The sequence below is a fragment of the Miscanthus floridulus genome, chromosome 6 (assembly GCF_019320115.1).
Source record: "Miscanthus floridulus cultivar M001 chromosome 6, ASM1932011v1, whole genome shotgun sequence".
NCBI lineage: Eukaryota > Viridiplantae > Streptophyta > Magnoliopsida > Poales > Poaceae > Miscanthus > Miscanthus floridulus.
Genome location: NC_089585.1, coordinates 20,059,898 through 20,112,327, shown reverse-complemented (window position 1 = coordinate 20,112,327; position 52,430 = coordinate 20,059,898). Strand labels below are relative to the sequence as shown.

Sequence of the window (52,430 nt, the reverse complement as noted above, 5' to 3'; positions counted from 1 at the left end):
TTGTCAAAATACTAAGAAAATACACTAAGATCATTAGAAAGAGTAGAGCTACAAATGAAAAACTTGATGCTAAAAATGATTCACTCTTAGCTAAGTGTGATACATTGGAAAGGCTAATGATGAGCTCAAAGAAACAAATGATTCTATATCATCCAAACTCAAGGAGCTCAAATATTCTAAGAAAGAGCTTAAAGATAAACATGATAAACTTGAGTGGGTGCACAATGAGCTTATCACTAGTCACAACAAGCTAAAAGATGAATACACTAATCTTAAGATTAATCATGATACTCTTGTTATTGCTCAAGAATTTCTACCAAATGAGCCATATGATGCTACTAACCATGTTGTCAAGATTGATATAGCTACATCATGTGATGATTTAATTGATGAGAGCATTGAGCATGGATCTAGTAGCAAAGGCAAGCAAGTGGTTGAGTGCAATGACTATGATGAGTATGTCAAGCTCAAGAGTGACAATGAGAAGCTTATGAAAGATATTGAAGAGATGAAAAGTCACAACACCATTTTGCTAGAAACTTTTGATCATGGCAAAGAGTTGATCCTTGAGAATGAGAAGCTCAAAGAAGAAAATAAGAAACTCAAGGAAGAGAAGAACGATGATATTCTCAAGGAAGAGAACAAGAAACTCAAGATGGAGAAAGAGCATCTCAAGGTGGGATTGAGCAAGTTTGCTAGAGGCAAACATCTCCAAAGTGAGCTACTCATGAATACCGTCATGAAGATGGATAGAAGTGGCATTGGATATATGGCAAGTGTAGAGAAGAAGAAGGCTCAAGCTCAATACCAACAATCAAAGCCAAAGCTAAAGCCAAAGAGATGTTTTGAGTGTGGACAAGAAGGCCACTTTGCTCATGAGTGTCAAACTCCACCACCACAACCCTTGCCCAAGCATGCTAGACCCTTTGCTTTCAATGCTCACTACATGCTTAGAAAAGATTCTAGTGGAAAGATGAAAGTCATGTTCTTAGGACCCCCCAACAAGAGTAGGCCTAAGAAGATTTGGGTGGCTAAGTCACTTGTTGAGAAGGTGAAGGGCCCTCAACAAGTTTGGATCCCTAAAGCTTGAATCTCTTGTGTGTAGGTGAACTACAAGATCGGTGAAAGTCATTAGGTTATTGATAGTGGTTGCACTCAACATATGACCGGTGATCCTCGTATGTTCACCTCACTAGATGAAGAGGTAGATGGACAAGAGAAAATAACATTTGGAGATAATTCAAAGGGTAATGTTAAAGGATTGGGCAAAGTGGTAATATCAAATGATCATTCCATCTCCAATGTACTCTATGTTGCATCATTGAGCTTCAACTTGCTATCCGTTGGGTAATTGTGTGATCTTGGCTTTCAATGCTTATTCATCGAGAAGGAGGTTGTTGTATCCAAGGTAGATGACAATCAAGTGATATTCAATGGATTTAGATACAACAACTTATATCTAGTTGACTTCACCTCCGAAGATGCAAACTTGAAGACTTGCCTATTCACTAAAACAACACTTGGGTGGCTATAGCATAGAAGATTTGCTCATGTTGGGATGAGCTCACTCAAGAAGCTTATGAAGAATGATTTGGTGAGAGGGTTGAAGGATGTGAAGTTTAAGAAAGACAAGCTTTGTAGTGCATGTCAAGCTGGCAAGCAAGTTGCAAACACTCATCCAACCAAAGCTTTCATGTCAACCACAAGAGTGCTAGAACTTCTACACATGGATTTATTTGGACCAACAACATACAAGAGTTTGAGAGGAAATCTCTATTGTCTTGTGATTGTGGATGACTATTCAAGGTATACATGGGTGTTCTTCCTTTATGACAAATCCAAAGTTGCATCTTATTTCAAGAAGTTTGCCAAGAGAGCTCAAAATGAATTTGAAGTAAAGCTCAAGAAGATAAGAAGTGACAATGGCAAAGAGTTTGACAACACAAACATAGAAGCTTATTGTGATGAAGTTGGAATCAAACATGAAGTCTCCGCAACCTATACTCCTCAATAAAATGGTGTAGTTGAGAGGAAGAATCGGACTTTGATCACTCTTGCAAGGACAATGCTAGATGAGTACAACACCCCCGAAGCTCTATGGGTGAAAGCAATCAATACCGCATGTTATGCATCCAACCGCCTATTTCTTCAAAAGTTCCTTATCAAGACACCATATGAGTTGCTCAATGGGAAGAAGCCGGACGTCTCCTTCTTTAGGGTGTTTAGTTGCAAGTGCTACATCTACAAGAAGCGGCAACACCTAGGGAAGTTTCAAAAACGTTGTGATATAGGTTTTCTTGTTGGTTACTCATTGAAGTCCAAAGCATAGAGAGTATTTAATCATGCCACCGGCTTGATTGAAGAAACATATAATGTGGAATTTGATAAATCTAATGGCTCCCAAGGAGCACATGAGAATCTTGATGATGTAGGTGATGAACCATTGAGGGAGGCTATGAAGAATATTCCGGTGGGAGACATCAAGCCAAAAGATGATGAAGATAATGTACAAGTCATTAACCAACCTTCTTCATCAAGTGTACCACAAGATGGTAAAAAAGATGGGAGAGTAGAAAATGAAGATACTCATATCTCCCATGAGCAAATGGTGGTACAAGCACAAGATGTTGATGCTCCACAACCTCCTCCTCAAGAGGTCAATAGAAGAAATACACCTCTCCTACAAGATCATCCACAAGATCTCATCATAGGGAGTCCATCAAAGGGTGTAATGACTCGATCTCAAAAACTTACTTCATTTATTGCTCATCACTCTTTTGTCTCTTGCTATGAGCCTACCAAGGTAGAAGAAGCTCTTAAAGATCCGGATTGGATCAATGCCATGCATGAAGAGTTGAACAATTTCACTCGCAATGAAGTTTGGACTCTTGAAGAGTGACCAAAAGATGCAAGAGTCATTGGAACGAAGTGGGTGTTCCATAACAAGCAAGATGATCAAGGAGTTGTTGTGAGGAACAAAGCAAGACTAGTTGCAAAGGGGTTCTCTCAAGTTGAAGGTTTAGATTTTGGAGAGACCTTTGCACCGGTTGCAAGATTAGAAGCCATCCGTATCCTTCTTGCATATGCATCACATCATGAAATGAAACTATATCAAATGGATATGAAAAGTGCATTCTTAAATGGCTTTATTAATGAACTAGTCTATGTTGATCAACCTCCCAGGTTTGAAGACCCTAGATATCCTAATCATGTTTATAGGTTGTAGAAGGCACTATATAGGCTTAAGCAAGCCCCAAGAGCTTAGTATGAGTGCCTTCGAGACTTCTTTATTGAGAAGGGCTTCACCATTAGGAAGGTCGACACTACACTATTCACCAAGAAGTTTGAAGGGCATATCTTCATTTGTCAAGTATATGTTGATGATATCATCTTTGGATCATCAAATGAAGACTCATGCAAAGAATTTGGTGAATTGATATCTAAGGAGTTCAAGATGTCAATGATTGGTGAGCTTACATTCTTTCTTGGTTTTCAAGTCAAGCAAATGAAAGAAGGCATCTTTATCTCTCAAGAGAAATATACAAAAGATCTTCTCAAGAGATTCAAGATGGATGAATATAAGCCAATCAAGACACCAATGCCTACTAATGGACATCTCGACCTAGATGAGGAAGGTAACCCTGTTGATCAAACTCTCTACCATTCTATGATTGGTAGCTTGTTACATTTAACCGCATCTAGGCCCGACATCATGTTTAGTGTATGTATGTGTGCTAGATTTTAAGCTAGTCCTAAGGAAACTCATTTAATTGCCGTAAAAAGAATCCTTAGATATCTTAAGCACACACCAAGCATTGGCCTTTGGTATCCCAAAAGAGCTTTATTTGAATTAATTGGCTACTCCGATTTGGATTACGCCGGATGCAAAGTTGATAGAAAGAGCACATCTGGAGGGTGCCATTTGCTTGGTAGATCACTTGTGTCTTGGTCCTCCAAGAAACAAAATAGTGTGGCTTTATCCACCGTCGAAGCGGAATATTATACATGAAACAAACTTTGCTAGACTATGGAGTAGTTCTAGAGAAAGTACCTCTTTTGTGCGATAATGAAAGTGCGGTAAAACTTGCAAATAATCTAGTTCAACACTCTCGCACCAAGCATATAGATATCCGCCATCACTTTCTAAGAGATCATGTGGCTAAAAATGATATATCACTAGAAGGTGTAAGATCCGAAGATCAATTAGCGGATATCTTCACTAAACCGCTAGATGAGGCTACATTTTGTAGATTGCGGAATGAGTTCAATGTACTTGATTTTAGTAACTTCACTAAAAATTGAGCTTGTGTTGTCTCTTGCATTCATTGTAATATACAACATGTTTAATTTGTGGCAATGCATATAGGACTTGTCTAACATGGTTAAGATAACCGCCGAAAAGCGTGTGAAGAAGCTTAACCTTGGGTCAAACTTGACAAGCAACTAGATTTACTTACAAGTATTGCATATGCATGAATGTTGTTTTGTCATTTTGTTCCATTTGCCCTCTTGTTGCCTATTTTCTTAAAAAGAATTATAGCCTAAGGCAAAATATTTTGAAAAAATATGAGGGTTTGAGAGAGGTCACTCACATCAGTCCCAATTGGTGTTTATTTGGATCTTATTCAAGTTGGGACTTAATTGGGAACAGGCAGCGTGAAGGAAGTTTGAAGATTTGCTGAAAAAGGTGCACCGGACGCTGCTGTCCAGCGTTCGGTCAGTTCACAGGAGGTGAACTGCTGGTGAAGGAGTGACCGGACGCTGCGTCTGTGCGTCCGGTCAGGAAGGATTCAGCGTCCAGTCGATCGAAGGAAGACCAAGTTGTACTGACCAGACCCTGCCTGCGTCCGGTCATGGACCACCGGACACGTCCGGTCCCGATTCCAGAGGATTTGGACCTCTCTGGAATCGACCGGACGCTAGGTGGTAGCGTCCGGTCGCTACCACCGGAGCGTCCGGTCAGTGGATCTCACACGGCTTTAGGACTCCTTTCTCCGTTTCCTTTTCTGTCGCATGTGGGGAACTATTTAACCGTAGCCGTACCCTTGTTCGCCCCTCACCTCGCCTTTGCCCTAGCCTGAGCCACCGCCTCCAAAGCTCACCAGCCGCATGCCGCCGTGCTCCTGCCTCACCGCACCACCGCTGCTCACCCGCACCAGCGCCACCGTGCCAGCATAGCCCGCGCCTCCCTTGCCTACGCTCGCCCAGCCCCCTCACCAGCCGTGCGCCACCGTGCTTCCCCGCGCGCCACCGTGCCACTGCGTTCGACCGGCCCTCTCGTCACCATGAAGCGCCGTGTGCCCTAGCCCCATCTCCTCTCGGTAAGGCTAGCTCCTTGTTTCATTTTCAATTTGCTTAGATCAAATTGCAATACAATGCGCTGATTTCAAAATTCTAGGGTCACCAGTTCATCACTGCTCCCTGCAACCCTAGCCCCTGCCGGTTCCGTGGATTCCCCCGCGTGTCGCATCTTATCTTTTCTCAGATCACTGATCGTCAGGTAGAAAGTCATTCGATTCAAGTTCGCATCTACATTGCTTTCTCTATTAGGGTTTTGCATCTATTAGACATATCGTATTTATTTGTATATCCATCTATTCTATCGTGCAGCGAGTCGGTTCCGTTGTGGTTCTTGTGGCAGTTTGCAGTCAACTCGGAGCCAAGCTCGCAAGTAAGGATCGAGGCCAAGCCTCGAGAGGTTTAGTTTGTCTGTTGATCTTCATCAACGTTAGTTCATCATCTTGTTAGTTCAGATGGCTCACACCAAGAACGTTGGTGGTGGCCCAGGTGATGATGATCGGAGGCCCCCGCCTTGTCAGCCAGTAGGATCGAAGGGGAAGTCAACCAAGTAGGTGACATCCAAGAAGCGGAAGTACCCCGACGCAGAGACAGCGAGAGCAGCAGCTGTTGCAGAGGCCACAGAGCGTGCCGAGAGAGGTGGTGCCCACAGCGGAGTTGTCATTGCAGATCAGCCGGTTTCACCAGAAGTCAGAGCTGTGATTGAGGAGGTTGAGCGTCGTCACGGTAGTCCAGCTAGGACTGCCACATTTGCAGGACAATAGGTTGCCATTGAGGAAGGCCCGTCAGCAGAGCAGGAGCCAGTTCAGTAGACTCAGGAGGGCGAGCAGGCCCAGCAGACTCAGGAGGTCAAGGAGACAGAGCCGGCACCCTAGCTTTGCCGCTCTGGATGGACCCGTGTACCAGTCTCGCTGAGGCCACCGACACAACAGAGGGGATCACATCCTCCACCTAGACCCCAGGGTCCACCTCTAGTGGTACACCTCGACTTGAGGGCCGCTACAGCCAGGCAGGTTCAGCAGCTGTATTTTGTTGAGTTTGAGGTTTGGTTTCCTTTGAGGAGGGATGAGAGAGCAGCTGAGGGTTTCTACATGCCACTGCAGGAGGATTTCTACAATGCTTATCTCAACAGTGGGGCAGTGTTTCAATCTTAGAGAGTCTGTCGGATAGAGTCTATTGTGGCAGCAGTCGGAGAGCTCATTCGGCCTTACTTATCATATTTGCCAGGACTGACAGATTTGATTGGACGGATAGGGATATATGTACCATCTTGGGTCCGGTAGTTTTATGCTTCACTCTTCATCGATCCACATCACAGATTTATTCACTTTGCTTTCAGAGGCAAAGACTATAGAGTGACGAGTGGCAGAGCTAGAGAGATACTGAGGCTATAGGAGCAGCCTGTCAAGATGCATGAGGTTTGTTATGGACAGCAGGAGCCTCCCAGGTGTCCTCATGGAGGATTGGTGCCTCCTACAGATTTAGTGCGACATTGCTTCAAGGAGCCTTTTGGAGAGGGGTCAAGCAGGAACCCCAGTGACTTGACTCCTATAGCGAGAGTGCTAGAGGCCATTATCAGGAGGACACTGCTTCCCAGGTTGGGATACAGGGAGGGCCTGACTCGCTTACAGCTCTGGCTTCTCAATGCCATCATGCAGCAGACAGTATTTGATATCTGGGACCTCCTTCTTTCAGAGATGGAGGATACTATAGCTGAGGGATTCAAGGGTCGCAGGCAGCTTCCCTATGCTCACTAGATCACGTTCCTCATCCGCAGAGTAGTGCTTGATAAGCCCCCTGGTATGATGGATGAGTATACAGGTGCCACCATAGAGTTACTAGTTTACAACCTATCACAGAGGATCAGACACACCACTCCTTAGGCACCTAGATAGCCTAGCCATCGTTCCGACGTGCCAGAGTCCGCAGCTTAGCAGGATGAGATCATCAGAGGGATTACAGCCACTGAGGAGGAGGAGCTAGAGGCACAGTAGGAGGTGAGCGAGTACAGTGACAGCTCTGACGATGACTATCTGCCTATTCCTTAGATGCCTCCACGTAGACACGATGTAGAGGTCGGTAGCTCTAGTTCTGCTCCACCTGCTCCGCAGACCGACCCCACTCTCATTGCTATTCTTAAGTGGATGCAGCAGACATAGGATAGACAGGCACAGGAGACAACTGCTACTTTTGCCCAGTTTCAGACTCGATAGGACGAGTTCTAGAGGCAGCAGCAAGCCATGCAGCAGCAGCAGCAGCAGCAGATGCATCAGCAGCAGATACTCTTATAGCAGCAGCTTATGGGTTTCATGTAGCATGTAGTGATAGCTCTTGGGGCCCCATAGCCACAGCTTTCGCCCTAGCTTGCTCCGCCTGCCACCACTTCGACGACTCCAGCGGTATAGCCCAGTGGGCTCCAGAGTCAGGGATAGCCTCTAGCTCAGTTTGCTTCACCTCTTATACAGGTGTCCCAGTGGTTAGCCTCACCCGTGGTAGCCCCACAGTTCACTCCATTTCAGATGGGTTTCACACCAGAGCAGTCTTCCTCGCTATTCGTGCCTGACACGTCAGTCTCCAGGAGTCTTGGAGCATCTTTCAGTGAGTTGACCGGCATGCCTACTCTGCCTCATATGCATACCGCCAGTCCATCTACAGTAGCTCCAGTCGCAATGACTACTCAGAGGCTCCCCTTGTCTATCGCCTCGTTAGATCCTATGACGGACATACTTGCAGCTTCACAGGCAGCACCAGCCCCAGCTCAGACCTAGACCGCTTCAGCGACACTTCCTACCACAGAGGGTCAGTCAGTTCAGAGCTTAGGGTCAGATGATGATGGTGCCCAGTTCCAGCTTACCCCACGTTCTTCAGCGCCTGGCTTGTCCGCTGTAGCCCCGCCGACCGACCCCTAGGTTTTGGTGTTTGACGCCAAAGGGGGAGAGGGTTCGAGTATGTAGTCTTAGGGGGAGCTACATTTAGGGGGAGTTAGTTATCTAGTATTAGCTTATTATATACATTTGGAGTTTTATTTATGTGATACACTATTACTTATGCATTCGTGTGTTTACTTTCATGCATACTATTATATATATGTGATAGTGCTATCTATGTGATTGTGATATATGACATGTGTGATTTCTACTTTGCATTATCTATATGTCATATCACTTGTGTTATGCTCATTTGCCCTTGCTTCCGCGTTTATTCTTCGAAGCAAATGAGCTTTGTTACTCGTACTCATGCTTAATTCATATTCTTTAAGTACATTGTGTTGGCTTAGGTCATATAAGCTTAACTAACACTTTTGTTCTTATCGACAAAAGCTTATATGAATCAAGCCCGACAAAAACCTCACTCATTAACATACTCGAGGTAGTATTGTCATCAATCACCAAAAAGGGGGAGATTGAAAGCATCTAGGCCCCTAGTTGGATTTTAGTGATTAATGACAATACAAGATTACTATGACTAACGTATGTTTTGCAGAGGCAAATAAAGTTAGGTCATGGTAATGGAGATCGATTAGGCAATCGAGGTTGTCATGCCCCTATGATGAAAATCGTTTTGGTTTTCAAAGGATTGACGACAAGGTTAAGGATGACTAGTTCTAAGTGTCAATTGGAGTTGGAGAGACACTAAGAATAGTTTAGGACTTTGTTTTTCCTTTGGCCGTACTATTAAGGGGGGTATGAACGGGTAGCTTGACCTAGTTGAGTCTAGTGAGTTAGGTGTGGTGCACACTTGTTAAAACTAGCTCTAGGTAGCTCCTATAAATGCCTAAGATCCTTTAGAGCAAACTTCATTCATATATGATCAAGAGTTGGAAGTGAATGGAGGGTCAAATATTGACTGGACGCTGGCTCCGATGCGACCGGACGCTGGCCGTAGGGTCCGGTCAGTTCATTTGACTGAGGAGAACAAGTCTGGTGTGACCGGACGCTGGAAGGTCAATGTAACCGAATGCTGAGGGCCAGCGTCCGGTCGACTCCAGTAAGGGTCCAGACTTGAGAAAGTGTGACCGGACCCTGAGTATCCAGCGTCCGGTCGATTACAGTAAGCATCCAAGAGCGACCGGACGCGTCCGGTCAGCACTGACCGGACCCTGATAGTGTTCGGTCATCACTTGAAAACTGTTGCGCGGGTTGAACTGACCGGAGCGTCCGGTCAATACGATCGGAGCGTCTGGTCATCCCGCAGAAACTCATAACGGTTTGTTTTTCAGGCTGCCTTATAAATAGAAGCTCCACTCGTGTGTGGAGTTACTTTTGCTCATTCCAACAGCTGAGAAACACATTTGTGAGTGCCAAGAAGAGCAAGGTCCTAGTGAGGTGTTTGTGATTTGAGAATCCAAGAGTGAAACCTCATTAGTGATTCAAGAGTAGACAAGTGTGCATCCATCTTCTCATTAGGCTTCGCGTGGTCAAGTGAGAGTTCGTGCTTGTTACTCTTGGTGATCGCCATCACCTAGACGGCTTGGTGGTGATTGGGAGCTTGGTGATCACCCGGCGGAGCTTGTGGGTGACCCAACTCAAGTTGTGAGCGGCTTTGGGTGATTCACCGCGATGGAGTGTCGAAGAATCAACCCATAGAGAGCACTTGATCCTTGCGCGGATCAAGGGGGAGCTACACCCTTGCGTGGGTGCTCCAACGAGGACTAGTGGAGAGTGGTGACTCTCCGATACCTCGGCAAAACATCGCCGCGTTCCTCTCTCCATTTACTTTGAGCATTTACTTTAAGTATTTACTTTGAGCAATTCAATACTTGTCTTTACTTTCATAGAATTGCTATGCTAGAGTAAGTTTGGAACATAGGTTGCATGTCTTTTGTGCGTTAATTTGATAGAAACACTTTTCTAGACACAAGGGGTTAATTGGGCTATCCATAGGATTTGATTATTGCAAGAAAATTTAGAATTAGCCCAATTCACCCCCCCTCTTGGGCATCTTGATCCTTTCAGACTTTCACCGCCCAAGTCACCAGTTAAACTATTCGGCTTTGACCTTCACCGCCCAGGTCACCAGTTAAACTGGTCGACTTCGACCTTCACTGCCAGGTCACCTGTTAAACTGGTCGGTTTGGACTTTCACTGCTCGGATCACTAGTTAAATTGATCGGCTTCACATCAAAGTGCTCGGACTTGTTCAAGACAGCGTTGCTCAAATGATACAAGGCGCTCGAGGACTAGCTGTGCGGATATGACCTCCGGTATCCACAAGACAGGACATAGGCCGCACCATCAGAGGTGGCCCAACCCATAAGATCAAGGCGTGAACGGCACTGGTCGACGTGCACCGCAAGATATTATATGGTGCCAAATATGATACTTTTCTTGTAACCCTACCCCTCCAGAGTATATAAGGAAAGGCAGGGTCCCCTAGTCGACAACTACTACATCTCAATACAATACACCAAACACACATGACGTAGGGTATTACGTCGATCAGACGGCCCGAACCTGTCTAAATCGCTGTCTCTGCGCCTTGTGTCACCATCCGGTTCCTATCACGCGCACCTCCACCGATCAATCTACCTTCGTGGGATACCCCTCGGAGGACTGTCGAGCATCTTTTGTCGACAATGCCGTCCGCCACCAAACTATTCTATTTAGTAACTTCCGCAAGCCAATCTTAAGAATCGTATCATTCTGCGAAAAAAACGACGGATGAGCACATGCAGAATGAACCCATGCCGAACGAAGTCAATCCACATACCAAACACGTTATTAATCTCTCTTGGTCTCTCGAAAGTAATTTTGTATAACACATTCTATTTCAAGGGTGGTCGAGGTGCGTGTCTATATTGAGATGCATATAGTAACTTTGGTCGAGGTGCGTGTCTATATTGAGATGCATATAGTAACTTTTTTATGGCTCCTTTGGAACGTAGGATTGGAAAAACCTAGGAATAGGAAAAATGAAGGAAAATGATATGATTGGAGTCGGAAAACAGAGGGTTGAAACCATAGGAAACTTTACCGTGGTTGTAGTTTGGGTAGGCATAGGAAATTCGTGGGAACTGAGTTACCGTATCTTACAAAGAAAATTAAAGATACCGCTTTCAAGGGCCACTAGAGAGTTATACCCTTTCCCCATCGTTTTCATCCACTCATTTTACTGGAGCTCCTTCTCCCAGCTCATCCACTCATTTCACTGAAGCTCCTTCTCTCAGCATCAATGGCAAGTAGCAGCAGGACGCGGAGCGAGGGCGATGCTGCAAGCTCGAGCGACAAACGCAGTCGTGGTGCCGCAAGCTGACGGACGCGGCATGAGGCTGCGAGCTCGAGCGCGCACGGGGCGGCAGCCTGGGCGATGAGGTGCTCGAGCTCCCGCACAGCTGGCGAGCGGGCGACGACGAGCTCGAGCTCCCGCACGGCTTGCGAGCAGGCGAAGACAGGCTCGAGCTCCCGCATGCCTGGCGAACGGGCAGGCGGGCAGGTCACAACGAGCTGCAGCGGCGGCGGGCGGCCGGGCCGACGCGTCAAGTTCTCTCTCTCTGTTTTTTTTTTTTTTTTGCAGTTTTCTTGGTCTTCCTATGTGTCGTGCTTACTGCGATGAACTTGCTCGAGCGACGTGATTATCCTGGATCCGGCGCAAAGGAATAGAAAAAAGAGGTCGGCGTGGATGTTAGATTTCCTCCGTTTTTCCTCTGGAACAGCTAGCATAGGAAGATTTCCTCCTTTTTTCCTGTGGTCGTTTCCTGCGATCCAAAGGGGTGAACAGCATCTGAATCCTTAGGATCCCCAATCCTACGTTTTTCCTGCATTTCTCCTCCGATCCAAAGGAGCCGTTAAGGGCCTGTTCTAGGATTTTTGGAGGATTTTTGGAGGGTGCCGTTCCTAAGGAAAGGGAGTACATGGGTGCGTTTGGAACAAGGGAAAGGAGATTTTCGTTCTGGAGAAAAGGAAACGAGCTAAGTGCATTTCACAGGAAAAAAAAAGAGCATCCGGTCAGAACCAATGAAAATCTCTCTGGCGCTTATCACGGCTGCATGCGCTCTTCTCGCCTTGATAGAGAGAGCAGATAAGGCCAGTCTCAGGGGGTTTCATCTTACAGTTTTCAATATATCCATATTTTAGAAATAGTGCCAAAGAGTTTCATCCCCATAAAACTCTCTCTACTCCCATGAAACTTTTATTTTCTCTCTTCATTAAGACAGTGCAATGTCAGCATATTTAATGCCCATAAAACTCTATGAAATCCTCATTGAGACTGGCCTAAGAAGATAACAACGTCCAGAAGAGAGAATGGATGTAGTTAATGAATACAGTACACCTGCTAAAGTAAAAGATCGACGAGCACGAGAGCAGATAAGAAGATAACATGTTACAATTCCTACGTTTATAAATTCCTGTGTTCCAAACAGGCTAAATTTTCTGTTCCTGTGTTTTGAAATTTCGTAGTTTTTCACTTTTCATTATATCTTATTCCTGTGTTTTTTTCTATTCCTGCGTTTTGGATTCCTTCGTTCCAAACAGGTCCTAATCTTGAAATTTGCCGTTCAATATTTTGATTTGAAGATGCTTATATAGGGTAAATATACGTGCACTTGCATTCATTGGCCGAAAGATCACATATCATACTACATCATTTATAGTCAATCAAATATATGGATCAAGTACTTGATTGATCTGACACAAACATGGAACTATTAGGGCAATCTCAACTCAGAAAGATGGTTTCCATATTCATAAGTCATATACACTACACAAATAAATCATATGTTTAATGGATGTATTTTTTTTAAAAAAAATAGATTTTTGCTCAATTACTGGTTCTCTCTCCTATCGTCCACGTATCATATCTCTTCCTATCTTGATCTCGTGTAAACATAGTTTCTTGTATAGAAACTATCCATTAAGGGCCTGTTTGGAACGTAGGAATAAAAATATAGGAATGGAAAAAAAAATACAGGAATAGAAAGTGAGTAGAGGTTGAAAACAGATGATTGAAAAACGTAGGAATTTTGTGGGAAGGAGTGTTTGGAACGGAGGAACCAAAAGTTTCAGGTAGACCATTAGTACCACTTTAACAATATTTTTTGTATTATAATAATCAGCACCGTAGGCGTTCGGACAAATGATCCCATGCATTTGGACAACAGCAGTATCGAGAAATGAGCTAGTGCTCTTTTGTTTATCTCCTCTGCGCTCTTTTTGCCTTGGTCTTATGCGAAACCAGAGCTCAGACTGGATGTATTTTTTCCTATGTTTTGTGAAGGGAACCGAACCTTTCCTTTGGAACTGAAACGAGCGTTCCTCCGTTCCAAACGTTCTCTGACGTCATCCAAACAGAGGAACCAGTTTTCTTCAAAGTTTCCGTGAAAATACTCCAATCCAAACGGGCCCTAAGAATATAAATTTTTATGTAGTGCCTATATGACTTGATGAGTATGAAAACCATCTCATAGTTTCCTACGTTTTGTCCACACAAGTTTAGCAGTTGTAACAAACCATAGTTAATTGCATAATTTTTTTTAATTGTCTAATAAACGATGCATATTCTAACGCAATGGTAGATAGAACACACGATGCACACGACACATCACATGTGAAAAATACTGAGTCAAAGTATAAAAGGACCAACTTCATTCTCCATGCAAATAATTGAAGAGTTTTACGAAACTCAGCAACTTCTATGCTCATTGTATTTTCCCTGATCTAGCATTTATCAATGCGACGCTCTCTCGTGGAAGGAGTAAAAACAAATTAGCTTAGGGCAGTTTAGTGTTCCTATGTGTTGGGTGTTAGCAATAAGAGAGGGAATTCAAATAGGTAATGGAGAGGGTGAAGCTAAGGACAAAATGTTCGCATCTCGGTTGCCATAGATTCCTCCTCTCGTTTTGCTTCTCTTCCTATTCGCCCTAGCAGCATGCTAGTTGTGTTGGTTGAAGCGGGCGTGTTTGGTTTTCAGGCAAGACCTCACCTTATTTTGCTTGGCTAAAAATCAAGATAAGTGTTTGGTTCTCTAGTAGCTTTGCCTTAGGATTTGTGTTGACAAGGATTTCTCCTCTCTATTGTATAGGAGAACGAGATTGGCCCACCAATACTGGTGATAGGCGAAGCGAGCGAAGCCATCGAGAGAACCAAACATGCCCTACCTCTCCGCTCATCACGAGTATCACTTGCAACTCGCCTTAATTACCCTGTTCGCTTGATCGTTTCTGTGGCTTATAAGCCGGCTAATGCTGTTTTGTTGTGAGAGAAAAATACTATATCATGGCCGATAAGCATGGCTGATACGATCTAAGCGAACAGGTTGAATGTTCGTCAACCCATTCATGTGTCTACTCATTCGCTCATGTGTCACTACTCTTGTTATCAGCTTGGTTCACATGCTCTAACTCACATAGATGTAGGATGCGATTGATTGGATGAATCATGCACAACTTGGCTTACGTGATATAAGTTTGGAATGTTTTATTAGTTGGGGATGCATGAGGTGTTCGTTGACCTGGCTCCTGGAAAATGAAATTGAAATCCATTTCCTACGGGACTCGCTTGCGCGAGCAGCTTGTGTGCATAGGAAAGGCAATTGGTAGTTAAATCCAGCCCATAACCAAGCAACTGATCAAGTGCCAAATCTAGCCTAGTCCGAGTGAAGCAATTAAACCAAACGAGCTTGCTTGCATGCGCATGGGCTGACCATGCTTAGCCTGATTCTAATCCACATCTAGACCATGCTAGGCTATGTAACCAATCACGCTCGTATGGGATGGGTTGAGCATAATACAAGGGTGACCTAGTGGCTAGTGCTGGTGTGATACTAGGGCACATTTGGTTTATGTCCATGCCAAATGAGTTTTGGGTGGCCAAACTCATGCCAAGAAATTGGCCGCGCATGGAATAGAAGATAAACTAATTTTGGTTGCTTATTGCCAAATTTTGGTAACTATCCAAATAATGCTCATGTTCACAATCAATTATCAAATATTTGGCTAGGATGATGCTGACCTCCATCTAAACGTGCCCCTAGTCTCTCTGTCATTGGGCTCCGGAGGTATAGATCTATCGACACCGCATCTTGGCTTTGATTTAAGCAGCAAGAACCAAGAACGTAATATCTTGCTACATGGGGTGCTAATCAATAATCATGTTATTTTACTGGAGTTTTTTTTACCATCGCTCATTAGTGATGAATCCCATCTTATTAACATAAAAAGTTATGCTAAAGCACTAAAACAACACTTACAGCCTCCCAAAATCTGATTTATTATAGATAAATCTTTTATACACAACAACAATGAGTTTGTCAATGTTGTGGCAAAGGCAAAGGGAAGTCAAAGATGCAATGTCGTCACTACTTCAACAAGTTGACAACAATGATGTGTGTCAAGCTCTGTCATTTGCGGGTCGTTGATGAATTGCAACATGCCGTTTTTAGTTATTCATTTGTCTATTGCCTTTGGGTTTTTAACCCTATTTCCATCGATTGATTTGTGGCCGTGAGTTTTTCATGTTCATTCTGGTGGATAAGAGAACGCCATCTCAAAGGGACACCTCAGAGGTTCTTACTTCTTAGGGGAAAGAAATACTAGTTAAGGACATTTTGAAAAAAAAACTATTTTTAGAGTACCAAATGGATACTATGATTTTGCAAAGTACTTTGATTTACAAAAGCACGAGTATTTAGATACAACGAGCCTTGTAGCAGTTTTCTAAAACCATGTTTTTTTTGTCAAAATTAATATATTTTCGGAGTTTTCGAATCTCCACTCATAACTTTCTTTTGTAGACCATAGTTTTGTATGTCTGGATCGAGATTATAAAAACACAGCTTCGTAATGCCATAGTTTTCTTTATAAAACCACGTCATCCAAATAAGGCCTTGTTTAGTTGCAAGTTTTTTCACTCTCTCTTAATCACATTAAATCTTTGGACACATGTATGGAGTATTAAATGTAGATAAAAAAATAACTAATTACACAGTTTGATTATAAATTACGAGACGAATCTTTTGAGCCTAGTTAGGCCATGATTGGACAATAATTATCAAATACAAACGAAGTGCTACAAGTGCCAAATACTGATTCCTAACCCCAATCTAAACCAGAAAAGCTCAGTCCGTGTTCACTACCGCTGTGGCAGTAGCATTTAAGCATATATGCCAAACCATTTAGGTCCCGTTTAGATGCGGGAATTTTTGGCTTTTGGTTACTGTAGCACTTTCGTTTATATTTAACAAAAATTGTCCAATTATGGACTATTTAGGCTTAAAAGATTCGTCTCGTCAATTACGGATAAACTGTGCAATTAGTTATTCTTTTTATCTACATTTAATGCTCCATGCATGTGCCGTAAAATTTGATGCGACGAAAAATCTTGAAAAATTTTAAATTTTGGGTGGCATCTAAACGGGCCTTATTAACTCTGCCTCAGCTCACATAATAAAAAAAGCTAGCACGGACACAGAGACAGACAGCAGTCGTCCTCCCCCAAAATCCCCCATCCGCAGCTTCAAAACTCCACCCAATTCAATTTCAAACCCCAATCTCCCTTCCCTTCCCTTCCTTCCCCTTCACAGCTCCATCCATCCACCCTCCTCCAATCTCCATCGCCATCGCCAATCCTGAGCTGAAAGCAAGGCCAACAAGAGCATCATAGCAGTCTCGCACCACACGCGCGCGCGCGAGAGAGAGACACCAACACCAGGTCACCACTCGCCACCACGAGACAGGGACACCGACGGGCGCCATTCCCATCCACCACCACCCTCCCCAGCTTCCGTTGGCTTCACTTCCACTGCAGCCCCCCCTCACTCGCTCACTCCCCTCGCCTGCGCCACAGATCTCGCCCGCCGGAACCCTAATGCCGCTGGAGGCCGCGCCGGGGGAGTGACGCCGATGCAGCGCCGGGTGGTGGGCATGGCGGACGGCGAGGCCAGGGGGCGCACGCTCGGCGCCGTCATCAAGGAGAAGGATGAGGAGCTCGCGCTCTTCCTCGAGATGCGCCGACGCGAGAAGGAGCGCGGCGCTGCGGCCGCGGCGGCGGACCAGCTCCTGCTCTCCGGGGACGTCACGGCGGGGGACGGTATGCTGCTTCTCTACCCGCCGCCACCACCCGCCGGTGAGAGCTTCATTTCGGGCTATTCTCCGGGCCTCCTCCGGCCGTTCCTTTGCATTTTACTCCTGTGCTCAGGGAAACCCTAGCTTATCCTGTCTTGGTTTGGATTTTTGGTTTTGTGGTCGTAGAGCCCAAACCGGCGGCGTACAAGGTGGCTGGCGGCGGATTTAGGAGGGCGCCTGGCGGAGCAGACGACTTCCTCAATGCAGACGCCGGCGACAAGAGCGATTACGACTGGTGGGTGCTTCAGTTTTGAGCTTTTACTGGCATTAGCTACCAAATTCCCGCTAATTAGCTACCAAGTTTCTGCTATTTCGGTTGTGGGCAACATAGCCATTGGTGCGACAATGATTCTAGCCAATTCACATTGTAGCATTGTGAACTTCAATTCTGTTCTGTTCTATTGTCGTTTAGGGCTTCAGGGAGTTTGGTGAGGTTTTAACCGTGTAATATTTAGTGCGGGCTCCCTAAATCTTGATTTCTGGTTTCCGATGCTGAATGCAAAGCTGCAGGACTGTCAAAACTGACAACTCTAGGGCTTCATAAGTTTCAAGCTAAATCTTCATTCTTCAGTTGCCTTGCTAGAAGCGAAGCGCTGAGTTCCATTTTTCTGTATTTTGCCTTCTGCGCATTCAGTCTAATCTGCTGTCCATGCATTTGTCTGTTAAGTTGTCGACCGCGTACCATAAAGTTTGTCTTTCGTGAAACTTTAGTGATGTTAGTTAGAATTCAGTTGGTGTTGCTGGGAAGGATGGGTCATGGTGGTTGTTGGAGGTAGCAGCTAGATCTCTTGTCATCCCTGGTTTCTGCCCCCTTTTTTTGATTGCTTGTCTAGTTAATGCACGATCATAAAGTTGTGCTATCTGTTTCTGGAGTTATCAATCAGTTGAGTTCCTTCTCTTTACTTTCTGGTTGGTTATCTAGCCAATGTCTTTCTAGCTTGCCATGTTTTTTGTGAATCTGGTGCTTTTTCGGTAGACGCAATAGTTCTGTATTGGACACATTTTGACATCGGATGCCTTAATTCCTATGACCTACAGGCTACCAATCTTAGTCCTGGTTGATTTGAACTGTATTTGTTTGGTAGCAGGTCTGAGAAATTTATATGATTAGTGATAATGACACATATGACCTTTTTTTATTAGTTTGGGATTTTTTCCCTAGTTGATGAGGATTCGTAAGTAATCAGATTATAGGTGGCCATGTTAACACATGAAGACAATTTCATTTTGTCAAGATCTTGGCTATTCGATTGCTTGTTGATGTGTGGTTGGTAGAGAGCAGGTGGACTATGTAACTAAGCTCACATGACATTTTTTCTTTTTTGGGTCTTCCGTGCTCTGTAGAAGTGCTGGGTTAGCTACTTGATTTAGTTAAGTTAATCTAAGTGGGTAGGGAAGTGATTCAAAGCAACTGATTTAGTGGGTTTGTGTGTTATCCATCCAGAGTGCACAATATCAGAAACTCTGTATGGGATAGATATCTGATGTCATTTCAGACTTACGTGGTATCCTACATATTTTGTCACTTCTGTTGCTTGTATTATCTAAATTTAGCATTTAACTCCATTCTGCTGCATCATAGATTTCATTGGAGGTCACTTCTGGACTGCAGTTTTGAAGTTATTATGTAACTGTTCTCACAATGAAGTTGTTTACTTTCAGGCTTCTGACACCACCAGGAACTCCACTATTCCTATCTCTAGAAGTTGAGTCGAAAAGGTCTCCGGTGAGGCAAGCTGGAACGCCAAAGGCTCGTCCAACTGCCTTAAAATCTAGGGTGAGTCATTTGAACATGACAGCTATAAGTCTTGTCCTTATCTACGTAGGATAATTATTTAGAGTAGTTGGTGGCTTTGTCAGCCCTTATCTTTATCCCTAGCATCTACTTTAGCATCTCTAGAATATGCTGTAGTTTTCTTAAGGCTCAAGCAAGCTTTCTTAAGGCTCAAGCAAGCTATCCTATATGTATCCCTAACCTACCATAGTTGTGGCATGGCTAATGAAATCTGAAATTCAGCCCCAAACCTGTGTTTTGGTTCTAACAAATGGTATCTAGAGCCTAAGTTCATCTGGGTTCTACCCTCACCCCATCCCAATCCATCGCCATGTCTCTCCACCCCTCATCCTCTTCCTCCAACCGTTCCACCACCTCCTACATACGTGCTGTAGCGGCTGCAGCAGCCAGGCGCGAGGAGGCGGCGTCCGAGCGTGCAGCTGCAGCGGAGCGGGCGCCGGGCGGCTCACATCGCCCAGGCGGAGCTTGGTGTGGCGCATGCGGCTGAATCCGCCCACCAGGCAGCAGCGGAGGCGCGGGAGGCTGCAGCAGCAGCGGCTGCGCTCCGTGCGGACGCGGACGCGTGCGAGCAGGAGGACTACGGCGCTCGGGCGAGCGCGTTGGATGCAGGAGCGGCGGCGGCTGAGGCTTTGCGCCGCGGAGCGGACGCCGAGCGGGCCTGGCCCGATACGGGTGGCCTAGGCGGACGCGGTGGATGTGAGGCTGGCGACCACGACGGCTTCGACAACCGACGTGGACGCGATGCGGGCCGCTTCGACGGACGACGACTCGACTTCGACTGGGACGAGCGGGCGGCACGCGACGCCAACGCCTGGCTGGAGCGGGAGGAGCAGTGCGAGGCGTGGGACCTAGGTGGACGGGACGCTGGCACGCGGAGCCCTCACAGGCGGCGTGCCTCCTCTTCCTCCGACCGGCGCCGTGGTCGCCGTGGCCGGCCCGGCTCCCCTCCCATCGTGCAGATCGTCGTCAAGGACGCCGGCGGCGGATGGCCCATGCTCACCAAGACTAACTACGCCGAGTGGTCCATGGTGATGAAGGTGAAGATGCAGGCGCGACGCATGTGGGATGCGGTACGGCACGGCGACGCCGACTTTGACGAGGATCGGCGGGCACTAGAGGCGCTTCTTGCTGCTGTTCGGACGGAGATGCACTCCTCCCTCGCGGACAAGCGGACTGCCAAGGACGCCTGGGACGCCATCGCCGCGACACGCATCGGCAGCGACTGCGCCCATAGGTCCACACTTCAGAAGCTACGTTAGGAGTGGGAGAACCTGGCTTTCAAGCCGGGTGAGGACGTCGACGACTTCGCTCTCCGCCTCAACACCCTGATGCAGCAGTTGGCGCGGTACGGCGACAACGACATCGACGAGGAGAGAGCCGTCGAGAAGTTTCTCCGCGTCGTCCCCAAGAAGTACTCGCAGGTCGCCATCGCGATCGAGATGTTGTTGGACTTCTCCGAGCTGTCGATCGAGGAGGTGACGGGTCGCCTCAAGGCCGTCGACAACCGTGAGCAGCTACCTCCCACAGAGCCGGTCACCATCAGTGGCAAGCTTCTCTTCATCGAGGAGCAGTGGCTCGCCCGCCAGCGGGAGCGGAAGAAGGGGGAGGCCTCGGGTTCTTTGGCTTCGGGTTCGTCGAGCAGCCGCAAGCGTTGGCCGCGCAAGCGGGACAAGGCGCGTGGTGGCGCCGACGGCGAGCGCAAGGCTACCCGCGACGACACCTGCAACAACTGCGGGAGGTCCGGCCATTGGGCCAAGGACTGCCGGCAGACGAAGCGCGGCGGTCAGGCACACGTCGCGCAAGCACAGGAGGGTGACGAGCCGGCTCTGTTCTTCGTACACGGGAGCATTGAGCCGCACTCCTCTCCCGCGCCGGTCGCCGCCGCGCTCCACCTCGACGAGCCACGGGCTCACGTCTTCCTCAGCAACGGGTCCGGCGGCAACAAGATCGACGGGTGGTACCTCGACACCGGCGCCACCCACCACATGACCGGGCGGCGGTGTTCTCCGAGCTCGACTCCAGCGTTCGAGGCTCCGTCAAGTTTGGGGACGCCTCCGCCGTGGAGATGAAGGGCGTCGGCTTCGTCGTCTTCACCGCCAAGACCGGCGAGCACCGACTGCTCATCGGTGTCTACTACATCCCCGCGCTGAGGAACTCCATCGGCCTGGGACAGCTGGATGAGAACGGCTCACGCGTGGAGATTGAGCACGTGGTCTTGCGTATCTGGGATCGCCATCGTCGCCTTCTCGTCAAGGTGAATAGAGGCCCCAACTGCCTTTACGTCCTCCACGTGCAGGTGGCGCAACCCGTGTGTCTTGCAGCCCGCCGCGATGACGACTCCTGGCGGTGGCACGAGCGCTTTGGGCACCTCAACTTCGAGACCCTGAAGCAGCTCGGTAACAAGGAGGTGGTGCAGGGCATGCCGCGAGTCGAGCACGTGGAGCAGTTCTGCGACACCTGCGTCCTCACCAAGCAGCGGCGGCTCCCCTTTCCCCGCCAGGCGAGCTTCCGCGCCAAGGAGAAGCTGGAGCTCATGCACGGTGACCTCTGCGGCCCCGTGACACCGGCCACACCTGGAGGCCGGCGCTTCTTCCTGCTCCTCGTCGACGACGTGTCCCGCTACATGTGGGCGGTCTTGCTCGACACCAATGCGGCGGCTGCGGACGCCATCAAGCGCCATCAAGCTGCTGCGGAGAAGGAGTCCGGCCGCAAGCTTCGGGTGCTACGCACCGACAACGGCGGCGAATTCACGGCGGCTGAGTTCGCGGCGTACTGCGCCGACGAGGGGATCCAGCGCCACTTCTCCGCGCCGTACACCCCGCAGTAGAACGACGTCGTTGAGCGCTGCAACCAGACGGTGGTGGCCACCGCCCGCGCCCTCCTCAAGCAGAGAGGGATGACGACAATCTACTGGGGGGAGGCGGTGATGAGTGCCGTCCATCTCCTCAACCGCTCGCCCACCAAGGCCCTTGATGGCAAAATGCCGTACGAGGCCTGGCACGGGCGTAAGCCGGTGGTGAGCCACCTCCGCGTCTTCGGCTGTCTCGCCTTCACCAAGGAGCTCAACCACGTCGGCAAGCTCGACGACCGGAGCACGCCAGGGGTCTTCATCGGCTACGCAGGAGGGCGTCAAGGCCTACCGCATCCTCGACCCTGCGACAGCGCGTCCGCATCTCCTAGGACGTCGTGTTCGACGAAGGGCGAGGCTGGGCCTGGGACAAGGCGGTGGACGACGGCTCGACTTCGACTCTCAGAGACTTCGTCGTCGACTACGTCCACTTCGAGGGAGCCGGGGGAGCTAGCAGCTCATCTTCATCGAGCTCGTCTACCTCAGCACCTGGCTCACCATCAGCTCCGACGAGTACTCCACCACCTACACCACCAGCAAGTCCACCACCTGTACCACCGGCTACGCCCCGCTCTCCTACACCGGCTCCCCAATCTCTTGCATCGACGCCCACACCTCTGAGATCGACACCAGCAGCCTTGGTCCGTGACGAGCAGCGCACGGTGGAGTTCACCACTCCGCTGTCCGGCGACGAGGATCGCGTCGATGCCTACCACGTCGACGAGCCTCTGCGCTACAGCACCTTGGGACAACATCTTCGGTGATCAGCCCGTTCCTGGATTGGCGGTGCACGACTTCGAGGCGGAGCTGCACCTGGCGCACGAGGACGGCGAGCCCCGCTCCTTCGCTGAGGCGGAGGGAGACGTGGCATGACGCGCCGCGATGCAGCAGGAGATGGACGCGGTCGAGCGGAACCGGACGTGGGAGCTGGTGGATGTTCCTGCAGGTCACCGTGCCATCACTTTTAAGTGGGTCTACATGCTCAAGAAGGATGAGGCTGAGGCGGTGATCAAGCACAAGGCGCGTCTGGTGGCGCGCGGGTTCGTCCAGCAGGAGGGAGTCGACTTCGACGACTGCCTTCGCGCTCGTTGCGTGGATGGAGTCCATCCGTCTCTTCGCACTGGTGGCCCAGGAGGGTTGGCGTGTGCACCACATGGACGTCAAGTCCGCCTTCCTCAACGGTGACCTGAAGGAGGAGGTCTACGTCCACCAGCCGTCGGGATTCGTCATGCCTGGCAAGGAGAACAAGGTTCTTCGCCTACGCAAGGCCCTCTACGGCTTGCGGCAGGCACCCCGAGCTTGGAACGCCAAGCTGGACTCCACTCTCAAGCAAATGGGGTTCCAACAAAGTCCTCACGAGGCTGCAGTCTACCGGCGGGGCAAGGGAGGCAATGCCCTGTTGGTAGGCGTCTACGTTGACGATTTGGTGATCACCGGCACCATGGAAGCCGAGGTGGAGTCATTCAAGGAGGAGATGAAGGCGACCTTCCAGATGAGCGACTTGGGCCTTCTGTCCTTCTACCTGGGGATCAAGGTCCACCAGGACAGCTCAGGCATCTCCTTTCGCCAGACCGTCTATGCCAAGCGCATCGTCGAGTTGGGCGGCTCACCGGCTGCAACCCAGCACACACACCCATGGAGGAGAGGCTGAAGCTGAGCCGCGACAGCACGACGAAGGAGGTCGACGCCACGTGGTACCGGCGCATTGTGGGCAGCCTTCGCTACCTCGTCCACGCGGCCGGACCTGACGTTCGCCGTTGGCTACGTCAGTCGGTTCATGCAGCGACTGACGACGGAGCACGAGCAGGCCGTCAAGAGGATCCTCCGCTACGTCGCGGGCACTTCCGACTATGGCTTGCACTACCCGAGGTGTCCCGGTGCGGAGCACTTCATCGGGTACAGCGACAGCGACCTCGCCGGCGACATCGACACAAGCAAGAGCACCAACGGGACGCTATTCTTCCTCGGCAAGTGTCTAATCAGCTGGCAGTCGGTCAGGCAGCAAGTGGTGGCTCTGTCCAGTTGCGAGGCGGAGTACATCGCTGCCACAACCGCTTCGACTCAAGCTCTCTGGTTGGCTCGGCTGCTAGGCGATCTCCTGGGCAGGGACGCAGAAGCAGTGGAGCTCAGGGTGGACAGCAAGTCCGCCTTGGCCTTGGCGAAGAACCCCGTCTTCCATGAGCGCAACAAGCATATCCGAATCAAGTACCACTTCATTAGGAGCTGCTTGGATGAGGGGAGCATCAAGGCCGGCTACATCAACACCTAGGATCAGCTCGCCGACCTTCTCACCAAGTCCCTTGGGCGGGTCAAGTTCCAGGAGCTTCGCGCCAGGATTGGGATGGTTCAAATTCCCCAGAAGGCACCACACAAGACTTAGGGAGAGAATGATAGCTATAAGTCTTGTCCTTATCTACTTAGGATAATTATCTAGAGTAGTTGGTGGCTGTGTCTGCCCTTACCTTTATCCCTAGCATCTACTGTAGCATCTCTAGAATATGCTGTAGTTTTCTTAAGGCTCAAGCAAGCTATCCTATATGTATCCCCAACCTGCCATAGTTGTGGCATGGCTAATGAAATATGAAATTCAGCCCCAAACCTGTGTTTTGGTTCTACCAGAACATAAGCTGTACTTTGGTTCTTGGGAGTACAACTGTACAAAACTGTCATAAGAAATATTTCTAACTTTCGAATCAGCAGACATAAAGTCAGTGAAATTCCACCTCATGGTGGATATGAAACTGTACTTTGTAGAGAGGGATGGATGTCAGTCATATCAGGTTTCCTATGACAGGCAAGGTCCCCAAAGATGATCCATTGTCTGCTGAACCTACTATAAGATTAACTGCAAAGATAACATTTATTATTTTTTGTTGTGCATTTGGCGTGAAGTGTGCTTTTATGTTGGCCTCTGTTGTCTAAAAGGCCTTTTACTAGTCCTTATCATGGAAGGTCGGGTGATGAATCCTTATTGCATTGGTAATTTATGATTTCTTACTAGAAATCCTTTCAGTAAGCTACTTGTGGTGTTACATTATACTTTCCATAAGTATAAGTAAATCTTCTCATTACTTTCTGTTATATCTTCTCATAATATGTTATTTCAGTTGTCCAATCATCCAGATCCTCCATCAAGAACCAACCTCCCATTAAGAACAGCATCATCAAACAGCTTGAACTCAGTTGCTACAACCCGCCGACCATCATCGTCTGGAGGGCTTACTTCTAATTCATCAAGGCCTTCAACACCAACTGGACGCGCTGCATTGACAGCTAGTTCTAAAGGTTCAAGACCTTCGACCCCCACTTCCCGGACAACTGTTCCTGCCAAAACTGGAGCTTCTGCGCCAAGATCATCAACACCGACTTCTAGATCAACACTTCCTTCAGCCAGGTCAACAACCCCTTCAAGCAGGGCAGTTGGCCCTGCTAGCAGGACTTCAGCTCCTTCAGGCAGAGCATCTGCGCCTGCTAGTAGGTCATCAACACCTACTTCAAGGTCATCAATACCTGCTACCAGGTCAACAACACCATCATCCAGACCCTCCATACCAGCGCAAAGCAAGCCTACATCAAGGGCATCAACCCCAACAAGGCGACCTTCTGCCCCTTCGGCCCAGCATGGTAACTTGGCTGCACCAGTTAGATCGTCCTCAATCTCCAAACCAGGTTCTACAATGCCCAAAGGTTCTTCACCAGCGAAAACGGCAGCACCAACACCTTCAAGAGGCAGCTCTCCTACTGTCAAATCAAGGCCATGGAAACCATCTGAAATGCCTGGTTTCTCTCTTGATGCGCCTCCAAACCTAAGGACATCGCTACCAGAAAGACCAACCTCTGCCACTAGGGGCAGACCTGGGGCACCTAGTTCTAGATCTTGCTCTGTTGAGAGTGGGCCAGCGGGTCGACCAAGACGGCAGTCTTGCTCTCCCTCCAGAGGAAGGACTTTAAGTGGCAGCGTGCCTTCAGGGAGCTCCATGCCAGCAGTGAGAAGATCACATCTCAATGGAGGTGACAGTGTGAATCCAGTTCAAATGGGTAATAAGATGGTTGAAAGGGTTGTGAACATGAGAAGGCTAGTTCCTCCAAAGCATGATGATCAAAGATCCAGCCTCAACAGTCTATCTGGTAAATCTTCAAATTCTCCAGATAGCTCGGGCTTTGGTAGAACTTTGTCGAAAAAATCACTGGATATGGCACTTCGGCATATGGTATGTTTTGCTTCTCCTCAGTTTAGTTAACATTATCTATGTTCAGTTGATTACCTTGAGGTGTAATTTTCTGTTTACAGGACATAAGGCGCAGCATTCCAAACAATTTACGGCCTCTTATGACAAGCATCCCTGCATCATCTGTTCATAGTGCACGTTCAGGATCCACACGGAGCAGACCAATAAGTGTTTCAGACTCACCGCTCGCAACAAGCAGCAATGCTAGCTCCGAGCCGAGTGTCAACAACAACCTGATGTGCCTGGACAGTATTGATATTGATGATGAGTTGTGCAGCGATAGAGCAGGACCATATGGACGGTGATTCACTTATTTGCAAAAAGTATAAAAGGCATGATTCTGATGGAACTATTTGGCTACAGAATGATCAGAGCAGCAGAGGAGAAGATCTCCAAGATGATCCCGAGTATCTGACGAGCATTATTATTTTGTTATATTTAGGTTCTTCGAATGTTCAATATTTATCCAGTTCATTCATGTCATGTCATGCTCTGCAGCTCCATGTGCAATTTCAACCCTGGACCTTTATATGCTATTGAAAAGTGTCCTTTATGTGATAAATCTCTAGAGCATTTTGTAGCTTCTTCGACATGCGATTTGGTAGTGAAACATGTTCCATTGGCTGAACAGTTGTGTTCCACAACATTCTGTATCGCTAATGTGACGTCCGCTAGAATGTGTAGTTAACACAAATTGAGCAGCAGTATCATTGTTTTGATAAGGGAGCAGCAGTATCAGTTTGAAGGGCTCGAACACAACCACACAACGCCTCAGGTCTGCTTATATATAGCCAAAATGCTCAAAGTATTGCGTATGAATCTGATAGAATCATACTCTGACCAGGAACCGATTGTTGATAAGCCACAACTGACAGATAACAGTTACAGCCAAAATAACATACTCATATACTATATAATCTCTGATCGACCAACCTACTAACACAACAGGCAAGCTGCCACAAGAAACGCTCCTGCTTTTATTGGCTACTACAAGGAGCAATGGAGCAAAGATCAGAATACAGAGCCGACAGGTTAAATACATCTCATTGGTACAATTGGAGAGAAGCCGGTGAGTTGTTACTGTTTTTTTTTCCTTTCCTTCTCTCAAAAGTTGAAATCGATATCAGTTAATTGCGACGGGTCAAATGGGAATGGGTAAGGCAGGCAGACCAGAAGCCCAAATAGCAAAATGGCAACACCGATGCCAATGTAGTTGTTCTCAGGGTCTGTGATTTCCTCAGAGAGAGGAGCAATCGGACCCCTCTGCAGGAAGAAGATCAGCACCACCCAGTAGAAGGCAACATCGTTGAAGAGAGCTGCGATCCCAAGCAACCCAATGGTAAGGCTGCTGACCCGAGACGATATCTGGCAAGATTTCAAGTTTGGATTAATCAGAAGTGCCAATTCTGAGCTCAGATGTAAGCCCTTCTCAGCTACAACTCTAATGTCTACAAGCAAGGAGGAAAACTTATCATAGCAACAAATTACCTTTCTTCCCCACATGGCCAATGCTATGCGGCCACCATCAAGCTCTCCAGCTGGTATGCTATTGATAGCATTGATCAGGAGACCAGCCCAGGCCCATAAAACAAGTGGGTTTATGGATAACTGTGTTCCTTCTTTTAGAACATCTCCAAGAAGAAGCTTTGCTGTATCAAGGAAATATTGATGCCTTAATTTTGTATTCACAGTCCACCAAAAAGCTGTTTCTTGCATAACTGAATACTACATTCTTGCAAAACTACTCAACTGCAGGCAGAGTACCAATGAACATCAAAGAAAAAAATTCCCTGTGCAGCTACGAGTTTTTGAATTATGAACTGAATGCCTACCGAGACCACCGACAAGGAATGATTCATGGAAGACAGTTGGATCTATCACAAGGCCAAGGCCATCACTTGGAGGTAAGATGAAGCCCAGCAGTAAAAGAACAAATCCGAAGGAAAATCCGGCCAATGGTCCAGCAGCTGCTAGCTTCAGTAGGTCCTCACGGTTGCAGACAATATTGACAATTCTGGTAATTGCACCGAAAGATCCTATCTACAATAAATTGAACATTGCAAGACTCATTATGTAAAGTGAATGTACTGAGCTAGATAAACCTATAAGAAATAAAAAAAATGATGTCATTTCATGCCAATACTCTGGTCTACAACCATAACCCATATTTTAGAAGGCCTTTCATGTTAATTGAGTATCTACACAAAAAGTACACATCCAAATTAAACATTACTTTTTTTTATTAATGTCTCTACAGCACATCTAAACAAAATCTTTAACAAAGCTCTTGTTATTTATTTAAAATAATTTCCATAAACATGCACTGCAAAGATACAAATAATTTCAGAATTTTAATTTACTAATTTTTTATACAAAGTCTTTACCTGCCAGCTAGGAACAAAATATGGCACGCCAAGCTTGATTCCACTTTCCCTGGCAGCAAGGATATGCCCGATTTCATGGACCCCTATTATAAGGCCAGTTACTAGGGCACCAGATAGTCCATCTTTCAACAACTCAAGGTTGTCAAATGTTGACCTGTGATGAGTAAGGCTTAGAAGTAGATGGAGTAGACAACTGTGGCTTCTTATATACAAGATACTTGAGAAAGTATATATTTTTCTTCAAAAAGAGCAAACTTGTAATGATTGATGAATACGGAAGTAAATACATGGCAGTAAAAGAATGCAATTATTCACATGAATCAGAATAAAAAAAAATAGCGAAACAGAAACATGAACATCGTCTTCAGTAAATACACAAGCTTTAGCATATATTTACTACTGTATCAAGATTCTCAAGCACTTGAGGGCATACATCATCTGGTACCAAGATTTCAAAGTTCAACCTTGAGCAAGGTTCTAACAGAAAAGCATAAGCATATATATCAATTCAAACATGACATCAAGATAGAGAAACATGAAAAAGGAAACAATCTAAAACAAAACGGACTGGTGAATAAATGAAAGAGAAACCTCGTACAGCAAGTTGTCCTGTAGAACAGGTACATTTCGAAGTAGCAGAGTGAAGATGGTAACTAATCCAAATGAAGCAGCAGCAAACCATTCTGGGAGCACTGAAATTTAATTTATGAACACACTCAGCAACCTTTGCACTGAATAAATATACTAATAAAATCATATATGCCTAACAATTAAGCAAAATATTGGACCACTCTGAGCATTACCAACCTAACTTGTAAATTCCATTCCGGAAGCCATTTCGATTTGGCTATTGGAATGGAACATTCCGGTACCGGCCCATACCGGCGTACCTTTCCGTACTTTATAATAATAATAATATGTGAATATACTTATACATAAATGTGCATATAAATATATATACCGACTTAACTATGGCGAAATTACCATTTTACCAAAGTAACATATCATTCAGCAAGTTCATAAGACCTTATTTCAAAGTTCATACATGGAAAAATAAAATACATGCAGCCACCCCCGGTATTGACCGGTATTGGCCGGTATTTGACCGTTATTGACCGGTATTTGACCCGGTATGGGATTGCGGCTCTTCTATACCGGTCTAGGTGCCGGTACGAGGCATTCCGGCCGGTACCGGAATGGAATTTACAACTATGCTACCAACGCCACTGAAGGTACCAAGAAAATTTTGTCACCTGTAGTTTCAGGCTGTAATGTCTGCTTGGGTATAACCACAGCAACTGGCTTCTCATCCTCTGGGTTGATGAGAAGAAAAAGCTTATATTCATCACCAAATTTGTTCTGTTGGTAACCAGGAGTTGAGCACAGATGAGACACTAACAAATTTCTACGATCATAGACATCTGAGCGCCAGTTTTGCAAATAATCTTATATTAGTTATTACCTGTAGTCGATTTGTGATCTTCTCATAACTTTTGGCTGGTTTACCACGAAGATTTCCCTTGAATAATACTCCACCCTTATTCAGACAAAGTAAGTTGGTAAATAGAACTTAGTCATTCCAGGCCATTATACTTGAGACTTTATTTTACGTGATAAAATGTCAAATTAGAGTATAAATCATACTGTGATTAGTTTTAAAGTTAAGCAATATTCTGTGATAGCACTTGCCACTTGGCTTAGTCAGACCAAGAGCATACTTGCTGGTTTTTTTGAACGCAACATACTTGCTGGTAGTAGCATGCATCAATTGAGTATTTGAGTATGAATGTATCTTGTATAAACACAGTTAGTAAGGTAAAAATCTGATTTATGCAGAAGAAGTTAAACCATGACATCTGAGATATTTACCTCGTAAGGCTCCTGACTTGTCACGAAAAATGTGTCAAATCCAAAAACTTGATCCTTTAGAATGTCTATTGTAGCCTTGGGGATCCTGACAGAATCATCAAGCTGTTGCTGCAGATCATTTATATTATAAAAATAACTATATCATCATCTCTTCACATTGCAGAGTTCAGATATGTGAAGCAGAAAAAAAATTCTATTTACAATGAACTCTAACATTGAGCTAATGACGAAAAAGCAGGATCCTTCTTTCAGTGTCAACTACCACTCAACTAAGGAACATATACGATGACTAAACAATTACCTTCATTCCTGGCAATGGAGATCCGCTAGCAACTTCATCAACTTCCACATTTTCCTATGTTTTAAAAAATATTAGAAATGACACAATTGTATTCTCAATGTCTTGTAAGATATCAGTTGCTGGGCATAAATTAAAAGCATACCTGTACATCATTGGTAGAAGTAGCATTTCCATCCATGTTCTGAACTGTGTTGCTGGAGCTCGGCAGTTCTGCATTCGTGGTTTCATCTTTCTTCTGGCGAGTCATGGGAAAGCTAAATATATAATTCAGTTACACATTCATACAGCTAAGGACTAGCAGGTAGAATGGAAGTGCTGCTTTAAGTACAGGGCAAGTCAAGCCCAACACAAAGGGAAGCATACTTTTGCATAATATTTAATGTAATGCAGGCTTGATTTGACAAACTGTAAGTAAGAAGTGTACATTGTCTATACTGGAGTCACTTTCTGCAGGTCCATTTGCTTCTGCAACACTATCAACCGAAGGTGATGAAGCATCATCTCCAAACTCTTCTTTCTCCTGGAAAGAAAGTTCAGTTATTTAATCCCTGAATTCCTGCAAGATTCTGGCTTCGTCTTCAATTCTAGATTTTATTAAGAGGTGCGTTTCTATATAGAAAAACTAAATGGGTCATTGGTGGATGAAAATGAGCAAATCTGGGCCTTAATGTGCTTCAACCATAGAAAATAATTTGGTTGCCGGAAAATGTGATAATTGGCACTTCAAAATGCGATACATTGCGCTATGTACCTCCTTGTCGCCGTCGCCCTCGGACTCGGTTTCAGTCATCGCTTGGCACGCAACCTTTCGACTGCTCAGCCTTCATACAAGGATTGGAAACAAACCAATTAGATTAGCTTGCTCAGTTGAATGTTCCCTTGGCAGTTGGCACACACAAAACCAAGAAAAGCAGCGGACCTGTGCCCGGCAATCGGGATGCAGCGGAGCGCGAGCGTGAGTCTGCGTGCGCGCCCCACGCACCCACTCCTCGCCGGCACGGTGGTAGAAGCGAGCAGGAGGCTGTGGAAGCGCCCGTACGCCGCGGCGGCCGCCTGCGACCGCGGCAAGGAACTCATGGCGGGCAGAGGCGGTGGTGAAAGTGGCGGAGAGGAGAGCGCGCGCGGCGTGTGGCCTTATCCCATTCTCGGATTCTCCTCCGCCTCATCGGAGGGAAAACAGAAATTATTTTCTGCGGTGCAGATTTCACGCTGCACTAATCGTAAAGCCTTTGGTAGGTAGGGGTATTTTTGGCAATTAGCCATTAGCCGCTGCCGCACACGACGAGAGGAATAGGGTTGCTTCTGCCGTTCGACTTGCCGTCGCCACTACCGCCGCCATCGCTGCAAGCGGCATGAAGGACCTTCCCGCTGTCCAGGGGGCAGCAGCATCTCCCTCGCCCTCTTCTCTGACGTCTCCAACAGCCGGTACGGACCTGCTTATGCATCCTCTCCTCTTCTAACATCGCCGCTTGGGCCGCTGTGGCCACTAGCCCAGGTCTGGTTTCCATCGATGAAATGCGCACGGACGAACTCGCTGAGATTCTGGTTTTGATGTTCTCAGGGAGCTCCTGGACTTGATGCAGTCAGGGAAGCTGGAGCCGGAGGTCGCCTTTCCTCAATGCATCATTGGTGCGTAGCCATTTGCATTTTTGGATATGCTGCACTGGTAGTTTCCTAATTGTGGTAGTTTCCTAATTGTGGATTTCATGGTTTTTGAGGCTCGTTATTCATGCTCGTGGATTTCAGGTGCCGGATGTGTTCCCTGTCCTTGCGGCAGCCCTTAAGGCGCTGTTGTCGAAGACGAGGGAAGTCACTGACCACAAGGACTCTGCACTCTGAGCTCGTCTACAACTACTCGGGGTCCAAACATGTGATTGATCTAACTGCTCTTGATACTTTTGCATTATTATGAGGTTGGTCCAATGCAGCGTTTGATGGTTTGTCTGTGATCATTGGTTTCAGATAACGCAGTCTCTGAAGCGATGTGGGATTTCTGATGACACAACTTACATCCTTGCTGCTTGTTTTGATGCTTCTGACGAGGAGGTATGATTTATGATGATAGTTTCACTGAGTTACTGTCTGAATCCATGAATTGCATGCTATTCTAATAATCTGCAATTTAGAACCCATTGGCGATACTGATTTTCTGTTAGTAAATACTAACCCTGTACCAATTGGCACTGACTGTGTGTTTGGTTCATAAATTTGTGATCTTGATCTGACTGATATTGGACGATAGTTGAAGTGTTAATGGATCCAGAGATCAGGCTATACACCAAATCAAATTTACATGGATTTGCAATATGTTAATCACCTTGCTTAAACGAGTTACAAATTACACCTCATGTGCTGCTGCTTACTTCCTTACTATGAAAAGTAAAACAGGAAGTGTTTCTACCATTCTTAATTTCTTGCTCCAGAAACCTGGTGCTACTACTTCACACCCTATTTATTGTGCCTTAAATTGAGCGTTTATGATATTCATTTGAAAATTTTCAACCAACTTTGAGCTTCTATATCTGAGCTTTGTTTTATTAATTGCCAACTGTTACCATAGTTGCAAACAATGACACTTTTTACATCCATAATAGTTCAAATGAGTCCCCCCCCCCCATCTGTTTCAAAGGTGTCGGCTAGGTGTCCAGGTGGACAACTTTCCTTGGGGCCTAGTTACTCCTTGTCGCCTTTAAAACCATGGTTCTCCCTATATTCTTCAAAATGTAAATAACTAAACAAAAAGGGAACAGTTTAAAATCTGTGTGCTTACGGTTCATAACAGAGGTCTTCATAACACACACGCACATTTTTTTTTCTTGAACCAGGTCCCCCCATTTTTCATTTCATGAACAGAACCAGTTCAGGTATTGCAGAAGCACGCTAAAAAATAGAACTAGGTTAGAGCGGTAGGTAGCCATTAAGATCTAGCTAAACCTGCGCCAGGAAACTAGAGCTAGCCCTATTAGACACAGTTTCCAACAAGCATCAAAACCACCTAACAAGTTCATTAGACACCCACCGGCTGACTTGAAACCCAGAAGAACTAAACAAGCTTAAACTACTCACTGGTGCCATTGGTTTCTCCAGTCGTCTCTTGTTCAACTCCTGCCTCATCACCGGTTATTTGTAGCAGCTGGGGTTGCGCCTGTTGAATCATTGGCCTGGAAGGCCACTCGTAGCAGAATCCCGGCTCCCTCTAGCACGTTTTCTCCTTGAAGCCATTCTTGTGTAAACCCTGCCAGTATACCAGATAAGAGCAAACAAGACAAAGAATCTCACATGGGTGTTTGATCAACCTTTATCTGAACAGGCTCTATTTGTTGCTTTCCACAGCCCAGCAGATAGTTAAGACACCCAATGTGTGAATTTCCTTACCATCAGGCAACACACATCTTATCCAGGACTAGTATTGATCGAAACTTGGAGGCCTGTTATTGGCACTGGCACCCAAACAGGAAACTACTACACTCCATAAAACTCTGCTAACAGGATAGTCAAATAAGAAATGATTTATCGTTTCATCTTGATCACTGATTTTACAAGCAGGGCAACCTTACCACTCCCCCTTGATCATATTATCTTTTGTAAGGACAGCTGATTTCTCTATCAACCACAAGAAAATCTTGACTTTTAAAAAAAAAGGGCAGACCCAGTGCCGGAGGCTCCCACATGAGTGGGGTCTGGGGAAGGGAAAAACCAAGGCAAGCCTTCCCCCCGCAAATCTAGTAATTTTTGCTTTCCAGATGTTTAAAAATGATTTCCCTGTGTCAGAACTATTCAGATGTTCATAAGTAGATTTGATAGGAAAAGATCTGATTTAGTTCATCGCCACAACAGCTTGGTCATCCCACTAAGCCATAGGCACCTTACATGTTTGACTTAAAGATGACAGGATACTGAGCACAGTGAGGGGACTCACTCACCAAACGTCATACCAAAACATAGCCTCCGCTGTTAATTTCGTTTTCCTCCCCTTTTGGGTAAATATGTTTGATTTTTAATAAACCAGACCAAATGGGGGAATCATTTCTCCTTGGCTTAACAGATCCCACAGTTTTATTTCCACCTTTCTTTTTGCTTTTGTAAATCTTGACCCACCTTTCTTTTTTTTGTTGGAAGTAAGTCCTTGCCAAAAGCAGGTTCTCCTTTGCTTATCCAAATCATTAGTTAATGTTTTGGGAAGCGAATACACAGAAATATGCTATATGGGGGAGTTATTAAGTGTAGAATTTAATGAGGATGGATGTACCAGCAATCGACAAGGAACTTCCTTGCCAAACATCCAGCCTTTTGCCTGATTTCTCCCTCGAAGGGACCAAGTCCATGTGCCAATTCTTTTTTCTTATGCATTCATGAAAGAAATACTGATGTGAAAATCGCAACTTGGCAGATGAAGGCAGTGGAGAAGCTCATCAGTGGCACTGAGATTTATCTAACAGAACTGGAAAGAAGAGCAAACCAACCACAGATCTTGAAGGTTTGCCATCGAACTTGATGCTAGTTATGTACTGTATGGTTCTTATAACTATTTATCCATTCTGGCTGAAGATCGTTTATTGGTCTTTTATCTATTGGCAGCATTACAAAATACCTCCCCAAGAACTATCAATATCTACGTTGCCGGACGCAATTGTATGCAGGATTGCCGCTCGAGATGCTCTGTAAAGTCTCAATAATCAACGTACTGTGCCACACCTCAAGAAGTCAAGATTGAGCTCGATCTCACGATCTGCACACCTGGGCCCTCGTAAGCTATGTACTTGCAGGATGTAGCTCTCTCTCTACCACATCTATGACAGCACAACTAGAATTAGGTATCCGTAATAACGTTGCTGTTCGCATTCCCTACAAGCAACCCGGAAGCACATTGCGTTGTGTAATCTCTCTTGAATTCGATGAAGCTTATTGGATAGAAAACTAGCAAAGGAATGTATGTATCTGATGTGGCGTGTTAACCAAATCTGTCAACACGGGCATCGTCTCATCTGAGCTGCACCAATTGGTCACCACTCACCAGAAGATGCCGAAGAATATCTGGACGTGTCTCCCATTTCGGCCGTGAGGCATGGCGTTTGCTAGAAGCTTCCTCCGTCGACGGCGCCAGACCACAAAGGTAGCTCGGTGTGCGCGTGGGTGTTGCGTGCGTCTGTCTGGGCCAGCAGCCAGCAGGCCGGCCCAACACGGTGGCTCATATAAACACAGTTGGGCCCAACTAGAATATATAAATATAGTGTACATACCAAATGTGATTCTTTTGTCAAAATTATTGGTGCACGGATGTACCGCGCCCATGCACATATTAATCCTAAGCCAACGGATGCATGCCGTGGATGTAGTCAGTTTGGCAGAAGAACCGATTGTGGAACGGTTATTTTCACATTTGGTTCTTGTTGCAAACCAACAATGCAAATAGTAGCATCTGTGCTTCATGATATGGAATCGACTGTACAAATTTATTTCCACCTTTTTACAATCATCTCTCTCTCTCTCTCTCTCTCTCTCTCTCTCTCTCTCTCTCTCTCTCTCTCTCTCTCTCTCTCTCTCTCTCTCTCTCTTTGATACAAGAGATGCTTGTAAATGACCGTGCTCTGAATTTGACATGGCAACTTAAGACAAAAACGCGATCTCTCAGTTGGTTAGATTCCTTGTGGGGGAACCTATCCACCTGGATTCAACTCCTCAGCTTAACATAGGTACTCGTCAGGATTTATTCCAAGATTTAACGACGCTATTCTTTCGGTAGTAGGTGACGTGTAGAGTTATTCTTTTAGCGGTACGAGACATGCACGCGCCTATGATGACTTCGTTCTCATCATAGGGGTAAAAAAAATGGATTTAACGGCATTATTCTTTCAGTAATAAGCGATGTGTGCGTGTCTATGTTGACATTATCAATCTCGAGATTTTGTCGGTCTAACTTAGTTCTTTAGAGAGATGCTCATAAGGGTAAAAAAAATTTAAGACAAAACCGACTACACAAGTTGGTTTGACTTCGTCAATCTTGAAATTTATTGGTCTAACTTAGTTTTTTTGGAGGTGCTCATAGGGATAAAAAAACTGATTGTGTTCTTTTTCTAAACCAACTGTATAAGTTGGTTCTGTAGTACCAGTAGAACATTGGCTTCCAAATTTCAGAGCTCCTAATTTAACAAAGCTCTAAGCAATTAATATATATAATCATCGAACTAAAGTTTCGATGAAATTTAAGGCCGCAAGCAGAAGGGACGACCACAAACTTTAGTCAGTGGAGCAAAAGAACGAGTAGGGTTTTCTCTTAAGATGACATAATAACAAGTAACAAGTAGACAAAAATGAAGAGATCACCAACTTGTATTTATGTCAGTTGTGGACTTAATATAATACACATACATATTTATGTCAGTTGTGGACTTGTGGATTTTGACAATCTTGTATTCATGTTGGTTAGGATGAAGCACATGTCGAGAAAAGACAACCGACGGGTCTGTAGGTAATGAAACTATCCAACGAACAAGATTGTATCATGAAAGTATTATAAAAAACGATTGCAAGAGACGCATTAATTTTTTAAAAAGAGAGATTAACTCTGCTTTAAAGAAACAATGAGTAAGGGCTTGGATTGCCAAAGCAGAGACCACAGCCGAATTTCAGATATATATGTGACCAGGATGTCGCGATTGACAATCTTGCACCTTCTCCTTGTATTGCGCGTCTTAATTAAGTACTAGGACACTGCGTTTCTACGGGTGCCTCATTTTCCTTTCACACGCAACATATCTAGAAACAGAGAGGATGTGCCCACAAGATAGCCCGCCACTGAAAACCAATTTCAAGAATAGTTGTATTGTGGACCATTCCTATAAATCTAGAGATTCTCATAGACGGTCCTAAGTCCTACATACAAATCGGCCATAGAAATCGATTTTCATGACCCCTTTGTAAGAGCGTGCCATGTTTTAGAAAAATAAAATATTTTTAGTTCCGGTCTCTCTATGAGCTGTGCTCTCAACCAAATAGAATGAAAAGTTTCATCCTCTGCATGAAAAAAACAAAAACTAGCAAAAAGCCAAACATACACAAATTGAAACAGCCAAAGGTAGAAGACAACTATTCATGATTGGTGAAAATTTCTATGACCGTCATTTCCAACATATGGCACGCCATATAAATAATTGCCATGAGAATAAATTTATAATTTTTTATTATATATGAAATCAAGTGAAGTCAGACTCTATATCAAAATCATAGAGCTTGGTGAGATTTAAAATTTTATAGTGGGTCCTAGAAATCTATTTCAAAGATACTTTGTAATGAGAAATTTCTAGTAGGGATTGTCTATCCCATTTAAATACGTTATTCTGCGAACCTTGATTAGTTACAGTTAAGAAAACCGTCCCTAAAAAATCGATACTAGCATGAAAATTGTTTATATATTAGTAGTAGAGTGGGACATAATGCCATGTCCTATTACCGGCACTCTCCGTCAAATAGTACTCGGAGATCGTACGTAGTCAACGAAAACAGTAGATTACATGGGACAGCAGTACGAGGTGTGATCCATGGGTGGCCATGTACACGGCTGTGAATGCATAGCTTAGTTAACTTCACATCCGTCGGCAGTATGTGCTACAGAAAATCAAGTGTATATGGCCTGAATGCCAAGACAGGCCCCATCGGCGCGTGGAGAGTTTGTCCATTGGGCCATGGGCAACAGAGAAGGTGGGAGCGCGGCACTGTTCACAGGGGCCCATGACCCGCAAATTCAACTGCCATCCCTAGCCTGCTCGTCGTTCTCGGCCTGCGGCCCAACGTTCCCACGGCATCCTTGTCGTCCTGGCCGTCAGAGCTTAGCTAACTTCACATCCGTCGGCAGTGTGTGCTAAAGAAAATCAAGTGTATATGGCCTGAATGGCTAGACAGGCCCCATCGGCGCGTGGAGAGTTTGTCGATTGGGCCATGGGCAACAGAGAATGTGGGAGCGCGGCAAACTGTTCACAGGGGCCCATGACCCGCAAATTCAACTGCCATCCCTAGCCTGCTCGTCGTTCTCGGCCTGTGGCCCAGCGTTCCCACGGCATTCTTGTGGTCCCAACCAATCACTCATGTTCACGAGTCCTGAACTGCTGATGTCCTCCCAACCACCAGTGGTTTGTGGGCGACGTCCTCCTAGGCGTTGGGTAAGCCGTAAGCATGATGTGTGGTGAGGAGTCCCCGCCGAGCACGATGCATGCTGAGCATTGGGTAAAAGCTCTAAGCACCGTACATACCGCCACCCAGAAGTAATGGCCAGCAAAAGAAGAGTAAGGCTAGGACAAAGAGATTCAGCTACAAGGTAGGGCCGAAGTAATTCTTCTCTAATGAACCAAAAAGTGAGTTTACGCTGGATTGATCCCGAATCACACATTAGCTAGGGCTAAATCGTCCGGGTTGCCACAGACCGAAGAACGCAACAAGAATCTCACACTCACGTGGTGAAGAACAAAGAGGTTTATGAGACCAGATCCGAACACCCATGTGGGTTTTTTTTCCTCGAAATTTCCAACGTCCGTCGCAACTTCCAACGTTGGAGCATTCTCCCGGGGGCGTAACGACTCTGAATTGAACGTTCCATATATATTTTGTGACTATCTCGACGAGAGTAACCCAATGGTAAAGTCCAATTAGCATTATGACAACCTCACAAAATGGACAATTTTAGTTGTCAATCGACATTGTATATTAGACAAATTTGTCCATGATAGATATGTCGTATTACCAGGCACTCTCCGTCATATAGTAGTTGGACAATTTTAGTTGTCAATCGACATTGTATATTAGACAAATTTGCCCATGTTAGATATGTCGTATTACCATCGGCACTCTCCGTCGTATAGTAATCGGAGATCGTACGTAGTTAACGAAAACACAGTAGATCACGTGGACAGCATGGCAACAGTAAGAAGTGTAATCCATGGGTGATGCAAGGCTTAGCTACCGTCACATCCGTCGATAGCAAATGGATGAGCTTGTGTGGCCTTCCTCCTCCTCGCCGTCATCGGCCTGCGGCCCCACCGTTCCGGCAATCCGGCTGCATCCTTCTCTTGGCCGGTTAACCAAGAGCTCGAGCTCATGAGTCCTGAACTGCTGATGTGCTCCCCTGCGATGTCCCCATCCAATGGTTTGTGGGTGATGTGCTGGGCACTGCGTAAGCATATGATGCATGGTGCGGAGAGGCCCGGGCCAGGACCAGGACGATGATGGCGCCAACCTCCAACCGGCACCGCCACTCGCGGAGATGCAGCAGAAGTGCGGACGGAAGCCCGGCCCCAGGCCCCAACACGGCGACCGGCCACCGTGAGGCGGAGCGGCGGCAAGAGGGACAGGATCTCAACCGCTGCCGTGCCCATGATTTCCCGCAGATGCACGGGGCGTCCGGTGTCGCAGCTCGCAGCCGCCTACATGGCACCGACACCAGTGCAACAGGAATTTCCTGTGTGTCCAAGAAAAACACGACATGGATGTAATGAAACCCGTCAAAAATATCAATTCTGTTGATTACCCAGCAGGTAAATACTGTCAGGGACAAAGTGATAGAGAGAAAATATATTTGCTTGTCAACTTTACGACAGAAAGTTTTTTTCTGATGAATTTCCTGAGCAGCGGCGCACACGGAACTTCCACTGCACAATTTATTTACAAAAGTCAGAAACTGACAGGTTAAATAATATCATTGTCGAAGGAACCAACAGGAAAATACTTTTTACCGTGCGCTATCCTCTTTAAAAAAATCTTTGATAACCGACAGGTTAAATAATTCTCGTGTGATCCTAAGGTTCGTATAGGGATATATTTTGCAACCGACAAAGTATCAAAAAAAATAATTTTCTAGCTCTAATTCCATTATTTTGCTTGTCAGTTGTCTCTTATTAATATATTCGATGTCGGTCTTTGCGCATGGGAAAAAATAACTAGAGGATTAGGTTATATGTCTTCTTTGTCAGCCGTGGTGCACAGAGAAAAATGTTTTAATATATAGATTACTAAGAAAAATATCACAAGCCCAATAATAAAAATGGGTTCAAGATTTGGATAATTCATCCATTCCACATAATAATACTTCAATAGAGCTATTACATGCCATACTTCCTTAACCAAACGTGTCAATTTTATGGACACAACAAGAGTTCAAGATGTATAGTAATATAATTATTTTGGGTTCTAGGAAAATGATTATGCAAACAAAACTTAGTAAATACCAAATACTCAATCCATTCCAAATTATAAGACTTTTTGGCATTTCATATTCGCATTCTAGCATTCAAATTGGATAGCATTCTAGCATCCATTTTGGTATTTCAGGGGAGCTTAGTCTATATAATGTGAGAGTCAAATTTTGTGACCTATTCGACTCTACATACAAAGGTTCATAAAGTTTGACCCTCCCTTGTGCTTCAAATGTCTTCCTTTTCAGTGCTTGATTCCAAAGGGGGAGAATTTAGAGGACCAAAAGCAAGCATTAATTTGTAGGACCAAAAGCTAGATCATAATAATTTATAAGTAGTAATGGTCTACAAGTGGTAATGGTTCGAGAAAGAGAGGATAGTGGATTAGTCTATGTAATGGGGAGAATTTGTTGGAAGCAAGGCTTAAATCCATAATACCACATGGGGATTTTTGCAAGGGCAAGATAAGTTTTCAAGTGGTATCTTCTAGTCTTACAAGTAGTATCTTTTAGCATCATATAACCTTGTCCCTTGCATTGCATCCTAGCAAGTAGAGAGTTTTTTTTAAAATTCCAAATTTTTATTATTTACTTGCTTTGGTCGTGTTGTCATCAATCACCAAAAAGGGGGAGATTATAAGGAAAATGGACCCTAGGCCCATTTAGTTTGGATTTTAGTGTTTGATGACCAACACAACCAAATTGGACTAATGAATTTGCAAGTGATTGTTTTGTAGTTCAATAGGGTGCAAGACGTGACTTGGACGAAGGCGACGTGATGATCCAATGATCAACACCATAAGCAAGACCCTAGGGGCACAAGAGAAGACCTAAGATATCAAGCAAAGTCCAAGCACGAAGATAGGAACCAAGCCATATGCAAGATCGCGAAGAAACGAGCTCACAGAGGTGACCGGACGCTGGACTAGACGCTGGCAGAAAGTGACCGAACGCTCTGATCAAGAGGCTCGGCAACAGCAGCAGCGACCGGATGCTGGATCGGATGCTGAGCAGCAAAGTGACTAGATGCTGAGTGCTAGAGTCCGATCAACATCAGTAAGGTTCCAGAGAGCAGTTTTTGTAACCGGACGCTGGTCAGAGTCCGGTCAGTAGTAGAAAAGCGGGATTTCATCCCCAACGACTACTTTCTCAGTGGGGCTTATAGATAGACCCCCCAACCAGCCATTTGAGGTGTGTGGAGCTGAGGAAACATATCAAGGGTGTTGATACACCATTTTAGTGATCTCCACTTGCATAGTGCTTAGTGATTCATTAGGTTATTAGCGTAGGTGCTTTACGAAGTGCTTAGGTTGATTAGACCATCGCTTATGTGCTTGCTCTAGGTTTAGGCCTAGTGTTTAGTGAGGTTTGCATACCTCTTACCACTCGGTGCTTGCGTGCATTGTTGTTGTATATCGGAGGGGCTTGTAGTCTTGCGAGATCATACCAACCATAGTTGTGGTGTGGCCGCCACCGTGTACTAGAGGGAACAAGGCCCGTGGCATTTTGGTCAGAAGCTTGATAGTGAAGACGGTGGGGAACATCCAGGAGAGGCTTGCTAGAAGGCACATCAGAGACCCACTTGCACATGGGGAAGGCCTGAGACTATCCACGGAGTTACTCCGACCAAGAGCTTGGCCCTTGCAAGGAATTCCTTACGAGGGGCTCCAACGAGGACTAGGGGGAAGCTTGCGTGCTTCTCGATACCTCGGTAAAAATTCTAGAGTCATCGACGGGAGTTTGCATATCTCTACTTTGCTCTTTAGCTTCTGCATTTACATTGATTGTATTACTTCTTTTGCGGTAGAGATAGCAACACACTAGCAAAACCGTAGTTGCACATTTAGATAGTTTATCTTTTGCATAGGTTTTGCTACGGTTAGAAAAAGTGGCTATAGTTTAGAGTTAGATTTTTAAGTTGCCTAATTCACCACCCCTCTTAGGCGTCATGGTCCCCTACACATTTGAAATCTACCGGATTACTTTAACCATTGCCTATTCCAGGGTGGAAATGGGAAAAAATAAGTATGGACTTTATTACAGGCCTTCCGCTGACACAACAAGGTCACGATTCAATATGGGTTATTGTAGATCGTCTCACCAAGTCAGCATATTTTATACCAGTGAACACAAGGTATCTAGCTGGGAAGTACACTGAGTTGTACATTTCTCAGATCATGAGACTACATGGAATACCAAGGACCATAATCTCATATCAGGGACCACAGTTTATAGCTCGTTTCTGGGAACACTTACACCAGGCTTTGGGGACTAAACTAATCAAAAGTTCAGCATACCATCCATAAACTTTCAGACAGACTAAGCGAGTGAACCAGATCTTAGAAGATTTGCTGAGAGCTTGCGTTATATCTTCCAAGGGTTCATGGGAGAAATGGCTACCTTTAGCCGAGTTCTTCTACAACAACAGTTATCAAGCAAGCATCAAGATGGCTCCATTTGAAGCCTTGTATGGTAGAAAATGGAGAACTCTGTTGAATTGGATTGAGCCTGGTGAAAGAAGATACTTTGGCATTGACTTTGTCATTGAAGCTGAAGAGCAAGTGCACATTATCCAACAGCATATGTGTTAACACTGGATTTTGGTCGATTCTGGAAGATGACAGGTAGACCCACATGCGGGAAGAAGGGTGTTCGGCAAACAACACAAGCGGTCGGCTAAATGCTTGTGCGGTCGGTTACTCTGGAAGGCGGTAACTCCATTCGGGAAAACAGAAGATGGCAGGCAAGACCGATCGGAAAGATGAGAGTTGTATTAATAAAGGAATCTATAAGTTTAGGGTAAGGAATCGTAAGTTTCCAAGTTTGTTTAGAAGTTCCTTTGTAAATCGTAGTCCTTTAGGACTCACATTTTGTCTAGGGTATAAATGTTGACCCTCGACCATTGTAATAAGTGTACACAACCAAATCAATACAACTGGCCCCGTGCCAACTTTCGAGTCCTTTTGTCGTGTCGTCGAGTTCTTCGAGAGGAATCATCGATCCGTCGACCTCCGTAAGTTCCGACAACCTTGTTATCATGTTTAGTATCATGCGGTGGATTTAGACGTGATGCAAGTAGTCTTGTTTGTTTTCAATGGTCGTGCGGCGGATCTTTGCTTGACAATCAAGAAGTCTTCGCTTATGCTTTGTTTATGAGTAAATACCGTGCGGCAGGCGTTTGCTCAATATGCTTAGTGAAAGCGAGATAGTTATCGGCTCTATATTAGATATGGCAAATCTAAATAGATTCATTAAGTTATCCAGTGTTGCATGTTTTAAACCTTTCATATATTTGTAACACACTTCTGCCCAATCTAGATTGATATTGTTCGGCCTTATCTCTTTCGTGGTTTTATTCGTGCTTCAACGATCATTGCTAAATAGATAACATGCTCATAATGGCTGAATTGCTTTAATCTAGATTGTTACATGTTGCGGGTTCATGCATGTTAATCACGTTTAAGCTCTAACGAAACTAGGTGTCGTGCGGCAGATGCAGGTTTTGGTTTAGTTTAATCGTTTTTATTTGTACGTTCCTTCTTCGTGGACCCCAATTCGGCTGGATTGCCGAGCTTGGTTATGCATTAACTCATAATTAATTTCACTTGTTCAAACATGTCTTCCCATGCACATGCATTCGGCAATTAGGTCTTTACGTGCATTCACCTTACGGTTAGCCGAATGGTTTATGAACTTGTTGGCAGACAGCTCTCTATAGCTGTATGTCGTTGTAAGTGGCTTCAGGGCCGTATATGTGGAACTGTCCTGGTATTACCCGACATGTTCCGGTTTGACATTTAATTGTTTTATCCCTTGTTAGTTTTCAGGTCAAACTGACTGGCACGCTTCCGGATCAAGAAACACCCGGGAACCCGATTGAAGCTACGCTTTTCGGCTTGCTGTGTGTGAGGCACAGTGCGTCACATTTTGTGTCAACACACTTTTTGGCACGCTCGATGGGACAACTTGTTAGTTCAAGATGGCGTCTGAGATCAACAATGATCATGTTCTGGATGTAAGCATGGCAGAATTGCCAGATAATTACAAGGATTTAGTGCTACAAGCATGTGAGCAATACCAACGGAAATGCTTGATGTCTTTTTCCAAAAACAAGAGCAATAAAGTGTTTCAAAAGCAGTCAATGCCAAGGGTTCTTCTTCCGCATCAAACTGATTACACTGAAGAGGAGGATGCTCAGAAGATGGCAGCCCTAGTTTATAAAGCTATGGGAGAAACCATGACAAACCATCACACAGCTTTCCTGAATACCTTTCGAGCAATCATGATCAGTACTTTTGGTCCAATGGTTGATAAATATTTCGAAGAAAATGTTGGACCACTCAGTGGGCCGACGCTTTTCAATGTTCCAAAGCATCAAGAGAAGCCTGTTGGAAAAGAAGTAGCGTCGCCTTCAAATATAGGTGGATTGACTCACACTGAAAAGCAATCACATCCCACCTATGGTCAGGTGACATTTGGTACCACAGGAGAAGTGCCACCTTCAGCTTATAGAGTTTCTCCAGCATCAAACAGATTGCAGAAGAATATGTATGGAGATGGATATCAAGAATTTACTGATTACAGTGCTATCAATGCTGTGCCAAATCCAGGGTATAGAAGTGTTTCAGGATTGCCTTCTGGAATGCAAGTACAAGGAAATCAGGATCCAGGCATTGATGTTTTGATGCACAGGATGGCTGATATGATGCAAAATCAGTTCGGCTTGAAGCCAAAGAATCAATCCTATTCATACAAGTCTCCTTATCCAGAATGGTACAACAGAGTGGCATTGCCTCCAAGGGTGAAGCCTCCAACAGATTTGACCAAGTTTTCTGGTCAAGATGATACTAGTACCATAGAGCACGTCAGTCGGTACTTAATGCAGCTTGGAGAAGCTGCTTCAGATGAAGCTTGGAGGATTCGATATTTTCCTTTGTCTCTTACAGGACCAGCTTTCACATGGTTCACGTCTCTACCAGCTCATTCCATTGGTACGTGGGCAGAACTAGAGCAGAAGTTTCATTCATATTTCTATACGGGTACTAATGAGAAGAAGTTGGTTGATCTCATGAGTCTGAGGATGAGAATAAATGAGACACCATTGGAGTATCTTCGCAGATTTAGGGAGACCAAGAATATGTGTTATTCTCTAAATTTACCGGATGATCAACTACCTGGAATAGCTATAGCAGGAATGTTGCCGAATATCAGGGAGAAGTTGTTCGGTTTAGAGTTTGATGATCTTGGCCAACTTGCACAGCGTTTAGCAGCTATGAGTAATCAAGCCCAAGGATTCAGGAGAGATAATCGCTTTCAGAAAAACAATGCCACTAATGAGGTGTATCAAGGCTTTTTGGATGAAGCGACTGAGTATATTGATGAAGATGAAATAGCTGCAGCTGAGTTAAATTGGGCAAAGGAACCCACTCAAGTTAGTCAACGTTGGTTGAAACAACAAAAGGGAACCTATGATTTTGATGTTACTAAAGCAGACAGACTTTTTGCATTGTTGATAAAGGAAGGACGCATCAAGCTGCCAGAAGGACATCCTATGCTACGTCCTGAAGGAGTGAAAGACAAAAAGTATTGTGGTTTCCATAACACTAATTCTCACTCTATCAATGATTGCCGAGTGTTCAGGATACGAATCCAGAAAGCTATCCAAGAGGGACATTTGAGGTTTGATGGCAAGATGAAAATTGATGATCAGCCTTTTCCACGAAAGATGATTTCTTTCTCTGTGAATACGGTCTCTGCCAATGATCTCAAAGGTAAAGGCAAGGTGAAGGTGTTGACTTCTGATAGAGCAAAGGAAAGTGGTGCTGTTGACCCAGATCGGCAAGTCACCAGTAGAGAGCTGCAGCAACGAGTTCGGTTTCAGAATAGCCGAACCGAGAAAGGTCAAACTTCTAAACCCAGAGTTACATCACGTATTTTACTAAACAAGTGGCAGAGGGAACAAGAGAAGGAATACTGTAAGAAGCAATGGTTTATGGAAGAATGCCGGAGGTATGAGGAAAAAGTATACCGAAAGGAGCAAGAAGAATACATGACAGAACAGGAGCAGTCTCATTGGGGTTGTTCGTTCTTTAGGCATTGTTGGAATGAAGGCTTGAGGTTGCCTGCAAGAAATAATTGTCCGGAGTGTAGTGCTCAGTACTCCGAGTATAGGCAATCTCGAGTCAACCGCCGTCCCGTCTATGAAAGACTTGGAACGAAGGTTCCTGAAGATGATCGGCGCTTAAAAATAGATGACTTTGAGAATCAGCAAAGGAAAAGAGTTGCAGGTTCATGTTGGATGCATGATAGAGTGCATGATGAAGAAGCTGACTTCTATAAATACGTATGGCAAAAAGGACAGTGGTGTCCTCCAGGCCTGAGGAAAAGTCAGAAAAGAAGAGTGCAACGGTTGAGGAATAGGGAGTTGGAACTGGAAGTTACCGAAACAAAGCAGATATGGCGTCCTAAAAAGAAGCCTGATGGATGTGGTCCTTCGGCTAATGCTTGCATGGCTTTCTTCCTCCCATCAGAGTTTATAGCTCCCGAAAGCCAAGATGTCCAAGAAGAGGTGTACTCTGATTTTGATGAAAGTGAATGTCAGGATTTGATGGCCCAGCTTGTATTAACACAGCAAGCTGTTTTTGACAAACCAATCAAGAATCGTCACTTGAGACCACTCTATTTAAAAGGATATGTCAATGGCAAGCCTTTGACCAAGATGTTTGTTGATGGAGGGGCTGCTATCAATATCATGCCTTATACTACCTTCAGGAAACTTGGGATGACTAATGAAGAATTGTTGAAAACTGACATGGTGCTTAGGGACTTTGCTGGCAATCCTTCCGATACCCGAGGTGCTATCCATGTCGAGCTGACTATTGGATCAAAAACTCTGATTACTACCTTTTTTGTCATTGATGGCAAGGGGGCATATAGTCTACTCTTGGGCAGAGATTGGATCCATGCTAATTGCTGCATTCCTTCAACCATGCATCAAATTCTCATTCAATGGATTGGAGATGATGTTGAAATTGTACATGCTGATGATTCGGTAAGTGTTGCTGCCACAGAGTCTACCTACTGGGAATATGAAGGCGTTGATTGTTTCTCCGGAAAAGTGTGGAAAGAAGGTCCTGTAAATGTTTTCAGCGAAGGCCAACAGCCGATCCAAGCAGTCGGCTCTCATAGTAATTTTTAATGGGAAATCCTGTCGATGGCAACAAAGGAAAGTTGGGACGTGGTTTTATGTCGGCTGATAAATTGGAAGAAATTGATGTTGGTGATGATTCTAAGCCAAGGCCGATGTATATTAGTGCGAAGTTAGACCCAGAATATAAATCAAAGTTGATAAATCTGTTGAAGGAGTTTAAAGATTGTTTTGCTTGGGATTACACAGAAATGCCTGGATTGGATCGTTCCATTGTTGAGCATCGATTACCCATTAAACCTGGATTTCATCCTTACAAACAACCTCCACGGAAGATATACAAAGAGGAGGTATTGGCCGATGTAAAGAAGGAAGTTGAAAGATTAATAGAAGCAAACTTTATTCGGCCATGCAAGTATGCAGAGTGGATTTCAAATATAGTACCGGTATACAAGAAAAATGGAAAAATGAGAGTTTGTATAGATTTCAGAAATCTTAATAAGGCAACTCCCATGGATGGTTACCCAATGCCAGTTGCCGATTTACTAGTAGATGCATCGGCAGGATATGAAGTCATTAGTTTTATGGATGGTAATGCTGGCTATAATCAAATTTTTATGGCAATAGAAGATATTTCAAAAACAGCTTTCAGATGTCCTGGTCATATTGGTTTGTTTGAATGGATAGTCATGACGTTTGGATTAAAGAATGCCGGTGCAACTTATCAAAGAGCTATGAATTATATTTTTCATGAGCTGATCGGCAAGATTGTAGAAATATACATCGATGATGTAGTAGTCAAGTCTAGAAATCATGAAAGACATTTAGCCGATTTAAGAAAAACTCTGGAGTGCACAAGAAAGCATGGTTTGAAGATGAATCCAAACAAATGTGCCTTTGGAGTTTCGGCTGGTGAGTTTTTGGGATTTTTAGTTCATAAAGGGGGAATTGAAGTTGGGAAAAAGAGCATGGAAGCAATAGACAAAGTTGTGCCGCCAACTAATCTCACAGAATTACAATCATTGTTAGGCAAAATCAACTTTGTAAGAAGATTCATATCCAATCTATCAGAGAGAGTTTTACCTTTTTCTCCGTTATTAAAGCTCAAGAAGGATCAAAAATTTGTATGGGGCGACGTGCAACAAAAGGCTTTTGATGAGATCAAGCAATATATGAAGGCACCACCTGTGCTGGTACCTCCACAACTTGACAAGCCTTTTAAGTTGTATGTGGCGGCCGATAGCCTAACGATAGGATCGGCCCTTATGCAAGAGTTTGAAGGAAAAGAAAGAGTCATAGCTTATCTTAGCCGAAAGCTGTTAGACCCGGAAACAAGGTATTCGGCTGCAGGAAAACTTTGCTTATGTGTATATTACTCATGTACCAAATCTCGGCACTATTTGTTGAATTCCGAATGCGTGGTGGTTTCTAGTTTTGATGTAATCAAACATATGCTATCAATGCCGATTTTGAATGGAAGAATTGGCAAATGGATTTTAGCGTTGTCGGAATTTAATTTAAGATATGAATCGGCAAAGGCGGTAAAGGGTCAAATTATTGCCGATTTTATTACCCAACATCGGGATCTTTCTGTTGAGGCGATAAGCATTGTGCCTTGGGCCTTGTTCTTCGATGGATCATCTTGTAGCAAAGGTGGTGGTGCTGGTATTCTTTTGATTTCCCCACAAGGAAAAACTTTTGAGTATGCAGTCCCTATTGAATTTCGTGTTACTAATAACTCAGGCAGAGTATGAAGCATTGCTTAGAGGGCTTCGGCTTCTTATAGAAGTAAAGGCCGATGCTAGTTGAAATCTTTGGGGATTCTGAGTTGGTGATTAATCAACTGAATGGTCAGTATGAATGCAAGAACAATGTATTAAGAGAATATTATGAGGAGTGTAGAGAACTTTTGAAGAATTTTCTGGTAGTGACCTTGCATCATATCCCTAGAGAGTGCAATGAAGAAGCAAATAAGTTAGCTCAAGCTGCTTCTGGATATCGAGAGAGTCGGGAAGTTTTTGCTATGGAAGAAGATGTTTTAAATACTGATCAAGTAGATGGTGATTGGAGATACGAAGTTACCAATTATCTGAAAGATCCATCTCAAAAGGTTTCCCGAAAACTCAGGTACAAAGCTCTAAAATTTGTGTTTCTTGATGATCAGTTATATTACAAGTCCATCGATGGAATATTGCTCAAATGTTTAAGTCAAGAAGAGGCCAAGAAAGTGATGTATGAAGTTCACGAAGGATTGTGTGGTGCACATCAGTCAGCTTATCGGATGAAGTGGATAATTAGAAGAACTGGTTATTTTTGGCCAACTATGTTGGAAGATTGTTTTGAATATTACAAAGGGTGTCACAATTGTCAAAAATTCGGCAATATTCAAAAAGTTCCAGCGTCTGCTATGAATCCTATAATCAAGCCTTGACCGTTCAGAGGATGGGGTATAGATTTAATTGGTCAGATCAATCCTCCTTCTATTAAGGGACACAAGTTTGTACTCTTGGCCACGGATTATTTCACCAAGTGGGTTGAAGCTATCCCGTTGAAGAAGGTAACGTCAGAGAATATGATCAGTTTTGTTAAGGAACATATAGTTCACAGATTCGGGATTCCTCAGACTATAACAACTGATCAAGGAACTCAGTTTACTTCTTCGGAATTCTGTGATTTTGCCAAAGATATGGGGATTAAATTGTATAATTCTTCTCCTTATTATGCACAAGCTAATGGACAGGCAGAAGCATCAAATAAGATTATGATTAAAATCATTCAGAAGAAGATTGATGAAAAACCAAGGAGATGGCACTTGGTTCTTAGTGAAGCACTGTGGGCTTACCGAATGGCTTGTCATGGATCCACTCAAACGTCTCCCTATGAACTGGTTTATGGGCATCATGCCGTACTACCATGGGAATTACGGTCAGATTCGAGGCGAATTGTGTTACAGAAGGAATTGGCAGAAGAAGACTAAGAATCTGATGACGGATGAATTGGAAGATTTACATTTGATTCGTCTCAAGGCATTAGAAAATATTGAGAAAAATAAAATGCGCGTTGCCAAGTATTATAACAAAAGGGTTAGGCTGAAGCAATTCGCAAAAGGAGATTTGGTTTGGAAAACTATATTGCCAGTTGGAACAAAGGATAGAGCGTTCGGCAAATGGTCTCCAAATTGGGAAGGTCCTTTCCGAATTGTAGAATGTGTACCTGGCAATGCATACATATTAAAGACTTTATTTGGAGAGGAGTTTACCAGAGCTATTAATGGAAGATTTCTTAAGAGATACTACCCCAGTGTTGAGGTTGGTTCATGAATGTAAATCAGAAAAACCGACAAAGAGAAAATCGCCTTTGGCCTAAAAATCAGATACAAGATTGAGAACAGCCGATATCGTTTATATCGCCTTTAGCACAAAATAGCCGATGCAGTTTGCATCGCCTCTAGCACAAGAATGTTTATCCAAAACTGGGTTGTTTTCAGCATTTTTCTGACAGTCGCAAGTGGAAAGAGTCAAAGAAGTAAATATTATTCTAAAGGACGAGATTATTTATAAAAGTTCATCCTAATACAAACTACTCCTCAAATAACTTGTTGAGGATGGACTGGGGGTTTGTGATTTCAGCAAGGGCAGCGGCATGATCATCGTAGGCCTCCAGACGTTCATCAATGTCGTCGATCTCGTCCGGGCGTCCTCCAACGAAGCCAACTGGCTGGGAGGAGTAGTCCTCGTTGGTTTGGGAGGTCATTGCCGCCAGCCCGAGAGAAGCGCCGAGGTGCACACCTTGGATGACGGCCTGATCAATGCGGCCGTCCACAGCATCAAGGCGTGCTTCGGATGTCTCCCCCTGGGCATTCACCTTGTCGGCAATCTTGTTCGCCGCCACCTTCAAGCGGTCATTCTCCGCGGAAAGAGCTGGGCAGAAAAGAAGAAATGGGTCGGCAAGCAAAGGAAGTCAGGATGGTAAAACTAAATGAAGATATCAAACCGGTGATGGCGTCGCAGAATTGCTTCCGCTGGTCCTCCCATTCGGCTTGATCGATGCCGAACTTCTTGGAGACGTCGCCTAGCTCCTCCCAGGCTTCGTCCCTCTCCTGGCGAAACTTGAGCGCCTCCTCGTGAGAGTATGGATGGTGTGCATCTGCTGGTTCTGCCGAACCCCAAGGATTGGAATGGTAAGAGCTTGAAGAGCTGGAAGACCCAGAGGAGCCGGATGATGGAGTTCCCGGTTGAGCTGCCGTCACCGGAGGTAGGAGATGGTATTGGCTGGAGCTGATGACCCTTATCCTGATGAATGAGGAAAGAAAAATCGAAGT

General features: G+C 45.2%; 2 protein-coding genes and 1 pseudogene across 3 annotated transcripts; 2 read left to right on the top strand and 1 right to left on the bottom strand.

Annotated features, from left to right (window-relative positions):
• The first annotated feature begins 16,713 nt into the window (after positions 1 to 16,713).
• On the top strand, positions 16,714 to 26,849 carry LOC136461811 (flocculation protein FLO11-like). Its single transcript, XM_066461124.1, has 5 exons — positions 16,714 to 17,357; positions 17,483 to 17,591; positions 19,019 to 19,133; positions 25,107 to 26,210; positions 26,291 to 26,849. Exons 1-5 carry the CDS (start codon positions 17,135 to 17,137, stop codon positions 26,531 to 26,533), a joined length of 1,794 nt encoding a protein of 597 aa, XP_066317221.1. The 5' UTR covers positions 16,714 to 17,134; the 3' UTR covers positions 26,534 to 26,849.
• A 128-nt stretch (positions 26,850 to 26,977) lies between these two features.
• LOC136461812 (probable zinc metalloprotease EGY2, chloroplastic) lies at positions 26,978 to 32,159 on the bottom strand. Of its 2 annotated transcripts, XM_066461125.1 has the most exons (13): positions 31,702 to 32,159; positions 31,534 to 31,603; positions 31,207 to 31,302; positions 30,925 to 31,017; positions 30,783 to 30,836; positions 30,482 to 30,589; positions 30,075 to 30,149; positions 29,866 to 29,971; positions 29,211 to 29,304; positions 28,613 to 28,766; positions 28,061 to 28,268; positions 27,717 to 27,877; positions 26,978 to 27,593 (listed from the first exon to the last, which is right to left on the bottom strand). In XM_066461125.1, exons 1-13 carry the CDS (start codon positions 31,857 to 31,859, stop codon positions 27,333 to 27,335), a joined length of 1,638 nt encoding a protein of 545 aa, XP_066317222.1. In that variant the 5' UTR covers positions 31,860 to 32,159; the 3' UTR covers positions 26,978 to 27,332. The 2 variants fall into 2 exon arrangements, with proteins under 2 accessions (XP_066317222.1, XP_066317223.1); XM_066461126.1 differs by lacking the exon at positions 31,702 to 32,159 and having other exon boundaries at positions 30,925 to 31,036; positions 31,534 to 31,575.
• Positions 31,858 to 36,160, top strand: LOC136460320 (uncharacterized; annotated as a pseudogene).
• Positions 36,161 to 52,430: the final 16,270 nt, after the last annotated feature.

What these genes read in the sequence shown, in the direction of transcription:
- LOC136461811 (XM_066461124.1), top strand. Translation starts at nt 17,135, where the DNA reads ATGCAGCGCCGGGTGGTGGGCATGGCGGACGGCGAGGCCAGGGGGCGC. An exon ending in CCCGCCGCCACCACCCGCCG is followed by an intron (nt 17,358 to 17,482) that starts GTGAGAGCTTCA and finishes TTGTGGTCGTAG; the next exon opens with AGCCCAAACCGGCGGCGTAC. An exon ending in GACAAGAGCGATTACGACTG is followed by an intron (nt 17,592 to 19,018) that starts GTGGGTGCTTCA and finishes GTTTACTTTCAG; the next exon opens with GCTTCTGACACCACCAGGAA.
- LOC136461812 (XM_066461125.1), bottom strand. Translation starts at nt 31,859, where the DNA reads ATGAGTTCCTTGCCGCGGTCGCAGGCGGCCGCCGCGGCGTACGGGCGC. An exon ending in CTCCATTGCCAGGAATGAAG is followed by an intron (nt 30,590 to 30,782) that starts GTAATTGTTTAG and finishes AATGATCTGCAG; the next exon opens with CAACAGCTTGATGATTCTGT. An exon ending in CAAGTCAGGAGCCTTACGAG is followed by an intron (nt 30,150 to 30,481) that starts GTAAATATCTCA and finishes TGTCTGAATAAG; the next exon opens with GGTGGAGTATTATTCAAGGG.